This window comes from Miniopterus schreibersii (assembly GCF_964146895.1).
Source record: "Miniopterus schreibersii genome assembly, chromosome: 2".
Lineage (NCBI taxonomy): Eukaryota > Metazoa > Chordata > Mammalia > Chiroptera > Miniopteridae > Miniopterus > Miniopterus schreibersii.
In genome coordinates, this window is record NC_138102.1 from 180,201,419 (window position 1) to 180,271,346 (window position 69,928).

Genomic DNA, 69,928 nt, shown 5'->3' on the forward strand with positions numbered 1-69,928 from the left:
GAGAAGAGGGCGCCACGTTGTAAGAAGACGGGAGGCAGCAGGAGGTTGCGAGGAGAGACACAGGGTTGCGCAGGGAGGGGGCGTGTGGTTGCAGGGAAAGAGGAGGCGCGATTTTGTGTGCAGATAAGAGGCGGGCACGAGGTTGTGTGAGGAGAGAGGACACGGTTAGACGGGGCAGACAATAAAGCTGACAGTCCCAGCCCCAGCCCCACTGAGGCCCCCCTCCCAGCCTCACCCCTGGAGTCCCCCAGCCCTGCTTGGCACTGGGGACCCTCTCTACCCATAACCCCTGCTGCCCCAGGGACAGGCTCGGGTTGCCAGTCCCTCCTTCCCTCCTCCCTTTGCTGAGGGTCGCCTGTCCCCGGGCCCCCAGGCCTGCCCTGCCAGCTCACCTTGGCACGGACATTCTCATAGGAGGCAGGGCTAACGAGGGAGAAGCAGATGAGGAAGACGTCCTAGGGCAGAGCAGGCAGGGTTACCCGTGAGGGGCAGCCCAGGGGCAGCCTACCTGGGCCCGTCCCCTCAGCACTGGGCACTGAGCAGCCCAGGGACGCGGGCTGGGGGTTAGGGTCTGGCAGGGCAGGGCTGCCTGCCTGCCCCCCTCGTCCCCAGGCCGCTGCTTGCCCCAGGGTCTGTCCTTAGTGGTCCATCCTCACACAGCACCCTGCAGCGGGCTGTGCCCCCATTCCACAGATGGGAAGAGTGAGGCTACAAAGCTTAACGGGTTTGCCATTTGGAGCTCCGGAATCCGTGCTCCTAAACAGGCACTCACTACCCCACCCCTGGAGGGAAGGTCAAGGATGGAAGGGGTGGCGGAGGGGTTTGCCCAGCAACCACGGAGCTACCTGCAGGCTCACCCAGTCTCTTCTTCCCTCACCCAGCACACCCAGGGTTCACTGGCCTGGGCTCCCTATTGAAGCCCCGTCCTGGGTCTGCCTGCCCCATCCAGAGGGAGTAGGTGGTACCGGAGCCCATGGGAGGTGGGACTGGGAAGAGGGCAGAGTGGCAACTGGGGATTGATGGAAGGCTAGGGGCAGAGGGAGGAGTCCCTGAGTGTGCCTGGGGAGGACAAGGCAGAGTCCTCGAGCTGGGCCTTAAGGGAAGGGTCAGGGTTCACCAGGCCAAGCTGGCCCAAGGGCACCCCATGCAGAGGGAACAGGGCGAGCAGAGGCCAGCTGGCATGGAAAGGCGGAGGGAGCTCACCGTCTGCGGGTAGGACAGTGGCCGGAGCCGGTCATAGTCCTCCTGCCCGGCTGTGTCCCACAGCCCCAGGTTCACTGGCTTGCTGTCCACCATCACGTTAGCTGAATAGTTGTCAAACCTGTGGGGGGCAGGCAAGACAGAAGGGTCAGCCTCCAGCTCCAGAGTCCAGGGCCTTCTAGTCCAGCCCAAGTTGCTTCATGCTGGAGGCTGAGACCCAGAGAGGGCCTGCAATGGACCAAAGTCACATAGCACTGTGCAATTAACTGAGCTTTCTCTTTTTTTCATTACTGATTTTCAACATAAAAATTTTTAAACTCAGCTAAGCATAAAGAGGACAACATTGTCTCGATCATTTTCCTGCCCTCGCCTCTCATTTGGAGAGGTGATTTTTCAAGGCTGCATAATATTCCCTCCGAGGTTTGATCAGAATAAATTTACCCACTTCCTATGCTGGACATTGAGGCTGGCCACCCAGTATTTGCTGAATAAGTGTTTATCCCCATCTGAGGTTGGGTCCCCCAGAAGGAAACTCTGCGACGAGAAGGTGGTACAAGTGGTCTATTTGGGAAATGAGCCCAGGCAGCTACGGGAGGGTGGTGGGGAGGAGACCAGGAAGGGGCAGCAGACACAGGCGAGCCAGTGAGCAGTCACTGCCGTGAGCGACGGGCTGGGGCCAGCCAGGGCCACCTGGGAGACAGCGTGGACCATGCTCAGGGCGTCCCCCAGAGGGGACAGGAGCTGGGGTATTACCCACCACCTCCATCTTCCACTGCAGAGGGATGCCCCAGGGTGTTACTTCCCTGGGTTTCCAACCCACCCTGAGGGCACACTAAAAGCTGTCAGTCACAGCAGATTTAGGAAAATGCCACTGGCACGAGCTGGAATGACACACGCCAAAGGGTAGTGTGGGGCACTGACAACAGCTGCTGAAATCCCCCCACCAGCACCACAGAGGCCTCCAAGGCAATCAAACGAGCTGCCAAATTTTTTAAAAATTCAATTCATGCCCTGGCCAGTGTTGCTCAGTGGTTAGAGTGTTGGCCCGTGCACAGCAGGGTCTTGGGTTCAATTCCCGGTCAAGGGCACATACCTGGAGTGCAGGTTCGATCCCTGGCCCCAGTCAGGGTGCGTGCAGGAGGCAACCAATCGATGTGTCTCTCTCACAATGATGTCTCTCTCTCTCTCTCTCCCTCTCTCTCTCCACACCCCCTTCCACTCTCTCTAAAAATTAATGGAAAAACATCCTCAGGTGAGAATTAACAACCGCTAAGTAAATTCATTTCAACAGTGTTTTCACTACACACATCCCTGAGAAGACAGTGCTGGTTCCTCGTGCTGTGGAAGAGAAAACTGGGATCAGAGAGGTATGGTGACTCGCTCAAGGCCACGCAGCCAGTGAGTGACCAAACTAGGTGAGAAGCCAGTGCTCACTGCCTTGTGCCACAGCTGTGCTTCCACAGATGCTCCCACCCCCTGTCCCTGAGGGCTAGGACACCACCTTGTCTCTCTTCACTGAGGTCACCCACACAGGCCATTGTCCCCTGACCAGGCCCACTGAGACCTCAGGCTCTTCCAGCTTCTCCTCCCACTCCTCCAGTCACTTACTAGCCAAGCTGTTTCCCAGGCCAGGCTCCCACTGCCGGCCTCCCTGCCCTTGTTCACACTGTGTCCCCTGCCTGGACTGCCTTTCCCACCTCTCCTTGTGCAAATATCCCACCCGCCCCACCTCCGGGCCTTTGCTCCCGTCTGTACCTCTCTCTGGAACTCCCTTCCATCCCTTTTGCACCCTTGTCTCCTATACACGCTTCAGAATCTGCCCAGCCAGTTCCTCCTTTGTGGAGAAACCCCTGGGAAACCTCCTTCCCTGTCCCCCGCCCGGAAAGAGCTTGTCATTCCCTCCCTCAGGCAAACTGCTTTGCCTCCACCGTGAGCAGGCACTTAGTGTGCCTCTGGCCCCCAAGCCGGCGGGGCCCGTGCCCGTTTCTGCTCTGCAGTCCCAGGCCTGGCGGTGAGCACAGGCGGAACAGAACTAAGCCAACCAAACTGAAGCCCTTGGGATGTCACCTCCTCCATGAAGCCCTCGCAGAATGCTGCTCAGTGACAAGCTGCAGAAGCCCTAATGCTCAGAGTAACTCCAAAGATACCTGTCTTGAGAAACCCCACATACCAAAAAAAAAAGTTGGCAGGATAATGATTTAACACACTATGCTTGATGAGCCCTGTAGAGTGCTCCTGGCCACCTCTCTGCTCCTCAGATGGCCCTGCTCCCTCCTGCCTGGAAACTCCTGCAAACACCCCTCCCTGACTCCCACTCCCCTTTCTCCCACTACTGGGCTGACTCTTACACAACGGCTCCTCCGGCCTTATCTCAATGTCACCTCCTCCAGGAAGCCTTTCCTGACTCCCAGCTAGGTTGGGGTCCTGACCCAGTAATCTGTGGTGAACTCAGCACCCCAAAAGGCAGGTGCTTGTTCCTCACTGCACCCTGAGGCGAGCACAGCATTTGGCACATAGTAGGTGCTCTGCGTACCTACTCTGGGCACCACCCATACCGCCGGATTTCAGGCCCAGGGAGACGCCACTGGGCACAGTGGGAAAAGAAGTGTCTATGTTGTCTTTGGCTTCGCCAGAAACACTCCTTTAGGATAAGCTCAGAGTGTTGGGACACTCTCCTCTGAAACTCTGGTGCCCAAAAGCCTCCATAAATTCCTGAGCCAAAGGTGCCTCTTCTCTGGGCCACACCCCAGGGTCTCAGAGGCTGTGACCACGGGGGAAAAACTCTTCCTAGGATTGGTGGCAGCCCCAAGTACCTACTCTGTGGCCAGGCAGAGGGCTAGGAGCCTTCACACAATAGGTCTTGAAGTCCCACGTGACCCAAGATAAAAGGACCTCAAGTTACTCCCATTAGACAGATGAGGTCCCAAGAGGTTAAGTAACTTTTCCAAGACCAGCCAGCTCATAAGCATAGGAGCCCTGCTTCTTGCATGATACCCATTCGTGAACCTGGGACAGCCACCTGGGAGAGTTGGGAGGGAACAGAGAGCTCCTTGTGAAGCCTTGTCCTGGCTGTGTGACCCTGCGTGAGTAACCTAGCTTCTCTGAGCCTCACTTTCTTCACTGTAAAAAATCCCTATTTCTTGAGACCATTGGGAAGATCCAAAGAGACAGAGGACATTGAAGCCACCCCGTGGGGAGATGCTGACAAGCTGAGTTCAATGTCCCTGCATACCCCTCCACTGGCCCCTCCCTAGAGGATCCGCTGTCAGAGCCTGAGGGATTGCTTTGGGGAGTCACAGTGATCTGCAGCTCCTGGGGGTCCCCTTTACTTCAGAGACCCACAGGCCGTCTGGACCAGAGGACCTCACATACCACTGTGTCCAACCCTCAATCCCATTGCCAGATGAGGACATTGAGGCTCACAGCAGGAAGGGACTTGCCCAAGGTCTCAGTCAGTTGGTGGCAGAGCCAGGACTGGGTCGTTACCCAATTCAGAGCCTGCGTGGTAAGGGGGCTGGGGAGCCTGCGCCGGGCATGAGGGCGCACGCCCGGACTCTGCGGAGGGCAGGGGCTCAGGTGCGCAGAGCCCGGGGCCAGGTGTAGGGCCGGCCCTTTGCACCTAGATCATTCCAGCCGGCCCAGGGAGTGGGTTCTGCAGCTGTCTCCGTTTTACATGTGAGAAAACAGAGAATCAGAGACTGGGAGTCACCTGCCCAGGGTCACACAGCTGGGGTGTTTTCACTCAGTCTGTGCAGCCTGTTTCTGCACTTCCCGGGCTGCAGGCCCAGCCTGACCCTGGACGGGGCAGAGGACAACAGAGCAGGTGAAAGGGGTGCCCTAGTTCCCACACTGCACAGCTGCGTAGACGCCACTGCGACGCAGGCCCTAGTCTCTGACCCAACTCTCAGCCCCAGGGGGTAGACCTTGTCCCATCCCTTCTGGCTGTCCTTCTGCAAGGTTGTCTGGGACAACTGAGTGCACCAGGGGCCAGTCTCTCCAAGTTGCTGAAAGCAACTGGCCACTGGTCCCCCCATCCTGCCTCAGAGAGCGCCCCTTCCATCTCCCTATATGGGGAGGCACCTGAGCAAAGAGCTTGGGATCTCCCAGCCCAGCCCCACCTCCTACAGAAAGGAAAACTGAGGTTCAGAGAGAGGAAGTGACTGGTGTAAGGTCCCTCAGCAAGTGGGCCCTTCAGCCCAGCTGGGATGGGCAGAGGCAGGAACACACTCCAGGGGACAAAGGCCTTCTGATTACATACCCACTTCACTGCTCAGGTCCAGAGCCTACCCTCCCTCCACACTGGGAGGTGTGACCCGTATTTGGTCATTGATGGTACTGAGCAGATCAGGACAGTGTGGAGAGAGGCGTGAGCCGGCGCCAAGCTAGATGGGGAGTCGGGGACCAGGCTGGGGCAGTTAGTGGTTTTCCAGGCTCCCTGTCTAGGTTTCCCTGCCGTGTCCTGGCTGCCTGCCTTCCTCCCCCTGGGCCAGGTCAGTGTCCCAGGGGGAAATCTCAGTGGAGGGAACTCGGGGCACAGGTGAGCCTGGGGGTAGCCCCCTGAGTGACTGTGAGCCTCCCCTTCCCCCCTGGGTGAACTGGTATCGTAATACCCAGTTCCCGTGAGGATCAAATGAGGTGACACATGTGTGACATTTTGTGAGGGTCAGCACACAGCAGGCCCTCAGAAGATGGTAGTTGTGATCAGTTCTCCTGCGGCCTCCCCACGAAGTTCAATTCAGGTCAACTTAAAACATATCTACTGTGTCTGACAATGTATAGATTACGCTGTGCACAGACACTGTGCTAGGACAAGGGGCTGGCCTGAAGAGAACTGGGCGAGCGCCCCTGCACTCCACAGGCTCATGGTCAAAGTCAAACAAAGTCATTCTGTGGAGTGAGAGACCCTTGAGGCTAGATCAGAAAGGCTTCCTGGAGGACGGGGCACTAGAGCTGGGCCTGGCAGTCTGAGACATGTGGACATGCGAAGGACAGGTACTCCAGGCAGAGGGAACAGCTGAGCAAAGGCCCTGAGGTGGAAATGCCCAGGGGTGTTTGGTGAACCAAAGGGGGCCATGAAGGTAGAAAGGGAGGTTGAGAGAAGACCACAGAGAGCCTTGAATGCCGTGTGACAGAGCTGGGAAGTTTTTCTGTGAGTGATGGGGACCATTGGGCGCTGGGGGGGGCCTGGTGCTTCACCCCTTATCCTTCCCTCCTGAGTCTGACACCTACACTTTGCTACATACGTGTCAAATGACAGCCTTGACTCTACATCCTACTCAAGGACGGGGCTCTGATTGGCCTCCAGATGGCACTGCCCTCTCCCCCAACACACGTGTGTCCTGGCATCTCTTTGCCTTGTCACCAAAGCCTTCGATTGCCTCATCCTTCCCCCACCCTGTCCCTCTCCTCCACTTCTCTGACCCAGCCCCTCTTCCCACCCCTCCCACCCCCGGCTCCTGCTCAGCCGGCCCCCCTACACACCTCTTCTTGAGGCCCTCTCGAGGCCACCTGCTCCCCTTCAGCACCCCGCACCCTGACACAGTCTCTCTCCATTTTAAGAGCCCTCAGCCTCCCCACCCCCGTGACAGTTCATCTTGGCCTTGGTGGCTGCCTCCCCAGCCAGATCACTAGGCAGCTCTGCCGGGCAGATGGCTGGGGCATCTCCCAGTTGCTCAACCCCCAAGTGCCCACACATGGCCAGCACACAAGAAGTGCCTGAAAGTGGAGTGGGCTTGGTGATGCGTGTCTCCCATCCTCCAGGTGCCCCGCCCACACAAGACTCACACGGTGGGGATGTACTCTCCTGGGAAGGCATTGGTGGTGTAGCTGATGAGAAGGCAGGTCTTACCCACGGCTCTGAAAGACAGGAAGTTCCAGCGGGCATCAGTCACAGTCCCTGCCTCAGGAGAGACCCAGGCCCACCCCTCTGGGCCTCAGTTTCCCCATCTGAGGGTCCCCATGTCAGCGTTCTCAAACCTGAGAGCCACAGAGCCATCTGGGGTGCTTGTCAAAGGGCGGACTTCAGGTCCTAGCCCAGAGAATCTGCTCCATGGTTGTGGGCAGAACTGGGAATCTGTTTTGAAGAAGCTTTCCCAGGTGACACTGATGGGGGACACCCCTGAGCTGGACAATGCCAAAGGGTCCCTAGTACTTGACCAGGGCTCTGCCATCACACACCTGGTCCACCACCTGCCAGTGGCACAAACTTGGGCAACTCAGTTAAGCTCTCTATGCCTCAGTTTCCCCATCTAGAAAGTAGGGATCAGGTGAGTCCATCCTTAGAGGACTGTGCTGAGAAGCCAATTAGATGAAGCCCATAAAGCACCCAAGCCCAGTGCAGGGCATGGCGCAGCCACCGCTGGTGGGGAAAGCCTGCCCCTCCACTGCCCGGCCTCACCAGCCAGCACAGCAGCTAAGAGCTCAGAGTTTCGGAGTCAGAGAGACCTGGGTTCAAATGCCATAAGGTCTTGGGCAAAGTACTTAACTTCGTTGAGCTTCGTTTCTCCCACCTGTAAAATGGGCCTAATATCATGGTTAGTGAGAGGCTAAAAGAGGGGGGTGTGACTGAGCCCCGGGCCTGACACATAGTAAATAAAGTACTAAATAAAGAGCGATCGCCCTTTATTCCTGCTGTCTTCCCCCAGCCTGCTGGGCTGGGAGGGGACACAGGTGGAGGCCCAAGGGGCAGCCCTGGCCCCCTCCACGGTTTCGTCACTTCCTGTTCTGAGGCGCTGTCCTCCAAGGGGCTTGCCAGCAAGGTAACTCTGAATGGCCGGCCCGTCGCCCTTGGCTTCCGCCCGCCCCGCTCAGATCAGACACAAAGCAGAAGTGGGCCGATAACGGCCAGCAGTGCATCAGAATCAGCTGAGGGCAGCCTGACCAACTGCCCGCCCCCCGGCCCATCGCTGTCTCCGGGCCAGGGCCAGGGACCCAGGCCAGGAGAGAGCCGAGTCTCCCGAGGCCTCGGGCTGCCCCTCTGTGGAATGGGAGAGTTGGACAAGAGGCCCACCCAGCTAGACTGTGCTGGGACGTGCTGGGTTGGACCTACAGAAAACCCCAGGAGGTACCAGTGGTCTGGACCCCAAGACACTGTTGCTGGAGGCACGAGACATTGGCATTTGGACCTGTCATCTCACAGCTGAGGAAACTGAGGCCCACAAAGGGACACGAAAACCTGAGGTCACTGAAATCTGACAGCGGAGAAGGCGCCTCAGCCCAGCCTGCCCCAAACTGACCCCCACAATCACATCTCTTCTTCCCTCCTCCTTCCCTAACTGTCTCTCATGTCCCCACTTTCTGCCTCTCACCCACATCCCCCACACATCCTCCCAACAGGCAGCTGCGGGGGAGGGGAGGAGGCTGCCGTTTATTGAGCACGCACTGTGCGCAGGACAACCTCTCAAAATGTCTGAAGCAACCCCCATCAACTCTGGGGGAAGATCCCAGATGGCCAAGCCAAGGTTCAGAGAGGTGCTGTGACTTACCCAAGGCCACACAGCAGCATAAGCCAGTGACTAGAGCCCAGATCAGCCTGGGGACAAAGGTCAGATTTTTGGTTCCCCACCCCGCACCTGCATCTACAGAGCTAAAGACTGAGATCCCATGGGAGACCTGCCCCAGCACCCATGGTACAGGCAAGGGGCCCCAGGCACCCCCACCCGCAGTACTCCACCCTCCACCCTCCACCCAGGAAGCTTCCAGGTGAGGTGGGCAGAGAGAGCGAAGCTGTCGTCAGCCCACCCCGGGGCTCCCTCTGTTTCCTGGGAAAAGAAGGGACGGTTCCTCCTGGCTGCCTCCCAGGGACTCCTACAGGTAAGGGGGCTTCCTGGGAACACCTGTGCAGGAGGGGCTCGGGGCTCCCCAGTAGGGGCTGTGAGGAAGTTCAGCCAGGAACTTACCCATCTCCCACCACCACACATTTGATGGCCTGCATCGTGCCTGGGGCCTGGGGCGGCGGTGACAGTGGAGCAGTTCTGCAGCACCAGGGGTGTGGAGAGCCTGGCCAGGCGCCCCAGCGGAGCAGGAGCAGCGGGAGGGGAGGCAGGAGGAAGCGGAAGGGGAACTTGCCCAAGCTGCCCCCACAGCCGTTTACAGAAGGCGGAGCATGCGGTCGGGCAGAGCAGCTGGGGGTGGGGGGCTCAGGTGCTGGGCTGGGCCCTGGCCACCCCCAAGGCCATCCCTGCTCTGGGGCACCAGCTGGAGACCTAGGGGCACTCTCAGCTGGGGACTTGCTTCCAGGGGCAGGGCCAGAGTGGTTCTCCAAGAACTTGAGGTTTCCAAGAATTCAGTTCACCTCCACTCTAAGCAATGAGGATTTAATGAGCATCTCCTGTGCGGCAGGCACAGCATCAGGCACTGGTGGGTCCAGGGTGCAAGGGGTATAGCGGTGCCTGGGGAAGATCTGACCTCATGGTTGTCCATCAAGGCAGGAAGTGATGAGGCCACAGGGGATCTACAGGGAGGAGGCCTCAGAGTTATGCAGAGGGGGAGCTGGGGCCTGGGAGGCGGCATTCAAGCAGCGGTGTCAGAAAGAGGGCACTCGGGGTGAAGGGGTTGCCTAGCAAAGTGTAGAGGCTGCCCCCAAACAGAGGCCCATGTGGGAACCCCTGAGGATGGGGGATATGGGGGGGGGGGTGATGAGGCAGGAAGGGAGGTGGGGGTCAGCTCATGGAGAAGGGGAAATAGAAGGGAAGTGACAGGCAGTGCCCCGAGCCAGCTGGGCACTGTGCTGGAGGAAGCCCTGTGGGACCAAGCACCTTGGAACTAAGTAACATCCGTGGTCCATTTTAAAGATGCAGAAACAGAGGGTCTGAGAAGTCGGGTGACTCCAAGCCCTCCTGGCCCAGCTGCTGCTGTCTGAGGGACAAAGCCTGAGCTCTGCAGCTCATGGGTGGGGAGGGCCCCCACCCCCAGCCACGGCAGACTCGCGGCTGAGCAGCACCGAGTCTCCCCCGTGGGCTCCAAGCTTGCCTAGTCCTGGCTATTCATTACCACGGCTCCCCGTCCCCAGCGCCTTTCCAGCTCCAGGGACAAGGGGTGAGAAGATGGGCTTTATTCTGGGTACCCCCCCCCCATAGTAACATTCTTTTCCCAACCACTGCTATAGGGTAACCTCTGTGTTAACCTAAAAAAACAAAGCAAAACAAAACAGAAAACAGTGCACTAAACGCAATGTGGTATTCTGGACTGGATCCTGGGACAGAAAAAAAAACACTAGTGGGAGAAGTAGTCAAATCCAAAACAAATCTACATTTAACAGATTTGGTACTAAAGTGAATGTCTTAGTTTTGACAAATGCACCAGGGTTATGTAAATGATGTCAGCATCAGGGGAAACTGGGTGAAACACATACGTGAACTCTCTTACTATCTTAGCAACTTTGCTAATCTAATCTAACTAATTATTAACTAATCTAAAATTATTCCAAAATAAAATGTTTCTTTTTAAAACAAGAAAAGCAAAAAGAATGATGCACCCCTTTGGCGAGTATGGCCATGGGGCTTGGAAAGGGGGCTACGTGCTGGGTTTTATCTCCCGCTCGTGCCCCGGGGGCAGCTCCCTTACACAGCTGCCCAGGATCGCGCCCGCCCTCTATTCTGAGCAAGCCGCCTCTGGGGGACAGCCCGAGCAAATAATCCCCCCCCCCCCCCGAGTTAGGGCGGGCCGCCTGCCTCCTGCATTCTGCACGCGTGGATCATACACCTCCCGGATACCTAGTTCTGGGTTGGGACTGCAGTGGATACAAAACACGGAAAAATACAGTGTACAATTGCATTCATTTTGACAGATGCATGTGCCCATGAAACGTCCACCACAGCGAAGACAGAGAACGTTGGAGAACGTTTCCATCATCATGGAAAGTTCCCTCGAGCCCCGGTGCAGCCCCCTCTCCCGCACGGCACACAGCTCCAATCTGCTTTCTGTCATTACAGGTTGCTTTGCATTTTTTAGAATTTCACATAACCGGAGTCGCACGGTATGTGGCCCCTTGCACACGGTTCCTTTCGGTGTGTTTCTGAGATTCATTCCCGTTGTCGCATGTGCCGGGTCCATCCCTTTTCGCTAGTGAGCAGCGTTCCACCGCAGGATGTGTCACAGCTCAGTTATTCATTCAGTCCCGCCCTCTGTCAGCCACACTTTGCAAACTCACTGAGTCACAGGACCGTGGAGCCTCTGGGTACGCAGAGAGGGACCGTAAAGGCCACCTTTAGCCAACCCTGCCCTGGCACCGCTGGTGTGCCATGCTTGGTTCACTGCCCCTGAAGCAGCTGCCCAGCCCTGGCTCACACCTCCAATGACAGGACACTTCACTGCCTTAGAAAACAACCCCTTTCATCCTTGGGCAGCGGGCCTGTTAGAAAACCCTTCCTATTTCACCCCAAATCCACCTGCCTAGCTTGTCCCCACAGAGGTCCTAGACCCTGTCCTGGGGCCTCCCAGGTCAGTCAGCCCCCTCCTTCCTACCCCAGGCCTTAGGGCTTGGGAGGCACAACCTCCACCCAGCACAGTGCTGATCAATGTTTAACTAAAACCTCTAGTTTAGTGATTTTTGCTGAGTGTGATTTCCATGATATGGATGCATCGAAATGTATTTATCTAATCTCCGCTCCCAGATACGTAGGAAGCTTGCCATCTTTGCTTGGCAAACAGTGCTGCAATTTTGTGAGATATGCGTGGCCTCCTGGAGCTGGCGTGCAAGATTTCTCTAGAAGGGGGATCGCAGAGCCACAGGTGTGTCTGTCTTTCACCTCCTGGTCCACACCCTCACCCGCAATTGGTCTTGTAAGGCTTGGACACCTCATTGTGGGTTTATTTACATTAACTTATCCCTGGTGATGTTGAGAATCTTGGTATGTATTTATTGGACACTTGGGTTTCCTGTTCCATAAATTGTCCTTGTCAACATTTTGTCCATTTCTCTAGTCGCATATTTACTTGAAGTCCTTTGTATATTCTGATTTCCAAACTTAAATTGCTATATGTACTGCAAATAGGTTTTCCAGCCTTTGCGATGTCTTGGATCAGTTGTGATTTTTAATAAACAGAATTTTTATTTGAATGTGGTTTAATTTCCTCTCTAGGGATGTGCTTTTGGAGTGAGTCTTGCTTACAAAGCGGTTGTTCCTGGCTCCTAAGTCCATACATTTTCTTCTAAAGCTTTTAAAGCTCTGCTGTTGATAGTCAGGCCTTTGCACACGTGGGGTGGATCCTGGTTGTGATGAGATATGGATTCCACTTAGCCCTCTCCACGCCCGGGAATCCGGCGCATCTACTGGGGAGCTCGGCCTGCTCCCCCGGGAGCTGCGCTCCAGCTTCCCTGCCCCTCGGTCGCTGCCTTAACTGCCTGAATTCTGTGCCAGGTCCTTATATCAAGCAGAGCAAGTTCTCTCCCGAACATTTTCAAAACTGTTCATGTTCGCTGACCATTCCCTCTTCCATATAAATTTTAGAATAAGCTTGTCAAGTTCCAAGAAAAACTATGCCAGGTTGTAATTAGAATTCTGTTCAATTTGTAGGGGAATTTGGGGACAACTGACTTCTTTATAAACTCAGCCTTCCTACCCACGAATACATTCCATTTCTTCTTTATATCTTTCTGTAAGGTTTTATCATTTCCCTCCAGGAAGGTCATGCACATTTTTTCACAAGATTTATTTCTTGATGCCAAATCACATCCAGTGTCATTGTAACACACACTTTTTAAAATTGCATTTTCTGTTGGTTGCTTACACGTAGGGAAAATGTCAAATTTTGCATAATGGACTTATACATATGGCAATTCTCATTATATAATGTGAAAATTCTTATCCGGAGATTTTGGTGCTAACAAGCCCACGACTGTCTTTGTAGACAGCCTTATCATTTGTAAAAAAATGGCAGTTTTATTTCTTCCTTCCCGATTTTTATAACATTAATTCCCTGGGCTGTCTGGAGCCTTTACTGCCTCGTTGAAAGGCATCAGGGATGGCGGGCACTTTGCCTTGTCTCTTATTTCAAAGAACGCTCCGAGTCCGCCAGGGCCCGCGCTGTGAGCTGTGGCCGACGCATTCCCAGTTAGAGAAGGTTCCTCGCTATTCTTAGTAACAGTTTGTTTTGTTTTTATCTTAAGTGTTTAATCTCAGTGAATGCTTTTTTCTGTATCTATGGAGATGTTGTGAATAACACTGGTACGTTCTCTAATGTTCAATGGCCCGTCCTTCCCGCAGAAGCCTGACTGAGTCATTCCGGGGCTGAAGGGCATATTTCTGCCCCCCTTGAAGTGAGGTGCGGCCCATGATTAAGTCGGGGGGCGGGGGGTGGGATGGAGGAGATGTGCACAAAGCCTGAGTCATCATCTCCCTGGAAGCTAAGCCACTGGTCCTGTGCATCCTTTGTCCCTCTCCGAGGCTGGCTAGGAAATAGAAATGCTGGGGGGGGGGGGGTGTTCAGGACCACTCACCTCGGACGGAAGAGCGAGATCCACTGTGCTGTGAGGTCTTTCTGTTAAAACGGCTTCAAGTCCACCCTGACGAATGCAGCCATGATGATTGTCTCACAAATCGCTGGCTCCAAATGGCCAAAATGGGGCGGGAGGCCCGGGGGGGGCCGGGGGGTCCCATGTCCATCGGTGAAAATGGCCAGCAATTTCCCTTTCTCATAGTGCCTTTGTCTTGGTTTTTTTTTTTTTGGGGGGGGGTGTATATAAAGTTTCATTAAATGAGCTGGCAATATTATCTCTTTTTCTATTTTTAGAGAAGTTAGGATAATACAGATTTAGCTCTTTCTCGAATATTTTATAGCATTTGTAAAACCATCTGGGCCTGGTTTTGAAATTATGTGGGAGCAGGAAGAGGTAGATTTTAAACGAATTCAATTTCTTTAAAGGATATAGGGCCATTTGGAATTTCTATTACTTCTCAGTCATCCTTTATATATTCTTCTACAAATATTTTATATATTTTTCTCTTTTGCTTGGGCTTTTAAATTTGTTGCTGTGAAGCTGTTCACAGTACTATCACACATCTTGTTAATCTCTCCTTTTTTATTTTTGTTCTACTCTTCCTTTTCATCCTACGTTAATTCTTTTTGCTTCCAGTATTTGTTTTTAGTTGCTCCCAAAATTTATTAATTGTACTAACCTTTTCAAAGAACCCACTTTTGGCCTTGTTAATTCTTTCTACTATACCATTTTATTCCATGTATTTAAATTCTGTTCTTCTCTTTATTTCCTTTTTCTTTGGGTTTCTTCTATTGTTTTACTGTACTTCTCAGTTTTGAATTCTTAGTTCATGAATTTGAAACATTGATTTGTTCCTAATATAAGCTCTTAAGGCTATACATTTTCCTCAAATACTACTTTAGCTGCAACCAACTTTTTAAAAACTGTGGTAAAATATACATAACATAAAATTTACCACAACCTATGATTTTGATATGCAATATTTTATTATGTTTTTATTCTAAGTATTTTAAAATTTAATTATAATTTTCTTTTTGATCAATGAGTTATTTGAAAGTGTGTTATTAATTTTCAAATGTTGGGAAATGGGATTGTTATCTTTTTGCTATTGTTTTTTTAATGGTATTGTGGTTAAAGAATTTGGCCTGATTCTTTTAAATTTGTTGAGATTTGCTTTATGTATGACCTAGTATGGGATTCATTTTTTTCTTAAATGTATAGATATTCAGCGTTCCATAAATGTCTAATAAATCAAGATGTTAACTGTGCTGCTTAAGTCTTTTATATCATTACAAATAGTTTTCATTTGTTTCACTTGATCTATCAGCTATTGAGAAAAGTTTATTAACTCTCCCACCTTGACAGTGAATTTGTCAATTTTCCCTTTAACTCAGTCACTTTTTATTTTTGCTTCATAAATCTTTAGGCTCTATCATCAAATGTATACAACTTTAGAATGATTATATCTTCCTAAAAATGTTAACATTTTATTAAAATAGCAGCCAACATTTTTTAAGTCTTTACTATAGTCTAAGATCTGACACAGAGGGGCACTTACTAAACTGTTATAGAAATAAGAGCTTTAAAAAACAAAAACAAAAGCGAAGCCCCTGGGGGGTGGGGTTGCCTTTAGGGTCTCTGGCAGGTCCCCTGAAGGCAGCACTGGGAAGCCCTTTGAATAGAGGTCCATTCTGCCTTTGGTCAGTCCTGCTAAGCATTACAACCAAGGTCAGAGCAGAGAGGGGTGGTCAGCTCAGCAGTCCCCAGTGGCTGGAGTTTGGTCCCCAGCCTGATAGGGTCCTCCCAGAGTCCAAATCAGCTGAGCTCTGGGGTTAAATTCCTGGGGGGCTGATTTGGACAGACCCGGTGATGATTCCCTGCCCCACCCCCACCCACTCCCTGGGCTGATGGCCTCAGGCCACCCTTTAGTTCAGTAACCTTTCTCTTTATGAGCCATACTGTGTCCAAAGGCTCCATGGAGCAAATTCAGGATTCAGGGAGGGGATTTTCTCCTAGGAAATCCCCATGAAGCCCTGGATACAGAGCGCGGGCACTTCCTAGTCATCATGGGGCTTTCCTTCTGCCCCTGGATCAGGTGCTGTGCCCCAGACACACCCAGAGACCAAGCACAACCCGGTTCCTATTGCCCCACTTTCAGACCCCAAGGATCCTTCCCTGCGGCCCCCGCAGGCCACCCTCCGTGCAGGTCCCCACCCAGGTGCACCTTCTCCCCCTCTCCTTCACACACCTGCCCCTCAGGATGCTCTCTTGGCCTTTCTCTTGACACCCTCAGTGGCCACCCCAGCCATGCACGGCTCCTATCCCCAGGCCAGGCTTCCCGGAGATGCCCCTCACCCCCACCCCAATGCCCATTGGCCCCTTGGGCTCATCATTCTTCCCCACCTCCCATCCCAATATGACACAACTGTCCTTCTCCCCTAAATTGGGACCTAGACAGCAAACATTTTTTTGAAGTTTTTTTGGTTACATTTTAATATTATCTTTGAATGAGTCCAAAATTCGAAAGGTACAGAAAAGCCTATCACACCCTGGCCGGTTTGGTTCAGTGGCTGGAGCATTGGCCTGCAGACCAAAACGTCTCGGGTTCGATTCCCAGTTAAGGGCACGTATCTCGGTCGCAGGTTTGATCCCCGGCCAAGTTGGGGCTCCTGCGGGAGGCAACCAATCGATGTGTGTCTCTCTCATGTTAATTTTTTTTTTCTCTCTCTCCTTCCCTTCCACTCTCTAAAAATCAATGGAAAAAATATCTTTGGGTAAGGATTTTTTTAAAAAGCCTATCACAATAAATTAGCCTTCCAGCCCTTCTCCCAGCGCCCCAGCCCCTCAGAGGAGGCGTCTCCTTTGCCTGTCCCTTGCGTGTCCTTCCAGAGACATTCCAGCAGAAGAAAAGCTTCTTGACTTCCTTCCTCTCACCCCGCAGGGAGCAGGTGCCAGGGCCCCGCGCTGCTGACTCCCACCTACTCTTTGCCGCATGTTGCTTCTGTTCCGCTCACAAGGAGCTTCCTCAGTCACTGCTGCAGCGGAGCAGAGCTCCCTGTCCAGGCGGGTGACAGCCCTGCTCCGTCCTACTGAAGAAAGGGTTGGGCTCGCCCCACCTTTTGCTGCTCCAGCTGCGCGGCCCTGAGTAACGGGGTGCACACGCTGCTTTGAGGGGGCGGGGATCTGGAGGCTGCCTCCCTCGGGGAGGGTCCCTGGGTGATAGGGTGCACCACTGGTGCCAGATACCCTCCCCGGGGGCTCACCCGCTCACCCTCCCAGCAGCAATGCGTGGAAGCTGTTTCCCGCCTTCTCACCAACACAGTCTTGGGATAATTTCTCAATGTTGCTACTCCAGCAGACAGGGAACAAAGAGATACGCCATGGGATTGAATTTGCATTTCTTTTCATCTGAGTTAGCTTTTTTTTTTCAGAGTTAAAAGCCATCTGTATTTCCCTTTCCTGTGAACTGCGATTTCTTTGGTGAGGGTGTTTTTCATTGATTTCCGTATGAGGCAAATTAGCTTTTGTCTGTTTCACGAGGTACAACCATGTTTGCCCAGAATGTCACCGGCCTTACTCACAGTGGCTGCAGGCGCTCAGACTTCACACTTACGTCCCTTAGTGCACCGGGCTTTCCTCTTATGGCTCCTGGGTTCTTCGTGATTCTTGGGCCCCTGTCACACTCACATTTTAAAAACGTTCTTCTATGGTTTCTCCTTGCAGTGTTATGGTTTCATTGTCTTATATTTGGTTATCTGACACCTCCCATCTTACCTCCTTGTACAATGTGAGGTATGGATCCTACTTTATTTTTCTCCAGATGGCTGCCCAGCGACCAACCCCATTTATTTTAATAATGTATTTTCTCTCCACTGACTGAAAAGCTACCTTGATCTCATACTAAATTTGTACATGTCTTAAAAGTTATTCCAGGACTGGGCATCTGCCATTCCCTCCACACAGAAGTCCCTGTCGTCCCGAAAGGTTGCAGGTTCGATTCCTGGTCAGGGCACATGCCCGGTTTCAGGCTTGATCCTGGGTAGGTGATGTGTAGGATGCAACCGATTGATGCTTCCCTCTCACATCAATGTTTCTCTCTCTCCTTAAAAAAAAAAAAAAATCAATAAAAAAATCTTAAAAAAAAAAAAGACTCCGTAGCCCAGCCCCTATCCTTACCATGGAGGGGAGGAGCAGAGACCCCAACCCTAGCTACTTGTCAGCCTTCAGACGTGCACATGAACCGCACAGAACAAGCCAAACTGCACAGAACTAGCCAGACAGAGGCAAGGAGCCTCTGGGCATCATCTCCACTCCCTCCAGGGCCCCCCCACCGCCAACGGACGGGTCTTGGGTCTTGACTCTCAACGTCTACTCCCTCCTCCATGGACCCCCCAGGCCCTCTAACTTCTTCACTCCGGCCTTTCTCCTTGTGCCCTGGCCGTGGGCGCCGGTCCTCTGGCTCTGCCGGCTCTGATGTTGGATATACGCCAGCAGCTCCTGATGCTGAGCAGGGTGGGGAAGACACCTTCAATGGGTCCTGGCCCAGGGCGGGGGAGGATGGCCTCCCGCCTGCCATGTTAGGCTGACATGCACAGTTCATCGTTTAACTCATATTTAACAAGTTAGGCTTGGGTGCCAGGCCCTGGCGAAATGGCAGCAGACCAAGTGAAGTCCCTGTCCCCAGAGAGCTCACATGCCAACAGGGACACAGACAATAAACAAAATAATGACTGGAATGATGATATAGGCGGTGAAAAGTGCCATGAAAAAATCACAAAGGGGGCTGAGAGGAAGGAATGGTGGAGAAGGGAAGAGGCAGACCAGACTGAGCTCTGCAAAGATCGGGGAAGAGCACTGCCGGAGAAGGACCTGCCAAGGGTAAATAAAGGTGAGAAGGAGCCTGGAGCGTTTTCAGGGGCAGCAAGAAGGCCCGTGGGGCAAGAAGTGCCGGAGGCAGAGTGGCGGTGAGGGCCTGAGAGAGGAGGAACGACTTTGCATTGGTTCTGTGAGCCTGGAGATCAGCATCTCGGCGCCCTCTGGTGGCCATGTGAGAAACAGACCGCACTGGACACGGGCAGGAACTGGGAGAGAGCCCTTGCGGAGGTGTCCCTGCGAGAGGGGACCCAGGAGATGACAGTTGAGGATGTGAGAAGTTGCCAGACCCCGGGTATGTTTTATAGAGTCTGTAGGATCTGATGGAGTCAAAGATGGTGCCAATTTCCTTCTTAGCTCCTTGGCAGGTGGAAGTTCTATTTAACCAGGATGGCGGTGACCAGCGGGGAAACCAAAGCTCCCACTTGGACATTTTGGTGAGAAGCCTGTTGGACAACTGTGCGGTCTGGTGATAAATCCAAGGGGAAGGGTCCAGGGTGGAGACAAAAGTGAGGAGTTGTCCAGATGTAGACAGTATCTAAAGCAGCAGAAGGCCCCCCTGGGAAGGACCAGGCCATGTTCTTAGAGGGAACCAATAGGGCTCCAAAACGGATGGCCGCTCACCACAGGCAGGACCAAGCCCGGGGCCCTGCCTCCTTCTCTGCCTTGAGCACATGACCAGAACTTCCACTGACAGCTTCTCCATACCAGACCGGAGAAACTGAGGGTGGGACAGAAGGCCGACAACCTCTTCCTACCGCATATCTGGGGGCATATCTACCCCCCTGCGGGTTTCCCGGCCTTGCCGTCAGCCCCACCCCTGCTTCTTGCACTTGCTTTAGCCACATGCTCAGGTTCCCCATCCCCCTCCTCCCTCTGCACCCGCACCCAGCAGCTCCATCTCAGATCACCTTTCCTGCACAAGTTACCCAAAGCACCCTTAATTCCTCCTTCACTGGGACCCACACCCCAGATCTACCCCTTTGAACTCCACCTTCAGCTCAGCCAGGCGGTTGTTCTCAGCCACCCCCTTGCGGGCGCCTAGAGGGCGCTGTTCGCACCCACCCCTTGCCCCAGACACTAGGTTCTGGAACCACCAGTCCTGTTCTTCAGGAGATGACCTCAGCTTCCGTGCGGCCCAAACCCGTCTAGAGATGGCCCAGGCCCCTCTCCAGCTTCCTTTCTCCCCGACTCAGTTGTGTGTTCACACCCTGCCTCCTCCACTAGCTGGAGAGCCGTGAGCAGGAGAGTGACCCTTGTAACGCACCTGGCCCTTGACTGGCGCGGGGCAAACACGGGGTGATGCAGCTGCAGGGCTGGCTCCCCCCTGGCCATCCCGCTCCCTTTCCCCAGTACTCTGTCCTGCTTTCTCAGGTATCTTCTTTCTCACACAGACTCCTTCCTACGTGGAGTCTCTCCCATCCTGGAAAGAAACAGACTGGGGCCTGGTCTTCACATTACACGCAGGGCCACCCGCCCACGCTCCCCTCCCAGCCCACACCATCTCCTAGCTCTCGGCTCCCAGGAACCCCCTCACCCACTGCAATCTGGTACCCTTCATTGCAAAACCAGAGCCAGACTTTAATACACAAAGATGGGGGTCTAGGCACTGGACCTAAAGGACTGGGGACCAGGGACCCCAGCGAGTCAAGGACACATTTGGGAGCTAAATCCATATATTCTGGTTCCAGGGCTCAGCCAATTTAGTGGATTAGCCATGCTCTTAGAAGGCACCGATAGGGCTCCAAGATTGATGGCCCCTGGCCGTCACCCCACTGAAACCACTTCCTCCAAGGTCACCTGTGACTTCCGGATTCCCAGATCCAAAGGCCACCTCGTGATCCTGTGTCAGACACATTTCAGCGTGGGAACTAACAACCCCTCTGGGAATCTTAAGCAGAAAGGGATTTAACATGGGGAATTAGGTGCTTATAAAATCCCAGGACATGCGCTCTGAGCGAGTGGGTCCCCAGGACCCCGCAGAACTGACCAGGGGGAGCTGCTGCCAAGGCCACACGCAGGACACTGAAGAGTCGGAGGCCACCCCCAGATGCCCCACTGTGGCTGCCGCCTGGGCTTAGGAAGCCTCTGCCCCCACTGCTCCTGTCTCTGGCCCGTAGGAAGCAGGCGAGGGGACACTATGGCACAGAGTCCAGCCATCACCTCCTCGACACCCACACCCGCCAGGAGAGGCAGGAAGACAGCCACCTTCCAAACCTCACATGAGCAGGTCTCACTGGCAGAACCCAGTTCACATCCAGAACCACAGCTGCAGGGACCTGGGGGCGACGGTAGGTTTTAGCTTCCAGGCTCCGAAGTGCACGGAGGCACCGCGGAGGGGGTTAGAATGGAGATGGGTGAGCCAGCCCCTGGCCTTCCGCAGGCCCATTCTCCCAGCTCCCCGAATCACTCGCCTGCGGCCAACTCCCCCTTTTAAGTACTTCGTGAACACTGCCTTGCATTGGTTTGGGCGGTTGCCTGGCTCTGTGTCAGGGACTCCACTCCGCCGCAGGTAGGAGAAGCCAGCAGCAGGGCCTCGGACAGGCGGGGGTTTGCCGCCTCGTTCAACAAGGCTCATCTGGTCTCACATCCCTGCACTCACAGACCGTGCGACCCCGGACAAGACACCTTACTCTCTGGGCCTTGGTTCCTCATATCTGTTTCACTAAATGTGTGGAAATTAGAGGGCAATAAATACTTATTAGAAAGCAATAAGTGTTTTTTAAGCAATATATTCAAGTATTATTTGAATAACTTTTCAGTGCGATACTCTACCAAACGGAAAGTGTGGGTGTTGAATGGATGTCACGGGTCACCCAGGATGGGCCGCCAGGATGCGAACTCAGGCCATCTAAATGCAGAGGCAAGTTCTTAACACTGTGGCAGATGGACCGACGGACAGGTGATGCAGGGAGGGATGGAAGCATGGATGGTGGGAGGTGGAGGGAGGCCCAGACAGTGGACCAGTGAACAGCCACTGGGTGGTCAGGAGGATTCCATGGGCGGCTTTCCCCACACTCCCCACCTTCCCCCCAAAAGGGCTGGGCTGGGCAGGGCTGAGGCAAGCAAGGTGCTCACCTCAGGCGCAGAATCTAAGGGGAAGCTAAAAATTCACTCATCAAGACAAATAACACTTTATGGGCTATCTTTTTAAATCAAAATCAATGTAAAAATATCATGATGAACAAAATATCAAAAATAAAGTTAAATTTATTCATTGAAATTTGAATCAAGATTAAATCTAATCCAGCAGTTGCACAGCTCATCCGCCCCACCTGGCCCAGGCCCCACCTACCGCCCCAGCACTGCCCTGCTGCCCCCACCCATCGCCCCCAGCCCACTTCGCACCCCCACCTCCACCCTGAGGCCACCGTGGAGAGTCTGGAGGGTTCCCTGAAGAACGAAGAGGAGGCAGGGAGACAGGCCCGCCGGGCTCTTCCCAGCGCCCAGCCCTGCTGCAGCCGCTGCCGGGGACCCCTGGGGGGTGAAGGGCCCTCGGACGCCCAGGCACACAGGGAGCCCAGGCGGAGGTTTCCTGAGTGGCGTCCCCGAGGCCACCACAGGGAGGAGCCCGTGGGCTGGTGTTTGGTCTCAGGAAACAGACTGGGCGAGGGAAGGGGCCAGACCCTCCTGGGCCGCCCTGTCTGACCAGGACCCACCCCTCCTACTCTGCCCGTGGCCACGCTCTGTGCCAACTGCCTTCCGTGGGCTCTGTCAGGAAATCCCTCACACCTCCCCTCGTGGGAGGTGCCATCATGATCCTATTCTTGCAGAAAAGGAAACCAAGGCCCAGAGAGGGTAAGTCCCTTTGGGTGGCAACTGGTGGCAAGGGGAAGGACCTCTCTAACGTCCGCACTGACACCCACTGGGTGCCCTGAGTCCCTGCGTGGGTGTCCATGGCTCCTGAACCTCGCAGGGAGCATCCTGAGCAGGTCTCAGGAATAAATGAGCCAACGGTACCCTTTGGCAGAGTTGGAGATGAAGGCCCAGAGTGGTTGAGTACTTTAGCTCCAGTCACACAGCTGGAGGGACAGAGGCAGTGAGAGAGGCCTGGGTCTGCCCAGCATGACCCCCACTGAGGCCCCACGGCCTGGCCTGCAGACCCAATGGGGCCCAGATAGGGACTCTAGCAGGGGGGAGTCAGGAGTCCTCTGTCCCTCCCCCTTGGCGCAGACTCTGCACGTTGCACCCCCTGTCTGTGCCTGGGGTTAAGTGGAGGACCACCATGCTGGTGTGGGAAGAAAGTCAGGGCCCGAGGGGCAGCGTGGGGACAGAAAGGACAGTAGGCAACGAGAATGAAAACCGGACACAGGGCGCTTAGGCCCGCCTCCCCACCCACACCGCCATGGATTTCTCCTCTGTAACCATCGGGAGAGCTCTCAAACGTGCTAAAGGTTCTTTACGCCCAGGGCTCAGGGGTTGCAAGCTCACTGCTGTCACCAGCTGCTCCATTTCACCGTCTCTGGACCTGACTGTGCGCCCAGCCTGCCCAAGGCTTCCAGATAACTGAGGGTTCAGGTTAATAGAGTTGCCATGGCTTATGGAGATGACCAAGCTCAGAGCAAGGGCGAGGAGCCCAGGCTGCACGCTAGACAATGGGCGGAATGGCTGGTGGGCTCAGCTCTCACTTTATCCCAGGTGACACTGGAAATAAGTGTCACCATCTCCGAAACTGGGGCTAGTGGGTGGGGAAGAGATACCAACTTCTGTGGCCACTGGTCATGTGCCTTTAAGGTAGACAGAAAATGACTATTGGAAGGCGTAGAAAGACAGGGGTTAAAAGGCCCTTAGAACTGATTTGGTCAAATCCTGGGCCCTGGCCCCCTCAGCCATTTATTCATTCAACAAACACTCAGCACCCCCGTGTGCCACTGGCTAACCAGATAGACCTGGCCCCATTCCTCACAGAGTTTATGATCCAAATAATGAAAACAAATACTGAGCAAGCAATTACGGTGCTGGGTCCTAGAGCGCTGGGAAGGTGCCAGGAGCCAGGAGCACTTAGTTTAGGAAAAACTGCTCAGAGAAAACAGTTAAGCCAAGACCTGAAGCGCCAGCAGCAGCTGGCCAGAGACGGTGAGGAGACAGCGCTTCAGGTGGAGGGAGCGGCACGGACACAGGGGGTAAGTGGAGGGCGTGAGGGGCCGTGGCCTCGTCGAGATAAGGAAAGGTGGCCCGAAATGCTGTGGCTTAGACTGGCAGGGAGAGGGGGCTAGAGCGGCAGGCAGCGCCAGGCTCCGGGGGCCTCGGGGTCACGTTTTGGAGAGGCAGTGCCACCCAGGGGACAGTGCGAGCCACTGAAGGTTTGTAAGCAGAAGACAAATGTGATTAGACTCACGTCTTAGAAAAACCAGTCTGGATACTACGAGGAGAAGAGTCTGGCTGGAAGTGGGGCAAGACGGGAGGCCACAGGAACAGGGGCCGTCACGGGAAAGATGATGGTGCCCATATAGGGAGGTGACAGCAAGGGGGCCTAAGGAGTCCGTGGCTTTGAGAGTCATCGGGAGCATCAGGCTCCAACGGGCATTGGCTCTCTAGGCAGGGAGCAGGGAGGGGTCTCAGTCGGTTCCCAGGGCCCCACCGGGTGAGGGGTGGGGCGCTGGGGACAGTGCTGCGTTGCTCAGCTGGAGAACACAGGAGAGAAATGACAGGCCGGTTTGGGACCTACTGAGCTGAGGACCACTAAGGCAGGAAACTGGAAATAGGGGTCAGGAGGTGGAGGAAGGCAAGGATGTGGGGTGTCTGTGTGGAGTTGTGGGCCCTGAACAATAAGGAAAGAGGTCCTGTGACAGGCCTGGGGGACCCCAGCATCCTACACACTATTGTGTCCGTGTGCCCACAACCTGGCATGTTGCTTGGCATGAGGAAGAATGGCAGGCAGTGTTTTCTAAAGATGGCAGCACCAACATCTCCCATGCCACATGCTCTTCTTACAGTGTGGCCCTGTGACTGCAGCGGAAGTGACACTGAGAGACTTCTGAGGCCAAATCACACAAGGCGACACAGTTTCCCCTGGGCTCTCTCTCTTGGGGTGTGACCCTTGGCTCCCAAGGCCAGCGGTTACCCTGGAGCTGCTGGAGGGACCACGTGCAGAGGCCACAGAGAGCAAGAGAGAGGCGCCTGAGGAGCTCCGGGTGTGGAGCCCCAGCTGCTAGTCTCCCAGACCCGCCACCAAACGTGCGAGAGCGCGAGCCTGTAGAGTCCAGGCCCAGCCGACACCAAGCGGAGCAGAGACCAGCTGTCCCCACTGAGCCCTGCTTAGCCTTCAGGTCCATGAGCAAAAGAAATGTTAAGCCCACTAAGAAGTTTCTGGGTGGTTTGTTACACAGCAGAAGAAATAGGGAGGTACTATAAATATGTGGTGAGTGACCATTTCAGGACAGGAGGAGAAAGGGGAGCCTGCAGAGGAGGCTGAGAAGCAGTCAGGAGGAGGGGGTTGCGGGGAATCAGAGAGTGTGAGTGAGTGGTCTAAGGACACACAGCAGGCTGGTGTTGAAAACCTCCCCCCTCAGCCCAAACTTTAACTCAAGTTAATCGCTCCCTTCCTTAAAAACCCCCTCCTCAGCCCACACTTTAAGTCTGGTCTCCCCTAGCCACTGCACTTGTATTTTGCCTGAGGTTTTCTTCCTTCCTTCCTCCCTCTCTCCCTTCCTTCCTTCCTCCCTTCCTTCCTTTCATATTGAGAATTGTATCTCCCAGACCATCGCACATATACATTAAAAGCTAGGAACATAAAGGTAGAAAATCAAGACCAAGGAGGGAAAAAAGCAAATATGCCAAGTGATGGGTTAGAATAGCTGAGCTTCAAATTTGCCTGAGTTTCCCGGCACTGGGAGTGAAAAGGGAAACAAGGCAAATGAATCAGTTCTCCTTACCAGAAAAAGGGAAACACTCCAGTTCCCTGGTGAGCTGGGTTTTTCTGACACCAAGCTGCAAGCAAGCTCTCATGTCCTCTTAGTGTAAGGGGCACTGAGTGACATCAGGCCCTCGCCAGCACAGAGGCAGCACAGATGCAGTTTGTTTCTTGTGGTAACCTGTGTGCCAAAGGCTGATCGCAGAGCTCTGAAGCCCAGGGTGGGTCCGGACATTCTGACAGAGAGGAGAAGAAAGCTCTCTTGGGGGGTCACAAGCACCTGAGAATATGTTCAAGCAAAGGTCTCAGGCCTCTCCTTCAGAGAAGGGGCTCAGGAGTCAGAGGCCAGTGGTTTGTCTCCTAACAGTCGCCCAGGGTGACGCAGGTGCGTGTCCAGATTTAGGGTTTCCTGCCTAAGACCATGTTTCCTAAATCTCAGGAAAACAGACAGTAAAGCAAGGCCCTGCTGTCCACCAGACCCCAGAGCACTTTGAAAACCAGCCGAGCAGCACAGGGACTGACAAGGGACCAGTGGCGGCCACCACCGAGGCCCTCTCCAGGCCAGACAGTTTACCACCGCGCCCTCTGGTCTTCGCAGAGGTGAGACACAGCGCAGTATGTCCTATTACAGATACGAATGCTGAGCCCGGGAGGAGGCTGAGCCCCAGAGGATGCTGCCACGGCTCACAGGTGTAGGCACTGGGGTTCAAAGCCAGGGTGACCCATCAGGACCCAGTGAGCTACAGGCTGACACGGAGAAGAGGCTCCAGCTGTGACACACATCTGCTCTTCACAAAACACAGCTTGGGCCTCACAGGTGACAGTGTAACATTCATTCCTTCGAGAAGAATGTATTGAGCATCTACTATGTGCCAAGTCTGTTCTAGGTGCCTGGGGTGCCCCAGAGAACCACTCCAACCATACCAATATATTTAACCATATATTAACCATAGTTCATTATTTTCTGTATTCTTGACGCTCAGGCACCTGAGGTCTTTCTGCTGTGGAGCGTCTGCCCCGCCCAGGGTGAGCTGATTTCTAGAGGTGGTCAGTGATTGGCCTGCCAACATGCCTTTCAAATGCAAACCAACCAGTCTGGAATCTGTACCCCCAACTTGCTTCCTCTGTCTGGCTTTACACTTCAGGAGGCAATATAACCCCAGGGCCCTAATTCCAGGGCCATGCACCAGGCAACTAGAGACCACCCCTATAGTCCAAAGCCCCCCAAGTTATTCCAACTAGCCAATCCTAAGCCTGCTCAGCTGCTTACCCTGCCTTGCCTATTCCTTCCCTGGAAAACCAGAGTGAAGACTTTTGTCCATGCTTTCCCCCCGCTCTTCTCCCTCCTGACCGACCCTGGTGCTTCCCCATGTGGCCCTGCATAGCCTGCCATGCCTGATGCTCTTGGGAACTGGGATTAACAAACTATCTTTTCGGGGGCAGTCATTTGTTCTGTTGGCCCCGAGATACCTGGATAAAACCCAAATCCCAGGGAACATTTTAGAACACCTAACCCTCCCCCTCTTAGCCCACAGGAATGATTCTGACAAATTGATTTTTAAAACAAGTGTCCCAGGGAGCCACAGCACAGCCCTAGGGTGGGAGCGATCCTAGATGGTGTGGCAACCTCGGCACCGGCAGCTGGGTAGCCCTCATCTTCATGCATATCACAGGGCCCATGAACGTGGCCACAGGGGCTGAAGAGATGGAACCAAAATGATGGCAAAGGGGACCGGGGGATCCAAGACAACATGTGGGAAAAAGAAAATTAGTTCAAGCTCTATAATCACACTTTTGAGCAAAACATGAGACTCCACAGTAGCCCCAAACTAACACAAGTTTAGATACTGAAGAATCAGATTTCAGTCTTTTGAAGGACTGCCAAACTCTGGAGGAGTGGCCTGCACAATACCAAGAACTGATGTCCCAGAAAAGTGACTCAACCATAACCACAATAATGCAAAAGTCAAGGCCAAGCTCCAGGCCGGAATCCCTGCCTCCTGGCAGGGTGTGCGAACAGCCTGTGCAGCCCTCCCAGCCTCAGTTTCCTGCTCCGTGCAATGGGGAGTGGAGAAACCCTCGGGCCCTTTCCCCAGGCTGCCCCACCCTGGGCCCTCCTCCCCTCCTGCCAGGGACCCTCTCCAGCCACAGACACCCTGGGTCTCTGATGCTTTAACTCAAGTCAGTTGGTCCCTTCTTTAAGACCCCCTCCTCAGCCTGCCCCCTCCACCCAGCGGACCCCACTTCTGGTTTCTTCTCAGTGCCTCCCCATTGCCTCCACTTCCCCAGCCCTCCCACCTGATGCCCCCGCCTCACCGCCTCCCACACCCAAAGGCCCATTTGCTAACACACTGGCTGCACAGAGACCTTCGCCTCCCCCCGAAAGGGGACGCTGCTGATCACTTCTTGAAGGACCCTCTTCTCGGGGTCTCTGACCACGCCTGGGTTTCCTTCTGTATCTCTGGCTGCTCCCCATGGAGGCATCTCCCTTGAGGGCCCCACACACTGCCTTGGTTCCTACCAGTGGCCCCCTCCCTGGCTGGGGAGCCTACCTCCCATCTAGATGGGACAAATGCCAGGTGCACTGTTTCCCAGGATCCTTTGCACCCCGGTGTGAGCATGGACCCTGGACAAAGGAGGTGAATGGAGCCCTCGTGAGCGTGGTCAGATAATTGTAAGACTCCTGGAACTGTGCAGACAACTGGAGACCATGAGGGAGGTGTGACTCAGGAAGACACTGCCCCTGGCTTGTCTCAGACCTCAGCCCAGCCCACCCCACAGCCCAGCCACCTGGACCCGCTAGAGACCTGCTTCCTCTAGGCCCCTGCTCAGTGAGCTTGGGAGAAGGGCAGAGCTTGGAGCCGCCTCCTTCCTGCACATGACATACACACACGCTCTTGGTGGGCAAGGGTGTATTTCTGTCCCCAGCAGAAACTGTTGTCCCAAAACTGCTGCAGCTTGGTCTGGAAAGGGGAAGTGGGAGTCAGGGAGCAGCTGAGTGGAGGGTGGAGGCTCAGGAATGGGGGGAGGGGAGGGAGAGACCCCAGGCAGAACTAGATCCAGGCCTGGACTCATCCCAGTGCCACCTTCGTCCCACCTCAAGCAGCAGCCTTTGCTGGTGCTATTTCTTCAACCTAGACGCCCTCCCCTCCCTGCTCCAAAGCACGGACTCCTGCCTGGCCGTCGGCAGAGTTCTTCCCTTCCTTGTAAGAATATCCAAGACTCCAGACGGGCATCCACTCCGTGCAGCCCTCACTGAACGGGCCAAGAGCCCCTCCACCACCCAGGCTTATCGCCGACTGTTGGTGGTAGCTGTTTAGTTTTCTGTCCCCAGCATCCAGCACTCTGCTTGGGACAAAGCTTGCACTCAGGACCTCCTGGCTATCTACTCAGAGTGAAATGGCAGCGTTCACCTGAAATCTCCCCTCCCCTCGAAATGCCACCATGCACGGCCCGCGCATGAGTAGAAACACTTGGGCATTGGAGAGCATGCACGCAAGCATCTCCGGCACTGAGGGGCCAGTACCTAGATGCTGAGCTGGGCAGCATGCCTGTGATCCTGCCCACCTGTGATCCTGCACTCCTGTGATCCTGCCCACATGTGATCCTGCACTCCTGTGATCCTGCACACCTGTGATCCTGCACTCCTGTGATCCTGCACACCTGTGTTCCTGCACATCTGTGATCCTGCACACCTATGATCCTGCACACCTGTGATCCTGCACACTTGTGATCCTGCACTCCTATGATCCTGCACACCTGTGATCACTTGCGATCCTGCACACCTGCAGTCCTGCACACTGGGCTATGGTATTCGCATGTCTGTTCTGCAGCCTCTCCTCCACAGAGAAAAGGAAGTGTCCTTATCTTCCTTTTGCGGGTAAGAAGTAGACTCACCGGGTAAAGTCATGTGCCCCAGGCCATACAGGGATCTGAGCCCAAGTCCAGGGCCCCTCAGGCCAGAGAGGAGTTCACCTGCACCGGCCACCGGGCCACCATTATTGAGAATACAGCTTTGGTCACACCCTGCTCAGCCCAAGCACACCCACCCAGCTGATATCCTCATTACCATATCTTCCCACTTGCCCTCTACGCAGTTCCTTGCAGCTCCTGCTGTCTCTTTGCTCCTGTTGATGTTGTTGGATGAAACAGTCAAATACATAGAAAATAGGAAGAAAGTTCAATCCACCTTAAATCCCACGACACCATCTGTTAGCATTTTGGTGATCATTCTTCTGTCCTGCATTTACATCTGAGGCATCAAGTGAGTGAGCCAGGAGCCAGACCCACCCATTTTGTTGGCTTACACCTGTTCTTCAGCTCAGCATTTGCAATTTTTAAAAACCTAATTGATTATTAATATCACACAAAAATTTATAACTTTACCTATTCTTGGAAAACTGAGCTCCTCTATCTTCATGGTGACAGTCAGTTAGAGCTGAGGACCAGCTGCCCACTTTATGTGGAACAAGCCACTTCATTTTGCCACAGTCCCCACCATTCCCTGTTGTTCCCCAAGTATGTCCACTTCCTTCATTTACTTACCTGCCTGACCCCCGTGAGAGTTCACACCCTGCTCAGCCTCAGCACACCCACCTGACTGATATCCTCACTGCATTAGGTAGGCACCTACAATAGCTAACATTTATCAAAAACCTACTCCATGTCAACCACCATTCAGACATGCTTGATATGGGTTAACTTGCTTAACTCATAGGAATGATATGAAGTAGGCACTGTTATTATGCCCATTTTACAGATGAGGACACTGAGGCTCAGGGAGGTTATGTCAACTGCCCAAGACCATGGTGAGAAAGTGGCAATGTTGGGATTCGAACCCAGGCAGTCTGGTTCGAGTCTGCCACTGGTCCCCATGCCATAGACACATGCACTCAACTATATGTTGAGAATAATTTTCCATATCAATAAATATAGTCTAGGGTCACCTGTATAATAAAAACAAAAGACATGAACTTACCCAGAAACAGCAAGAGTGAGCATCTGCTGCTCTTGTCTGCCCAGTTTCCCTTCCCTTAAGGAGCCGTCCATCTCCTGGTGATTCTGGTAGGGCTGTCCTCCCCTCACCTCCCTTCTGCCAGCTGGGCTGGGCGTGTGACCCAGACCTGACCGATCACCGTATTCCTTCCATGCTGTTGCTGTGATTGCTCCAGAGATGGGCACATGCCCCAGGCCCAGCCAATCAGAGTCTTCCCTGAGAATTCTTCTCTAGCCCTTTCCAAAGTCACAGGAGATTTGACATGAGCCTAGAGCTGTCTGTGGCCAGGCTGACTGCCCCATGGAGAAAGTCCATCTAAAGAAACAGCTAAGACAGACTGAGGGACTGAGATAAAAAGAAGGGGGGAGACAGGGAGACAGAGAAAGCACAAGGATATCCCCAAGGCCAACCCCATCCATGACTCTCCAGGAACTGAGCCAGTAAATTCCAGTTTAAGCTAGACTGAGTTATGTTCATTTGAAACCAAAAGATGTTTGAATTCTGCATCATCATAATTCTTTTTAATGACTCGCACTGGCCCATCATCTGAATGCTGCATAATTTATTAACCAGCCCCTGATGAGCATTTGACTCTTACCCAATTCCCTGGCGATCAATGACACTGGGAGGGGCAATTATCTCATTGGGGGAATATTCTGTGAACTTGAACATCAAAGTGTGTTCCACTGCCCTTGACCCTGATCCCTGCCTTTGGCTTCCTGAATTATGGACCCGCCCTAGGTCTAGCCTCCTTCTGTGTCTCTGTGCTACAGGCCCCCAGTAAGGCTTGTGACCAAACCCAGACAAGGAAGACAGGTCTGGGGGAAAACAGGCACATTTTAAAAGCCCCTGGGTTCTGAAGCCCTGCTTGCTACTCGGGTCTCACAGGCCAGATGCAGGAACACTGGGAAGTTCAAGATGCAGAAATGCTCCGTCTGCCAGACAAAGGCTGTCTCCAGTTCTGAGTCACTAGGAAAAATGAGAAATCAGAGAAAATTATGAAGGGGAGGGACTCTGAGATTATTCACCCCAGACACACACTCTGCCAGCAGCCTGCCACGTCCTACCCAGCTCAACTGCCTCAACCATGTGCTCCATGAGGGGTGCCGGCCAGTGTCACTCAGTGGTTGAGCACCAAACCATAAACCAAGAGGTCACCAGATCAGTTCTCAGCCAGGGCACATACCAGGTTGCAGGCCGATCCCCAGTAGGGAGCATGCAGGAGGCAGCCAATCAATGTTTCTCTCTCATTGGTGTTTCTTTCTATCCCTCTCCCTTCCTCTCTCTCTAAAATCAATAAAAAACATTTTTTAAAAATGCCTAGGTGAAAGCCAGAGGAAGACAGGTGCGAATGTGGTCCTCTCCCAGTGGAGTCACCAGGCAGGCACTTCATTCCTCCAGCAACAAACTGTGAAAACACATGAAAGGTGTTGTCAACCAAGGATCTCAGCAGAGATCCAGTGCCCACGGTTTTTACTGGGCACCAGCCACGTAGGCCGAGTTTGTACCAAAATCCCAGACTTCCAGGTGGAAAGCAGGTATCTAACATAGACCACATCATTCACACGAGCAACATAGGCACAGTGAGCCTCTTACCAGGGGTGGCAGGAACCCTTCTACATCCCAGTTCCCAGATGCCAGCCGAGGGCCGCACTTGCAAGCAGGCCTCTCTAAGCCAGACCTGCTATTCTAACACCTTTCTGCACAGGGATTACACCTTTCTCCCCACTTCTCTTTCTGAAACGACCTGGGAAATGTTTTTTCTTGCCTCAAGCCCAGATTTGTTGAGAAAAACTTAGCTTGCCATGGAAATAATTTCAACAAGTTTCCTAGAAAATAAGCTTGAGTTACGCAAGGACCAGAAATGGGCGGGTTTGAGGAGTCCCGAGAGTACCAGGCTGCAGTTAGTAGGCCTGGCTTCTAGTCCTAAGCTGGCCACTAACTCAAGTTCCTTCTTGGCCAAGCATGTCCCAGAAATGAGCCTCAGCCTTCTCTTCAATGAAATGAGGGCTCTGGATTTCATCTGTATCAGTGAGCTTTTGCTGCATAACAAACAACCCCAAAAGTTGAAGCTTGATACCACAAATGTTTATTATTTCTCACAGTTCTATGGGATAGGAATCTGGGTTGGGCTCAGCTTAGTGGCTCTTCTAGCATTGCCTGGGCTCACTCAGATGGCACTGAGGACAGCTGGGCCTTCCTCCATGTGGTCTCCCATCCTCCAGCAGGCTAGCCCAGTCTGGTTCCCATGGCAGCTGGGCAGGGGTCCAAGAACAAGGATGGGAGCTACAAAACTGCTTAAGGCCCAGTCTCAAAAGTCACATTTTAGTGGTCCAAGGACACAGCCCAGTCCAGATTCAAAGGGTGGAGAACTAGCCTCCACATCCTGATGGGAGGAATGGCAGGGTCACAGTGTGAAGGGGTGTGGGTACAGGAAGGGGGGAAATTGTAGCTACCTTTTGCATTGACCGCCCCATTTCCCCTGTGCTCCTTTCATTCTCTTACCCATTGTTTGCACACTTGAACACCCTCTGTCCCCAGCATTTGCCAGACACAGGCTGATGGGGAAACAGATGAATAAATCAATATGTGCCACAAAGTTATAAGGAAAGAGCATTTATTTTATAGATATTTCTTTACACCATACTTTTTTCCACAAAGGATTTGAATCAAACTGCCAGAGAAAATTCAAGCAATAAAACTGAATTTTAACCAAAGAAGAAAACCCAAACCAAAAGGAGAGAGAAGGTAGTGTTTACTGAGCAGCTACTATGTCCCAGCTTCTTTCACATATTATCTCCCCCCATCTTTTCCATAGCCCCTTCCAGGTAAGCAAACTGAGGTTCACCGCAGATAAGTGACTTGCCCAAGTTCAAACAGGGCTGAGTGGCAGAGCTGAAAGCCACACACCTGAGTTTGGCCCCAAAGTCCATATGCTGCCCTAGAACAGCTGCAAAGGAGCTTCCGATTTCACTGTGAGTTTCCCAGCATCCCAAGGGAAGAGGGAAACTGAACATCTTGCCCAAGCGGTCACTAGACAGGAAAAAGCGAAACATTTCAGTGAGGGGAAGCAAAGCCCTTCCTAGCACTGAATTAACTTTCTCTCCTCAAGGGAGAATTGACGAAAGAGCTTGTGGGGTGGAATCGGGGCTCAGCTTAGACTCCAAGTGGAGTGGCCCTTCATTTTATATGTGAGGAGGCTGCTGAGTGCATGCCCACTGTCCCCCAGAGAAGGTCCTGTCTTCGGGTGACCATCTTCCTCTGTGTGTGTGTGTGTGTGTGTGTGTGTGTGTGTCCCCCATTGTCTTTCTCTTTTCCTCCCCACCTCTCCCTCTCTCTTTGGCCTCTGTCCCTCCCTTGCTCACACCCACAAGGTAAAGAGAGCCTGCAACTTGAAACTCTGTTTTTTAGGAAGTGCTGCTGCTACGTCAAGAGCCTACGCACAGACCCCGCAGGACAGGACTTCCTCCCCACAGGAGGCGGGGCGGGGCTAGCGGGAAGGGGCCTGTTGTAGCAGAGGTGACACATCTCTGGCTGCCAGGCTGAGCAGCAGCTGGGTCAGCAGTTCACGGGAGCAGTGCTCACCTTCCCTGGAGGCTTCAGCATGGACCTGTGCCACCCAGGTAAGCACCCGGTGCCAATCTCTCTGGCCTCAGTTTCCTCTTCTGTAGAATGGGGCTAATAGTGTCTGTGTCGCAGGATCCTGGCAGGAATCAGTGTGCAAACAGATGTAACACAGGCGGGACATGCAGAAGCATGCAACCCATGTTTATGGGCTCAGGCCAGCTGCCAAGCCGTGCCCCAGGCTGGGAATGCAGGGAACAAATCAGGCACCGCCCCTACCCCCAGGAGCTTACATTCCAGAGGAGAGACAGGCAGTAAACACATTCATGTCCTAGGTCAGGTGGCAACCAGCAGAATGAAGGAAGTAAAGTAGGGTAGGGAGGGTGGGAGAGGGTAGTGGAGAGGCCTCAGGAGCAGAGACCTAAAGAAAGACGGAACGGACCTTGCAAAGGCCCGGGACTGAGAAAGGTTGCTTGTGTTGAAGGTGATGGTGTTGGTCACTGTGACCCTGTCTGGGTGGGACTAAGTCCCTGAAGCCCCTGTTTGGCCTTTGGGAGGGGCCAGGAACAGGCAGCTGAGACCATCCCCAGCAAGCAGGACCGTGTGCTGAGGGAAAGAGGGAGGGAGGATGCGCACTGGGAATGGAAGAGATGAACAGCTCTGTGTTTCTGTGAGACAGAGAAGAGGGGCCGAGCCTCTGCCCCCAGTCGCAGAATGTTCCGGCACTGCCCGGAGGTCCCGGAGACCAGGGCTGCCTGGAGCTGTCCAGATCCCCAGGCCCCGACGGTGCCGGCCTGTTAGCAACAGAGCCCTTTCTTCAAACCAAACCTAGCATGAAGCAGCCTGACCTGTGCCTGGGGACCCGTCACCCCACAGCCAGAGAACCACAGATCCATTGCAAACCCCGCCCCTCCCCGCTTACGATGGAGCAAGGAGGCCCAGAGAGGGAGACAGCCCTGCAGGTCACTCCCTGCCTCTGACTCCCTGCCCAGTGCTCTCTCCCTGACCCCTGGCTTCTCCTGGGAGCTTTCGGGGCAGGGGGCTCACAGACAGCACGGGTCAGTAAATACATCTTGGGCAAGAAGAGACCCAGCCAGGAGCAGCGCCTGGCTCAGGGTCACCCGGCAGGTGCGAGGGCAGATGAGACAGTGAAGCGATTCCCCCCATACCTGCCTTTCCGTCATTATCACTTCATTCTTGGGAGTCTTCACCTACACAGGTCCTTAGCTACAGGGATGCCTGTCCCCATGATCAAATGAGGAGCACGAGGCTCATCAGAATAAACCGGAGAGGGCGCTGACTTGCCCAAACTCAGGTGCCAATAAACGGCAGAATAGGGACAAGTCCCTGAGAGGAGAGAGAGCCCAGGTTACCTTGGGCTGGGGACGGGGGCAAGTGGCACAAGGATGCCAGCCCGGGAAAGAAATGGATTCACTGAGGTCAATGAAAGCAGCCTGCTGGGGGGTTTGAGGTCTCCACTGATTGGTCCTTCTATCTGCTCATTCATTCTATAAACAGTCCCCCGGTGGGCAGGCCCTGTGCTGGGCAATGCTGGGGACAGCCCTGGGGAGCTGCTGATGGTGGAGAGGGGGACATGTCTGCAGGGCAATGACCCAAGACAGATGTGCAAATGGGCTCAGACCTGGAGCATGGGAGGAAGCCACTCTTTCCACCTGAGCAAGGGAAATCTGAGAAGACTTCCTGGAGGAAGCACAAGGAGAAAGGAAAGATCATTCCTCTGTTACCCAGACTGGGTCTTAACCAAAGCATCTCCATGGCTAGGTGATTACGTCTCTGAGCTCAGGTTGGTCCCCTACCCTGCCTGACCTAAACTAAAAGGGGATTTGGAGTCAGCCAGACCTGGCTCAGTTCCCGGCTCTGTACCAACCTGCCAGTGGTCATGATAGGCCTCAGTTTTCCCACCTGTACAATGGGCAGGACAGTGGTAAAGGTCCCCCTGGGGCTGCCTTTCCTCCTCTAACCATGGATGTGTGACATGCAGAAGCAGGTCAGGCCCCTTCCCCACGGCCTGCCAGAGAGGTGAGAGGCCCAGGCAACAAACCCCCAACCTGACCAATGACAGCACGGGGTTGGTGCATGGAGGCCGGTGCAGTTAAAAATAGAGTAGAGGCAGCTCAGCTGTGGGTAGGAAGCCACAGGCTGCAGGCACCCACAGGGCTGGCGGGGGCAGGAGCAGCTCCCCCAGGCAGCCCCTCCTGCCCCGGGGGCCTCCCACCAGCCTCTGGGATGCTCTGCCCTTCAGGCCCCAGGACAGCAGCCTCCCTCTGCCCTGGAAAAGGGGAAGCCAGGCCAGCTGTCCTGGAAGCAGGGCTGCAAGCAGAATGGTTTCTAAAAATACGATGGGAAAGAGGAAGGACAAAGGGGAAGTGGGAGGAGTGGGGCAGATGGCGGGCAAGGGCCACACACAGCCGCTGGGCAGGGGGTGCAGAGGGCAGCCCCAGCCCGGGCGTGGGTGTGGTCAGAGCCTAAAAGTGGCTTTGGGGAGCTGCGGAAAGCACAGAGCCAAGTGGGGAGTAAATAGAGCTTCTAGGGGTGATGGTTGTTATTGTCATGTTGTTAATTTTTGTGTTTTATTACTGTTTATTATTATTATTATTATTAAAAACCTACCCCTTGTGAGCCACACCAGTGTCTGAAACAGGCCTGGAATCAGAGACTGACACGCTCAGGCTCTGTCCTTCTCACACTCCCTGAGCCTCAGTGTCCTCGACTCTAAAATGGGAAGAAACCCCCACTTTTTAACAACTAGGTGAAAGGTGAGAGGCGCCTGTGCACCACGCGCTGGGTGCTGCAGTCTAGGGGCTGTCAGCACTGTCCCGTGGGTTCAAATGCACTTGGCCAGCTGCCACCTGCTGGGGGCAGGGCCTGACAGAGGGGACAGAGGACCGAGAGGACAGTGGACCGAGGGGACTGTGGACCAAGGGGATCCCTGAATCTACCTGTCAAACAACAAAGGAGCTGTATGGAGAGAAATGCAAAGAGCCCCCCACTCCCTCCGCGTGGTCCCACTGTCCTGGGAAAGCTGCTTCCATCCACACCCATGCCTCAGTGTCCCCAGCTCTGTGCTGTTGGCTTTGTTTTATTTCTTAACCAGAAAGGGAAAGGGGCTCAGACTGTAGGCGACATCCTGAGCCTTATCTTCATTCTCAAACACAGGCACGGCCCCCACTACCGTGCCAGAGAACCCGGGTTAGCATCTGAGGGGGTTTTGATGGTTTGCATACTGATATCTGGCTTTGGGTGATTAACGTCAGCATTGAGGCCTCAGAGCCCCAGAGGGGCCTGGGTGTGAACTGCAGCTCCACCACCTTCCAGCTGTGTCATGTTGGGCAGGTGATTTAACTGCTCTGAGCCTCGGGTGTCTCGTCTGCAGAATGAGATTAGAAATGCCTTCCTTCTTCCAGAGCTGTTGTCTGGTTCAAAGGAGACAGTGGATGGGAAGAACCTAGGGCACACAGGGCCTGGCACATAGTAGGTGCTCAACTAGCACGCCTTTCCTTCACCAATGGCTTCGCTTGGTCACTGAGCGGTGACGCGATCCCAGACCTGCTGCAGAGTGGGAAGGAGGCGGGGAGAGAACGATGCCCAGAGGAGCACAGGAGGCACCGAGAGGAGCTGGAGAGGAAGAGGAGGAGTTCCTGGGCAGAGAGGGGGAGGAAGGTTATCCTAGGCACGGGGAACAGCATATGCGAAGGCCTGCGAGGGAGAGAGCACATGAGAGCCAATGAAGGGTAGCCAGAGAGGCCTCAAGTCTAGGGCAGGGGGCTGGGTACAGTGTGAAGTGAGGATGGGGGTGCATCAGCAGGACTACTGGGCCCAGTAAAATGCGGAGTCTTTATCCCCAGGACAGTGGGGTGCCATGGGAGACTGAATTGGATGGGCAGAGTAGAGGCAGGGAGCCATGGGGAGGCCCTGCATCACCCAAAGGCAGGAGCCGGTGGTCGAGTGAGGGTGAGGGCTGTGCAAACGGAAAGGAGACTCATGGGGCCGGGATATCTTAGGGACCATCCCAGACCCAGGGAACTCAGGAAGAACTGAAGGGAAATTCTAAGACTTCCTTCAAAATGACAAACAAGATGATGGCCAGTGCCCAGGGGGATAGCTGGGTCTGAAACTCCTGGGGGGGTTGGAGCTGAGGGGGTGTGTGTGGCCACGGGAGCCCATGGCTCACCCCTTGACCGTCTACATTGGTGATTGTCCATAGAAATGCCAAAACCCAGCCTGGACTCTCTCCAAGCAGTCCCTCTGGAATCACATGGCCTCCACCAGCAGGTGTACCCGGCCAGGAACCTACTTCAAAACACAACCCAGCTGACAGGAAGACAATAGGAAGTAAATAAACAAAACAAAGTCTGATCTTTCACCCCAAAGTCAACTAGAGGTGGCTGGGTTTTTCCACGATGGCACTCAGTCCCCCTCCCACTCCTGACAGGAGTTCCAGCCTGCAGTGCTGCCTCCCTGCCGTGTCCCTGCTCCTGTCTCCACATGGATGGCCCCTCATTCCTTCCATCCCCACATGTCCCCCCAGCTGCAGAATCCTGGGACACAGTCTTGGGTATCTGCAAATCAGAGTTCTGATCCTAGCACTGTCATTTCTTGGCTGTGTGACTTAGGGCAAGTCACTTCACCTCTCTGAGCCTCAGTGTCTTAAACTAAAAAATATCCACTTCACAGAGTTGTCAGGATTAAGTGACACAATTTATATGAAGCATGAAGTGGGTGTGTTTGAGCTTAAAGTTTCAAGGAACTCTTGCTTTATCCCCTGGTGTAAGGGCCACCTCCCCCACCTCCTAAAAACCAGGAACTCTAGGCCTGCAGAGCTCAGAGCTGCAGGAACAGAAAGGAAAACTTCCAAGTGAGTCACTAGGGGATGGCTGTGGAGCCCCTCCCCCTCCTTGTTCCTGGATCTGTGTAGATTACCCACTGGGGCCAAAGCACCATCTAATGGTCATTGATTTAGGGTGTGGAGGGCGGGGCCTATCCAAGCAGGCCATCGTCTCCAAGCTGACACCTCAGCGGCACCTTCAAGCAGGCCAGCATCCACCAGGCCAGCATCTTCTTGTGGTAGAATGTTGAGAGGCCCAGCAGGACCCATGCCACATGCTCCTCCCACACCTCCTTTACTGCAAAGAGAGCCCCTCGGTCTAATGCGATGGCATGCGGTGTCCTGCGTCAGAGGACCAAGCCCTCTGGATGCCCTTGGAGGCTGATGCTGGCCGAGGCTCTGCGGCAGGAAAGGCCACCAAACGCAGAACGTGTGTGGATTCTGGCCCAGACAGATTGCCGGCCTCTGCAGAATAGATGGGATCCAAGATAGTCAACTTGCTACCAAGTTGCTGGTAGGTTTTCTCAAGAAACAATCGGTCTCTGTTGCTGGCAAGTCAGATATTGGCAGTGGCAGGAGCTCAGGAAGCCTGGGCGATGGGTCTCCCCATAGCCTCTGCCCAGGCCACCCGGCCACTTCATTCATGCGCCATTGTACCAGCACTGGGCTGGCCCAGCACTGGGCTGGCCATCCACTGGCCAGTCTGCTTGGTGATTTAGTGCCTCTCCTGTGATGGGGCCTGCTGGGGGACATTAGGGTGCTTTACAAAAACCTTCCCACTCTGTGCCCACTCCCACAGGGCCGTCCATTTGCCTCGCCGCAGATCTATCTGCTCCCAACCTTCTAATCTTTCTTCTTTTTAGCCCCCGACCAAGAAGTGAAGCTGCCCTCTAACTGCCCACGAATGCATGTATATTCTTACTTCCAACGCTTCTCTTTCCACATGAAATGGATGCCCTGCCCAAAGCCCTGCCCCTTGGGAGAAATTCTCACCACTGTCTTTCCAGAACACCTTTGAGCAGAGCTATAGATCCATAGCTGTCCAGTTTTCACTTGTACCTAAACACCAAGCCACCCATCCTGGAACCAAGCTCAGGCATTTTTCTCCTTTGTCAGAAGGTCACAAGGGACCCACCCATGCAGACATGGTGTGAGCCGAGGGACACGGCTTGGTGCAATAGCAGTGGATGGCACAATGGTCTAGGCCATTTGTCCATGGAGCTTACTGGAGTCCTCTGGTTCTGCTCACACTTGTTCCTAGGTGAACCACTTACAAAGAATTGCTCTTGGGCTCACTTGACTTTATGACTTGAAGGGTCAGATGGACACATCTAAGCTGCTTGGCCAAGGAGATCATTATCATATACTATACTTGCCACAGTGTTACAAGACCCTTCCTTCTGGGGACACAGCCTCTTCTTCAGTCAATAGATTTTGGGTCTGCAAACTGGTTCAGGTCCAGAAACAAGGCAAGGGGTCTTGACTTTTTCTGCTGTGGCTGACCTTTGGGAGGGACATATCCTTAGGTGAGGCAGCTCCATTTGACTGAGGTAGTTTTCTGGGGAGGCATTCAGCTTTGAGCAATCAGAGGCTACCCCCCACCCCCAGAAGCTTAGAGAATGAGCACCTTGGACCTGAAGAGGAGAGCTGTATGGCACAGCATAGCATCCATTATATACATGTTGGACCCTTACCATATGTCAGATACTTGCTGGGTATTTAACAAACTTCAGCTCTTTTAATCCTGACAACCACATGCTAGGTAAGGGTTATGAGTCATGATTCCCAGATAAGGACACTGTATTGGTTAAGTTTCAGGTTTGATTGCTGTAACAAAGAGAATGACGGTGACTGAGACATTCTCAAACCTTATTTCTCTCTCATTGAAAAGTCCAAGAGGGTAGCTGCTGGTCGAGGTAAATATGATGACTTTTCTCCACACAGTTGCCCAGGGCCCAGGCTCCTTCTAGCTTGCTGTCCTGCCATCTCAATACCCAGCTTCCATCTCAAAGTCCAAGACAGCTTCTCAGTCAACAGGACCGATAAGTAGAGAAATAGACTTGATATTCTCTCTGCATTCATTCAGGACAGATCGTATCTATCTGTGTAAGGCCTTTAGTTAACGTGACCAGACATTTCCCAAAGCTGGGACTTGAAAGTCAGGGAGGATTTGGATAGGCAAGCAGGAGAAGGTATGTGGGCGGAGCAGCTGCACAGGCAAAGGTGGGGCAGTGAGACTGAGAGTTAGACAAAGGGGACAGTGAGCAGCTGGCAGGCTGGACTGGCAGGCTCTTGTTGAGAATGGTGGGGAGAAGCCTGGCTGGAGAGACCAAGGAAACTGTGGGGGATCAGGATGAGGACTTCTTCTTCAAGCAATGGGGAGTCCATGGGGATTTTGACTAGGAGAGTGTTGGGGATGGAACAGGAAGCACAGTTGGGGGACAGAGATAGGCCAGCTGACCCAGTGTGGGAATCATCATAGCACCTTGCACAGAATTCTGACCAACACACACTTATCTCCTTGAATTCATTTTCAGGTGAAGTGGAAAGGGCTTTTAGAGTGAGCTCAATCCAAGGTCAACCCTGGTTCAAGAACTTGTCTTTGTGGGACCTGAGTCAGGTCACCTCACCTCTCTGAGCCTCAGTGTCTGGGCAGAAATTCAGATGTCCCCCAAAATCTAGTCTCCCTGTCTCACCATAGTAAGGATGTCAGGACCACCCTACTACAGGCTCATTTCCCAGCCTCCCTTGCAGCTAGGTGTGGCAATGTGACTACATCTGGCCAGTGGGGTATGAGGCAAAATGATATACCACTTATTAGTTGTGCAAATAAATAAGTGAATAAATAAGTGATCCAGTAAAAGAATAAACGAAGTTCCAAGGAAGAATGAATGCCTCCAGCAGGTATTTTATTGAGTTCCTGCTGTGCGTCAGGCTCTTCCTAGCTGCTGAGGATGCCGCAGTGAACAAAATAGTTGAAGTACTTGCTTTTATGGAGTGTAATGAATGCAATAGAAAAGATGTGAGTACACAAGATAATTTCAGGACATCTGTACTGGGAGGGTAGGAGAAACAAAAAGCTGGGTAGGAGGAAAAGGTGGGGAGGGGCTGACTTAGATAGAGTGGTCAAGGGAAGGCCTCTTGGAGTTGGTGACACTTGATCCCAGGCTTGAGTGAAAAGGGCTAGCAAGTCATGGGTTTCTGGAGGGAAGAGTGCCCTGAGAGCTAGCCAGTGTGGCAGGAGCTGAGTGACAGGGGGGAAGGCAGTGAGTGGGACAGTGGCCACTGGTTCTCTCTCCAGACCCAGGGGAGCTGAGCACTGGGGAAACCGAGGAGCTGCAGCGGATCAAATGGCACCGGAAGCAGCTTCTGGAGGACATCCAGGTGAGTGCACGCTCACACACTCACAAATACACATGTGAGTCCACACACACGTTCACAGCAACACACCCTGAAACCCTACTGTGTGCAGAGCCCCCTGCGGCTCTATGCAACTCATCCCGTGGTGGCCTCTACTCCCACTTCAGTGGCTCCAATCAGCTCTCGCCCCCGTGCCAAGCCTCAGCTTCATCCCCCCTAAAATGGGGATCATTTGGTCAACATAATACCAATATGTGCCCGGAATTTGCCAGTTCACCAGCTTTTCCGACGTCAGCACATCTGATTCTCAACAGCCTTCTGAGGCAGGCCCTGGTTCTGTTCCTGGAGTCTGAGCAGAGCAGGGCAGGCACCAGCGTGCTTCAGAGAGATGGCCGCTGGTAGACGAGGGCTGGCGGGGGGGCTTGGCTAGAGGGCAGGGGAGAGATGGGAAGGCCAGGAATAGGGTGGGGGCTTGGGGACTGTCCCCCAAGTCAGGAGATGGTGGAAGAAAAGTACAGACAGAAGCAATAGTCTGGTCTGGGGCTGGGAGGCTATGAGAGATCTGGGGAGGGGGTCTGTCAGGAAAGATCAGTTTGGGAATCATGCCCCGGGTGGGAGTGGGGGTGGGAGAGGATTGTGAAACCCTTTCTATCCCAGCTTCTGCCCCCCCCCACTCACCCTAGTCGTGCCCCTCCTCCCGCCACCCCACAGAAGCTGAAGGATGAGATCGAAGATGTGTTTGCCCAAATCGACTGCTTCGAGACCACAGAGGAGAGGTGAGGGCCTGGCCAGGGGGCCCCGGGAGGCTGCCATGGTGTCTTCCTAAGGATGTCACACGTCATGAATTAGCAGGGCCTGGTCTGGAGCCCTGGTGAAGTCAGGGCTGGGGCCCGGGAGGAGCAGGGGGCAGCGGCCATGAGAGAGGAGCAGGGCGGGCTGCTCCTTGCTCCCGGAGCTCTCTCCTGAGAGGCAACCCTGTCCCTCCACCTTCTTCACCCAAAGTCTCTTCAACACGCCCTGACCCGCCCCTTGACCAACTGCTACCCAGGAGCATCCTGGGATGGGCGGGGGGAAGGATGGGACAGGGAAGCCACAGGCCTCAGGGGAGCAGGAGCCTGGCCTATGGCAGGGCCGAGGCTGGTCCCCTTCACTCCGTGCTCAGGGTGCCATTCACCTGCCCCTTCTATGGGAAGACTCCACTGGCTCTGTGACCTGGGGTTGCTCCCCTCCCCTCTGTGGGCCTCAGTTTCCCCACTTGTGAGATGAGAAGGTTGGTCCTTACATAATCCCCAAGGGCCCCAGGGCACTGACTCCTATATTCAGTGTCCCAGGAAGTGCCCACCCTGCCACTGCCACCCCTAGCCCTCTGCCGCCTTGATCTCCGCCTGTCTAGCCCCCGCACAAAAGTGCTCACAGGCACACGCCCACAAACCTCCATGAGGTCCCTCTCCAGATTCCCTGGTCAGGCCCCAACAATAACGCATGGCATTTCCAGAGCACCTACCTCCAGCTATTTTCAGGGCTTTAACCTCCCAACAGTGCTGGGACGCAGGTAGCGATGTCGCCCCATTTTACAGATGAGGAAACTGGGTTCCAGAGAGATGAAGCGACTCTCTCTAAGTGGCTCTGACGCAAGGGGTGGGGCGGGGTTTGCACCAGGAGGCTGGCTCCACCTGTGCTCTCACCCCCAGCCTTCCGGTCATCTTGCCCACACTCCAAGCACAGGCCCCCAAGTGCTCCCAGAGGGCTCTCAAGGCCATGCTGCTGGGCCCTTGGGAAAGTCTGGTGAGGTGGCTCTTGGGGAGCCCAGGCCCTGCATTTCTCACACTCACAAGGCTTGGGGCAGCCCCCCCTTGGAGGCCCCTAGGGAATACTGGCTCTAGCTGAGGGGAATCCTCAAGGTGTCTGAGGTCCTTGGAGGCTGGAAGAGGGTGCCCCGGTCCTGGGGCAGCCGCACTGACATCTTCCTGCCCACAGCCGGCTGGCCCAGAAGGAGAAGGAGCTGTGCACTGGGCGCAAGAAGTTCAACATGGACCCTGTGAAGGTGGGCAGTGGGGGGCTCGGGCCATGGGGCCGGGGTTGCTGCATGCCAGGCACCTTCACAGTGTCCTCTTGTTCCCTCAACTGACACAACTACCTACCCTACAGACGAGGACACTGGGACCCAGCAGGGCTCGGCATCCTGTCCAGTCAGGGCTGGGGGCTCTGTCACCCCCAGCACAGCAGCCCCAGACATGAGGTGGGAGCCAGGAAGTGGGGTGGGGTCTGTGATGTCCATGGACTTGGAGTCCCTGGGCACTAGGCCTGTTTCCTCCCCTTAGATTCTGGGGCTCCGTCTCCAGAAGTGTCTTCTAGTCACTGGGCCCAGGGAACCAGATCTGGGGTGCGGCCACAGAGCACTGAGGGTTCAGCTACCCTCTCCCCATGCCGGCACCCTCCCCAACCCCACTGGTCTCAGAGCAACTCCAGCCCCCAGCCCTGCCCCCACTAGGTGCTGTGGGCTCCTCTCCTGCAGGAGCACAGACAGAGGAAGCCACAGCTGACACACACAGGAGCCAGGGCAGGGCAGCCAAGGGGGCCTGGAAATTTACTGCTCTGGCTTCAACAGCTGCCTCCCTTCCCTGTCACAGGTCCACAGTATCACACACCCACTCACCTCCCACAGCCCCAGAAATCGGACCCCTTCCCCCATCCTGGGGACCACACACAGAGACTAACTCACCGCCCCTGCCCCAGCACCTGCGAAGGGCCACTCACTGAGGGGTCCCCAGGACCCTCTGCCTGTCCTTCAGAGCCCCCCTCAAACTGTCCCCCATCTTCCAGAAGCTTCTTTCTCCAAAAGGAACAGGGACATGAAGGAACCATCACAGAAAACCAGGGGCCAACCTTTCAAATTCCTGTCTACCTCCAAGTGGTAGGACTTGGGCAATTTCTTCTTCTGATTTTACTGTTTTTTCTAATTTTTTTTCAATGGACACAGATTACTTGCAAGAAAAAAAAAGAAACACTACTTTTAAATAATGTGAACTTTAAGGGGACAAAAGGAATGGCTGAATCATTGAATCTTAAAATTTTAAATCAATAGAATCTCTGAAGCATATAATCAGAGTATCAGACTGAAGGGAACCCTGGGGCGTACCTGGCAGAAACCTGGTTCATTGCAGAAAGCATATCTTTCTTCGCACGCCTCCAGTGATGGGAAACTCACCACCTTACAAAGACAGTTTCTATTTAGGAGCGACACACCCTGGTCAGTGTGACTCAATTGGTTGAGCACTGTCCAGTGCACCGAAAGGTTGCTGGTTCAACTCCAGGTCAGGGCACATGCCCAGGTTGCAGGCTCGATCCCCAGTAGGGGGAGTGCAGGAGGCAGCCGATTGATGTTCCGCTCTCACATCGATGTTTGTCTCTCTCCCTCCCTCTCCCTTCCTCTCTCTCTAAAAATCAATAAAAAATTTTTTTAAAAAAAGGAGGGGCACAACTTCCCAGAAGAGTGTGTGCCAATGCCAGAATGCTAGGCCACAGGGCTCTGGCCACAGGGGCTCCCTCCCTTCCTCCTGCCAGGCTGGCTGCTCGCGGGGGCTGCTCACGGCTCTGTTCCACTTCCAGGGCATCCAGTACCTCATTGAGCACAAGTTGCTGACCTCCAATGCCCAGGACATTGCCCGGTTCCTGTACAAGGGCGAGGGCCTCAACAAGACGGCCATTGGCACCTACTTGGGGGAGAGGTAAGGGGCCGGGGCCTTAGAGAGGTAGGGAATGAGGGTGTTCGGGGTGCTCAGTTAGTATATATGCGTGTGTGCAGGTGAGTGAGGGAGTGCCTTCCTTCTTTCCCTCCTTCCTTCATCAACAAGTAGATATTTGTTAGTATCTACCCTATGCCAGGCACTGTTCTAGGCCTTGGATTTACACCAGCGATCAAGACAGATGAAACTCCTGCCCTCAGGGAGGTGCATTCCAGTGGGGAAGACAGATTCCCAAATATGTAAAATGTGTTAGAAAATGATAAATTCTTTGGAATACAAATAAAGCCGTGAAAGGAGGTGAGAGCGCTGGGGACCGCAGGTCAAGGGCTGTGGCTTCAGTGTGGACAGGAATGGCCTCACGGAGAGGTGATACTTGACTGAAATTTCAAGGAGAGCAGAGTAGACATCTAGGGGAAGAGCATTCCAGGCAGAGGGAACAGCACGTGCAAAGGCCCCAGGGCAGAAGCATGCGCAAAGCACAGTAGGCTGATGAGACTGGAAGAGAGCAAGGGAAGGAGGGAGGAGGCAGGAGGCGGCGAGGTGGGGATCCGCAGCAGGGTTCTAGGCAGAGGAGTGCTCTGAGAGGACCCCTCTCGACGCTGGGTTGGGGTCTTGGACTGTAAGGGACCAGGGTGGAGCTGGGCCAGCGAGCTAGCAGCCCTCCTCCCAGGCTCCCCAGAGGACACATCTCTTCTCCCGAGTGAGCAGGGAACATAGGTGGCAAGAAGGGCAGCACCTCCCGTCTAAGAGCTGGGAAGAGGGAGCAGCATGGTTGGCACAGTTGTCTCCATTGTGCAGATCAGGACACTAGGGCTTGGGGAGGTCAAGTGGCTTGAGTGGTGTCACCAGGCAGGCAGTGACAGAGGAAGGATTTGACTCAGGGGAAGTCCCTCCCAAGCCAGATTCCTGTCCTGGGTGAGAGCGGTGCTGGTGAGCCGGGAGGGAGGGGTGCTCATGTGTGGGAGGCATGCTGTGCACATGGGGGGGATTTGCTGTGGGGTCAGATAGTTGTGAGCAGGCCAGATAGTGACTGGATCCAGAAGGAGGACATCTGTCCCCTCCTGTTCTTCCCCCACCTCAATCCCCTCCAGGAGGTAGGTACCAGCAAGTTCCCCAGTGCATCCCTCCCTCCCTTCTGCCCCCTCCCCAGGGACCCCATCAATCTGCAGGTCCTCCAGGCCTTTGTGGACTGCCACGAGTTCGCCAACCTCAACCTCGTCCAGGCCCTCAGGTGAGTGGTCCAGGGCCCGGCCCTCGATGGTGGCACAGCCAGGGTGGGGGATGTTGGAGGCATCACAAGCCACATGGCTGATAGCACAAAGCATCAGGAGCAAAGATGAATGAATGACAGTGCCTGCCCCACACTGGGGTTGGGCGAGACCATTGGCGTGGACTGCCTGGACCGCAACTGTTCATTATTGCTGCTACCCCTGGAATCAGTATACGGCAACATCGCTATAATAACATTTCATCATTGTCATCATTGTCACTGTTATTACTGCCATTGCCACTACTTTTCAGAATAGTGTTTGTTTTATTTATTTTATTAACACAGCTTAGCATGCATTGCATCATTATTATTTTCTAATTCGAATATTATTGTTCCTACTCATATTTACAATTATGGGAGGCATTGTAGTGTATCAGTTAAGAGCACAAGCTCTGGAGCCAGACTGCTAAGTTCATATCCCAGTTCTGCCATTTGTCCCCTGTGTGGCCTTGGGCAAGCCACACACAAAAACCTCTCTGTGCCTCAGTTTCTTCATCTGTAAAATGGGGATAATAATAGTACCAACCTCATACAGTCATGAGAAATAAATGAGAAAGTGCTTGGAATTGGGCCCACAGTTAAGTGTTTAGGAAATCTTGGGAAACTGGTTCCCAAAAGGGGGCATTTGAGCTGGGCTTTAAAGGATGAATAGGAGTTTTCAAGGCAGAGAAGAAAGAAGCCACCACTATCTGGGTAATGTGGCCTTCCCTCCAACTACCATGCTCTTTGGGGGAGAGGGCGAGTTTCCAATATTTATTCATTCATTCACTCATTCAACAAGCCTTTTTGGAGCAGTACCTGGGCATCTGGGTCTATGCGAGGCCCAGAAAGAGATGTGGCAGGAACAGGAACAGCCCTTGCCCTCAAGATGTGGAATTTAAAGCTGTGGAAATCCTCGCCTTCCAGAGCTGCTAGCTTAGTTCCAAGAAAGGGAGTCCCAGCCAGGGGAAGGCACTGGCCCAGAGTCCCACAGTCAAATCATAGGTCCTGATAGCGAGGCAGGAGGTGCTGTAGAACCAGGGGCCTGCAGAGGCTCCGGGCAGAGGGCAGCATGAACTCAGCTGTATTCTGGGGGGGGGGGGGGAGCCATTTCTTAGAAACCTCCTGCATGCCTGGCATTTGCCAGTACAAATCCCACTAGAGCTTAAGGAACACGTTCCAATTCACCCATCTATGGGATAAAGAGACTAAGCCTGGGAGAGGCAGAGAGGCTTGTCCAGGTCCCCCTGACAGCCCCCACCCACCCTGCCACCCACGGCCCCGTTCCTCCCCCAGGCAGTTTCTGTGGAGCTTCCGGCTGCCAGGCGAGGCCCAGAAGATTGACCGGATGATGGAGACCTTTGCCACTCGATATTGCCTCTGCAACCCAGGCGTCTTCCAGTCCACAGGTGCCAGTGGGGGGGGAGCTGGGCTCTGGAACCCCTGCAGCATCGCCAGGCACAGATCTGCCTCCCAAAGCACCATGGCTACCCCACCCCCTCTGGTTTTTTGCAAGTACCCAGACTCTGGGAGCCCAGATCATTCTAAGCCCTCAATGAGTGCCAGCCCTGTGCCAGACCCTCTGTTGGGTACTTGTTGGGCAGAGCTGCTTTGGGGCATGCTCCTGGGCAGAGGAGGCAGGAAATGATGGCACAGGGCACTGGGGCAGAGGCACACCTAAGGACGGGAATGGGGGAGTCAGCATGTCCAGGGTGGCTTCCCAGAGGCAGTGGAGTCTGAATGGGATTTTGAAGGATGAATAAGAGTTCTCCAGGAAGTCAAGGGGAGAAAGGGCCTTTTGGGCAGGAGTTCTAGTTCGAACAGAGGCCCAGAAGCATGAAACAGCCTGAGCAGGACATAGGGGGCAATGAAACATGGAAGGATATCAACAAAGGTCAGCTCTCCATACTCCCCCACACAGCACGGATGAGAAAACATCTTAGCAGACTTATCCTGGCCTCTTCTCAGAATCTGAAGTTACCATAACAACAATAGCCACTTTTATTTACTGAGTACTCCCCATGTGCTGTGCTTTACCCATATGAAGTCATTTAATCCCCACAGCCAGTCTCTGAGTCAGCAGTACTCTCAGCCCTGCGTAGAGTACAGGCTCAGAGAGGTGAGGCGACTTGTCTACTGACACTGCTTCAGGCTGTGTCTCCAGGGACAAGTTCTACAGAGCCTTCGCCCTGGCTGCCAGTTATACATGATTTTAGTGTTTGCTTGTTTTGTTATCTGCCAGCTCCACAAGTCTAAATGCCCCACAAGGGTGGGACCATATCAGAGATAGGCACCAGCTACTTTCCAGCCCAAAGCACTTAGTAGGTACTCAATAAATATTTGTAGGAAGGAAGGAATTTGAAAGCATCAGATGTGAATCACAGTCCAACTATTTCTTATGTAACTTGGCCTTGTAACTTAACTTCCTTGTGCCTCAGTTTCCTCTGTAAAATGGGGGTGGTGACAATACCTGCTTCATAGGATTGTCATGGGGATGGGAAGAGCTTAGCACAGGGTGAGCCCGAACAACATTAGGTGCCATCGTCATCAGAGGTAGAATCATCAAAGTCCTAGAATATGAAGCTGTTTCAAAGTTAAACCTCCAAATGTCAAATGGGGAAGCAGAGGCTCGGAGAGGTCAGGGACTTTCCCAAGGTCAACCAGAGAGCTGGGGACATAGCTAGACTTCCCTGGCTCTGGGTACCCCCCCCCCCCCCAGCAGCAGTCACTTCTCTCCCAAATGCTCTGCCCAGCAGCCCAGCCTCCCTGCCCTGCATGGGGACGTCTGAATCAGAGAACAGGAGCTCTGGCTCCAGAAGCCCCACAATGCAGTCAGATTACCAAGCAGCATGTGACTAAGCCCTGAACAGCGGTGCCAACAATAAGTGTTCCTAAGATCCAGGAAGGCAGAGAACAGAGTGGGCAGAGGGGCTGGAAGGGCTCCGCGGGAGGAGGGCTGGAGCTGTAAGAGAAGGAGGGTTTGAAGGGGTAGAAAAGGGAAGGGGAGGGATGCCCGGCAGGGGACTCAACAAGTGCACAAGCGCAGGGCTGGGAAGGCACTGAGGGCTCACGGACGTGACTACTGAGTTTCTTTGGAGCAGGGAGTCCAGTAGGAGTGGAAGGGAGGCCAGGCCTCAACTGCCGAGCCAGGGGGACAGGGTGGACCTCTGGGCCCTTGAGATGGCTGATCCTTGATCCCTAGAAGGGGTCAGGGCAGAGGAGGGGAGAGGGACCAGGGCCAGGACTCTGACCCGCTGTCCCAACCCACAGACACCTGCTACGTCCTGTCCTTCTCCATCATCATGCTCAACACCAGCCTCCACAACCCCAACGTCCGGGACAAGCCGCCCTTTGAGCGCTTTGTGTCCATGAACCGTGGCATCAACGATGGCAGCGACCTGCCTGAGGAACAGCTACGGGTAAGGGGCATGGCCTCGCCCAGCCCAGTCCTTGGGCATTGGGAGGGGACTGTCTTAGATGGCGGCCCAAGCGGGGCTCCTCTGAGATGACCCTTGAGACAGACCACCACAAAAGAGGCTGATCCTGAGATGGCCCTTCCCAAGTGGCCTCTCCCCTGAGAAGGATGTCTAGAGATAGCCCACCCAGGAGGTCCTGCCAGACTTCAAGTTCTGGCTCCCATCATTCACATCATCCAGAAAGGTACCTCACGCAGCCCAAGTCTATTTCGTGGAATCCCAGGTACTTAGATTCTTAGTGTGTCAGAGCTGAAAATCCTCACGCTGTGCCCAAGTCCTCCCTCCTTCAAAAGGGAGGAAACTAAGGTCTTCCACCAGGGCTGGGCAGAACCAGGGCCCCCCGTCTCCTCATCAAACAGCCCCCACCCCTGCCACTCTGACCAGGCCCTGTGCCCAGCACAGAGCACCCAGGGATGAATCAACCCAGGCCCTGCCCAGACCAACTTCAGAGTCTGGTGGGAAGATGGCAGATACATGTGTGAATTACAACCCTGGGTCATTCATGCTATGCTAGCTATGGGAACACAGCCATGGAGACACAGAGGATACTACATCACTCTCCTGGGAGCAGGGGAAAGGTGTCATCCTAGAAGATTCCACAGAGGAGGTGACTTTTGAACTGGGCCTTGAAGGTTGAATAGGAGTTTCCCCAAAGAAGTAGAGAAAGGACACTTCAGAAAGAGGAAGTGGCCAGATCCCAGGCCTGGCCTGGTTGGGAAACGGAGGGGAGTCCAGGGTGGATGGCTGGGCTGTGGGTGCATATGGACAGTGTTGGGTGACAAGTGGGACCAGAGCGTCCAGGGCTTTGAATGACAGCCTCAAGAGTCTGCCTGTTTTCTATGGGCAACAGGGAGCCAGGAGCAGTTTTGTAAACACTGGAGTGAGATCCAGAGCCTGGCTCAGCAGAAATGAATTGACAGTTCGTTTCTAGGACCAGAGATGGCCCAGAGCTCAAGGGAGCTTCAGTCCTTTCCAGGTCAGAGCCCAGCAGGAGGGGGGAGAGAGTGTGAACCCCACGCTCCCAGCTTGGCACCCGCAGAAGTGGGGGGGGGGTCTGAAATGATTCTGGTGCCCCTCCTTGTTTGAGAAGGGCCCTTAGCCTCCACCCTTCTTTGTCCCAGAAGGGGAAGTTGCCCATGGTGGGGAGCTCAGGTCAAATCCCATCTGCCCCTGTGCTTGCCGAGTGACCTTGGGTAATGACTCACCCTCTCCCAGCCACCGTTTCCTCAAACAGAACAGGGATAAAGACGCCTGCGTCACAGAGCTTCTCTGGGGGTAAATGTTTTAAATGTAAAGGGCATCACCCATGCCAGGGACATAGCACAGGCTCTAAACAGTGGCCACGGTTAAGAATAATGAATAATAATTTAACACCCTGGCTCTTAGTAAAATGCCAGAAACATAAAAGGCACTTGAGAACTGTTGACTCATCTCATTGTGGTCCTCGTGGCAGGAGGCTGGGCACACTCTGTCTGGCAGTTAATGAGTTAATGACAAGCCGGCGCTAGTCTTCCAGGTGCCACATTACAGCTCGGCCCCCAGTGAGCCTTTTTCAGCATCTCCCTCCTTGGGTATTTTTCTCAATTTAAGGCTTTTGTTGATAACAATGTGTTGCATTTGTATAGCGCTTGTAACTTTCTACTCCTAGGGCTTTCTGGTCTATTATCTCTATTTAGCTTCAAACTCCGCCTGGGAGGTCTGGAAAGAGTTTCTTATCCTCCCTGGCAGCCAAGAGAGGCAGGGACCGAGCAGGGAAAAGAACCGAATGCTCAGAGGTCAAGCCACATCCAAGTCCTGGTCCCCAGCTTTCTGGCTGTGTGACATTAGGTATGTGGCTTGACCTCTCTGAGCTCCCAGCTCAGAGGATTAGTGCTGAAAGGTATGGTGTTTAGCAAAGGGCCTGGATTATTTGGAGGGGCTAATTAATCCAGAAGCTTCCAGGGGCACAAAGGGAACCACACAGGCCCGGTCCCTCCCTGGTCCTTGCTGTTCATAGGTAGCTGCTGTGGCTTGGGGCAGTGGTTTGGTGGTGGCAGGAGCAGGGGTGTTTTCGTGAGGGGGCGGAGCTGGTGTTCACAAGGCACAGGAAATGTGGGTGAGTGAGCTGAGCGGCTTTCCTTGTGGGGGCAGAATGTGCAGACAGATACGGCGCCCGCAGAAGCTGCCAGGCCCCCAGTGGGCATCGTGGAGGCTCCCCTGCCCGCCTCTCCAGCCTTCCAGATAGCCGCTTTGCTGACAAGGCCTTCCTGCCGCGGGCCCTCGTTTAATCAGCCTGGGCCTCTCGGGAATTCCCAGGGCCAGGCTGGGCAGGGTGGGAGGAGCCACGGGGCTTCCCGGCTGCTCCAGGGAGTGCAGGGGCTCCAGAAAGAGCACCGGTCCCCGCTCTTCCCCACGCTCAGCCACCACGGCAGGCTGAGCCCGGGGACTCTGGTGTCCACGGTAGGAAGGTGCCCCTGCCCAGCCCAGGAAAACCTGCCTCCAGCCTGCCTCAGCCCCTCCCCCCAGCACTCAGCTCAGACAAGACCTTTAATAAGCAAACACGGTTTCTAAAACTTTGGGGGAATCAAGCAGCACTTGCGAGATTTTTCATTTACAATTTTGAGGAAACCATCTGAACAGCAGCACACACAAATGCAACAGAAAGAAATGATTTAATTATCTTAGAGACGGAGAAGCAGCACGCGTCTGGTTTAATAAGCAGAGAGACAGCTTGGAATGTTTTCCCAAATACTCGGAAGCCTGGGCAGGTTATGCAGGAAACGAAGGGCCCGGAGGGCCCAGAACACACAGGGGTGACCCATCACCAACGGCCACAACTCGCCGGAAGGGGGGTCTCAGTCCCGGCTTGCATAGCTCCAGGGACAAGGCATTCATCCCCCTACAAGGCTGCTCCTTCCACGTTTCAGCAGCTCTAACTGCTAGAAAGTCCTCCGTGGAGAACTGAAATCTGCTTTCCCGGAACCCCCACCCCCGCCACCGGAGCCCACCCAGAACAGGCCTTTGCCTTTGAGAGCCAAGGTCAGCTTTTCACCTTGAGCGTCTCCTTCAGCCAGACCAGTCCCAGTTCCCCACAGCTCCTCCGTGTTCCCCCACCCACGGTGCACCTGAAGTCTCTGGGGCTGCACCTAAGCAGAGGGTGTTGCCAAGGAGGCCTTGACCTTGGCCGCTGTGCCCCAGAGTGTGTATCTATGTGTGTGTGTTTCTATGTGTGTGTGTTTCTGTGTAAGTGTGTTTCTGTGTGTGTGTTTCTATGTGCATGTGTTTCTATGTATGTGTGTATGCGCACACATGCATGCACTGTTGAACATGTGTCTGGGCACACAGGTGCCAGCCAAGTGTCCTTGTCTCCAACACCCTCAGACACAGGGGTGACAGTCTTCAATTCGCTCATCTGACGTAAGAGCAGCACTTGGTGGTCAGAGTGCAAGCAGGGGCTGTTCTCCTCCCTCCTCACACCTTCCCTTGACTTGGAGAAGGGCTCCGACCTCTGTGCAATCTATTTATTACCCCCCAGAACCCTGGCCACTCAGCCTCGTTCTTTCCATTTATGGGATAAGGGCACAGCAGCTCAGAGAGGTTGAGGGACATGTCCAGGGTCACACAGCCATTGAGCGACCAAGCTGCAATTTTAACCCAGACAGCCTGATACCAAAGCCAGTGCTCCTGTCCCACCCTGTCATGACATTTTCATGCCACTGGCTGGAATTCTGGGTAGGGGGCTGGGAGGTGAGCAGCATGCATTCAGTCAGGAAACAGTTGCCAATCTGCTTTAGGCCAGGCCCTGGGGGAAGCCCTGGGGTTGTGACACCCCGGCCTGCCCTAGAGGAGCTTCCCCGTTTGGGAAGGTCAGCAGCAGCAAGCAAACAGGTTGACACACTGACAGCATGGGGGCCCTGCGTGAGGCAGGCACATGCTCTGCACTGGGGGAGCCATGACATAGCGGGGCCAGGGGAGCACGAGTGGGCCTGGGAGAACCAGGGAGAGTTTCGCCGAGAAGCGCAGCGACCAACAATGAGCTAAGAGGAGAGGAAAGAGTTTGCCCAAAAGCCCAGTGACCTGCCTGAGGCCACACAGGTCAGGCCAAGGCCGGGCCCCAGGGTGGGACGGACGTTACAGCCAGGTCTTTCCCTCCCTCTCTCGGGCAGAACCTCTTCGACAGCATCAAGAGCGAGCCCTTCTCCATTCCTGAGGACGACGGCAATGACCTCACCCACACCTTCTTCAACCCTGACCGCGAGGGCTGGCTGCTCAAGCTGGGTGAGACAGCACACACTCAGGCAGCTCGGGCACGCTGGGCACACAGCTATACACGCAGGCACATACAAGCACACGCATTTACATGCCCGCGCACTTGGGCGCATGGCGGACACACACACAAGCTGACATGTAGCCTCGGGGTGGAGTGGAGCCGGGCCCAGGTCTGACTCCCAGTGCAGTTGTCTGCCTGCCCCATCTCTCCATCTGTCTGTCCTGAGAAGGAAGGGGACGGTGGGGAAGGGGAAGGACAAGCAGGAAGGGGGGACAAATGCAGACAGATCCACAGACAAACCCTTCAACTGCAGCCTGTCTCTCTTTCCCAAAGGCTGCCGAGGAAACTAAGGTCCAGGGAAGTCAGGGCACCTGCACAGGGCCACGCAACCAGCAAAAGGCAGATTTGGGTGGGCAGAGAGTTGGGTGTCCCCGAAGGACAGAGGAAGGGGGGCTGGTGACAGAGGGACAGGATGTGACTCAGGGGAGCTTCCCCTCATATGGGGGCAGGGAGGGCCTCAGGCCTGCAGACAGGAGCTGTGGTGGGTGCTGCGGTGGGGGGCCGGCAGCTGCAGGAGCTGGTGGGGGAACCGCAGGACCCAGCCGCCTGCCCCGCCCCCACTCACACTGCCGGACGCCTCCAGCAGGGACGGCTTGGCCAGGCACGGTGGCCTCCTGACACATGCTGGAGCGGGGACCCGGGCCGGGGTGCCTGCGTGAGCCCGGCACCTCTCCTCCCACAGCCCACGCTGCCGCCTTTCTTGCCCAGCCCAATGTTCTCGGGCCTGGGGAGGCTCTAAGCCGCAGACCCCTGCTCCCCCACCTGTGGGCTGCTGGTCCCGTTGCTCAGCCTCGGCTTCTGCAGCTGTGAAATGGGGAAGATAAATAATCACTGGGAGGGTGAACTGTAGCAAAACAGCCGGGCGCTTGCCTCCGGAGCTCGGCCACCGGGGTTCGAATCCCTGAGCAGATGGCTTGGTCTCCTCATCTATAAAGTGGGGTTAATACTGATCTCCTCGTAGGTGATTCTAGAGATAAATAAGTGAATATTTTTGTAAACCTTCTAGAACGTTGCCTGGCAAATGAAAGATGAAATGCTTGGCCCGGCGCCAGGCAGGGAGCAGGCCAAGGGATGGACCGCGGGGGGAGGGGGCAGAAAAGCTCACGGAGTGACCAGCCACTGTCTGGGGCCTGCTCACGGAGGAGCCTCAAGTGCTGGGTCAGGCAGCTCAGGCGAAGCATGGGGGTGGCGGGAGCAGCTAAGATTTTTGAGTAAGGAGGGAATAGATCTGGGGGAAGTGCATCAGGGTAGGCGTTGGGGGTTCAGGTGGGGGAAAGCATCCAAGGTCCTGGTCCTCCGTGGAGGGAGTGTCGGTGGCCCCGGGAGGAGGACTGACTCTGTCACCGACCCCATGCAGGAGGCCGCGTGAAGACGTGGAAGCGGCGCTGGTTCATCCTGACGGACAACTGCCTCTACTACTTTGAGTTCACCACTGTGAGCTGCCCCGCCCCGCCCCTTACACCCTTCTGCACCCCCACTAAGCAGTCCCCTCACGGAGCTGGGCCCCTTTGAGATCACGCAACCCACCTCCACACCCATTTTACAGATGGGGAAAACTGAGCTACCGAGAGGAGGAGGGGCTGGGCCAAGGGCCCAGGGACTCAGTTGGGTCTCCTAACTCCCAGCCAGTGCTCTCTCGGTGCTGCTCCCCCTCCCCCTCTAGGGCTGGACAGAGGCTGGGAAGATAGGGGCACTCCTCTTGGGTTTGGGGAGCCCTACAAGTTCACTCCCCTGTCCACAGTCTTTCAAGGCTCCAGTTGCTGATCCTGACCTCCCCTCTCCTGTTCCCCTGCAGGACAAGGAGCCACGGGGAATCATACCCCTTGAGAACCTCTCGGTGCAGAAGGTGGACGACCCCAAGAAGCCAGTAGGTGTTGGAGTGGGGACCTGGGAGGCTGGACTGGCTGGGGAATTTCTAAAACAGGGTGGGAGGAGAGGGAGGCTGGGCTGGGCTCTCCAGGAGGCTAGGCCAGGCCCAGCACACCTACCAGGGGGCTCAGGGTTGCCTCCGTCTCCCTCCTGAGGTCGTGCACCCTTTGCCTGCCCCTTCGTCTCACAGGAAGCAGGCCTGGGGTGGAGTGGAGGGGTGCTGCTGCTTGTTGGGGTACAGGTCTTGTCCTCTCTGAGCCTCCTGGAGAGCCCAGCCCAGCCAACCTCTCCTTCCACTCCTGCCCTGCCCTCACCTGGCTGCCTCCCCACAGTTCTGCCTGGAGCTTTACAACCCCAGCTGCCGGGGCCAGAAGATCAAAGCCTGCAAGACAGATGGCGACGGCAAGGTGGTGGAGGGCAAGCATGAGTCTTACCGGATCTCGGCCTCCAGCGCCGAGGAGCGGGACCAATGGATCGAGGCCATACGGTAAGGGACGGTCAGCTGCTAGCGATGGGCCTCCCGTCACTTCCCAGAAGCCCCTGCTTCTCTTGGGCCTTGTTTCCTTGCCTGCAAAGGAGGACAACTCCAGACTCTCTCTCCCTTTTCGGGCATGCAACTCCCTCCCACCCATATTCTGTGAGCACCTCCTCTGTGCCAGCACAATGCCAGGCCCAGAACACAGGGCAGTGAGGCACCAACTTCTTGGGGCTGGTGGGAGGAGCAGGTGAGATGTCACATGTAAAGCTCTTTGCCCAGCGCCCAACACGTGGAAAGTGCTCAGGGATGGTGCTGTAGTTGACATCAGGATCCAAAGCGGCCCTGGAAAGACCTAGTAGAGATGAAGGGAAGGGTTTTCCAGGTGGAAGGACCAGTGCAGGCAAAGATGAGAGAGCAAGTCAGGGTGTGGCCTATGTGGACAGCACCCCACAGTCCTGGGTGGCTGGTACTGGGCAGTGTGGGGCCCGGCAATGCCAGGCAGTGCAGGGGCCTGGCTGTGCAGGGACAGGGAACTGTGGGGGCTGAACAGTGGGAGATGAGGCTGCAGAGGATGGCAAGGCTTTGGCTGCCATGGCAACAAGCTTGGATTTCTCGGTGCCACAAGGGAGCCACAGACTGGTAAAAGAGAAGGGATGTGGCCAGGTGAGAGAAGCTACTGTGTAGGGGCAATGGAGGGACAGGCCATGCAGAGGCAGGGGCAGATGAGGGGCAGGAATAACAATCTCAACTCTGAACCAGTGGGGCGATGCAGGCAAGGGCGCCTCCTGGAGGCCAGAGGAAGACATAAGCGCAGTCTTTGGACCTGGGTCATGTCCCAGGGACTTGAAGGGTCTTTTCCCACAAGGTTTGCAGCAGCTCTATTAAGCTGCCAGTTCAAATCCACTCTCACATCCCTTATACTGAAGCCCAGAGAGGGGAGGGACTTGCCCAGGGTCACACAGCCAGTGAGGGACAGAGCCAGGCCCAGCAAGCAGGTCTGTTGACTCCATCCCGGTTCTTTCCACCTCCTTCCAAGTCTAATGGGAGCCTGAAGAGGATTCCAGGGACATTTGGGGACAGTTCTCAGGCTCATTCTTTCTGGCCCTGCCCATGGGCCTCTGAATTAGGCCAGCGAGGCTAGACACACCCAGTTGGGGCCATCTGGCCTTTCCCACCGCAGTGGGACAGGCCCACCCCTTCCTGGGAAACCTACACCCCTCTAACAAGCCCTAGGAGATAAGACCCCCTCAATGGCCAGCTCAGCCCTGAAATCCTTTCACCTACTCTCCTTCCAGAGCCAGCATCACCCGCGTTCCCTTCTACGACCTGGTCTCTGCTCGGAAAAAGAAGATTGCCAGCAAGCAATGAGCTTCATTAGAGGGGGTGCTGGGCCAAGCATTCCAGAAACCCCATGACTGTGACATCTGGAGACCCACCTCCCAGTCCAGGGCACCCTTTCCTGGCCTGCAGACATCTACCCCCTCCCCCCATTCAAGCAGACTGAAGGGGAAGGCAGAGCTAAGGAGAGTGGATGGGAACAGCTGAGGCCCAGAGCCCACAGTGAGGCCCCTTGGCACCCAGCTGCTGCCAGAAAAGGCCTGAGGAAGCAGACGAAGAGACACCAGCCCCAGAACCGGACCCCTGTTCTCTCTCTGGGCCTCAGTTTCCTCTTCTGTGAATGTCTCCTCGCACTCTGAAACTCCCAGTCCTCACAGTAGGAGGGGTCGTGGGGTTCCTAAGCTCCATGTCCAAGGCACTATGTGCCTTCTAACCCAGTCTCGTTCCTCCTCTGGTTCTTGGAAAACTACAATGTTTGGATGGGAATATTTTGGCCCTCTGGCTCTGTGCTCCCTGCCATTCCACCCAGTGAGGGGAGCCACAGCCCCCTCAGGTCCCAGCAGTCAGTGAGCTGGCTGCCTCCCTCCTCTCAAACTGCTTCCTCCAGGCAGAAGGACAGGATTGCACCAGGTCTCCCTGAGGAGCTTCCAGCTGGAGATGTCTGCACTTGTTTACTAAGCTGGAGAGGACTGTGGACTGAACACTGCTGGGGAGCCAAGAGCAGAGTGGGTTCCACCCTCAAGATGTCCATTTCAGGAGAGGGGCAGGCAGGACTCCTCAAGAAAATGGCACAGAACATCCCAGATAGACGTACTCAAGCAAGATTGGTGGTATAACCAACAAGAAGAGAGAGCTTTATGGGTGTGATTACCAGGAGGGCTGCCTGGAGGCAGCAGCCAAGTCAATGAGTGGAAAAGAAGCCCATGGCAAAGTCTCAGCCAAGGCTTCCCTTCAAGACCACTGAGCAGGGTTCCTTCGGTGGCGAGGGGCAGCCCAGCTGGCTCCCCACATCCTAAGACCCTCTACCAGCAGCACCAGGGAGAGCCGAGCTGAACTCCCAGCAGACTGGCGTGGCAGGTGGCCCTGTCTCCAGGGAGGCCCCAGCCTGGAGGAGGATTCCTCTAACAGGCTTTTTCTCAGAAGTACTTCTCACCCCCTCACTCGGGTCCTGGGGGAGCCCCTGGAGCGAAGTTCTCTGCAGGAAAGCAGCCTATGGGGTTGCCTCCGCCCCGCCGCCAGCCTGAGTGGGAGCAGGAGCTAGGTGGGTTCCCCCGGGGAGGGGAGGCAAGCTCTCCTCCCTCCACCCCCACGCTATGTGCACACCTTCCACGGTAGAGTGAGACCCCCGCCCCTGGGAGTGTGCTAGAGCCTGGGAATGAGATTGCACGGAGGCTGGGCAGCTGCAGGAGGGGGCCCCGCAGGACGTTTCAGGGCTTCCACAGACCATGTGCCAGCCTGGGAGCTGAGCACCACCTCTGCCACCTCACTGGCCCGTGAAGGGGCAGCCAGGGGTCGGAGGAGCACTGGTCTGGGGGTCATGGGGCCTGAGGTCCTCTTCTGCCACTGCCATACACGGGCTGTGTGATCTTAGTCCACTCCCGTCCCCTCTCTGTCCTCAGCTCCTCCCCCCTCACTGAGAGGGAATCAGGGATTTTCTGGGATGAGCAGCATGAACCACTCAAAAGAGGGAATAAAAGTCATGATCCACCTCATGAGTGGGCTCTGTCCTCTCCCTCTGTGACCACATCTGCCATCTTTGACCCCCACCTTAGCCCTTCACTTCATCACCTTCCCAGCAGAAGGCAAGAGGGCCAGACAGGGAAGAGTGGGCCCTTGGAGGGCCCTGGACCCTCACCCTCAGGACACCTGAGGCTGCCACACTGGATAGATGTCCCCAGGGGCTAGATTTGCCACAGGGCTTCCTCAGGGCAGGGATGGGGTGAGCTGTTTCTGCCAAGGCCGGGGAAAGGCAAAAGATCTTCCAGGCAGGCAGTGCTGTCTGAAGAGGAAGAGCTGCTGCCTTGGGAGACAGGTAATAAGTTCCCTGTCTATGGAGGGATGCAAGCACAGGCTGGCTCCAGTGATCACTTGAGGTGTTGTAGAGGGGCTTGAATTCAATAACCTTCATTTACTTGTACTTTCCAGAATATTTATTAAACGCCTCCAGTGTTCCAGGCACTGTTCCAGGCACTGGTGGAACAATTCAGAATCCCTGCCCACATGGGGTTACATCCTAGTGGTTTTGAATTCTAACACTCTAGGCAGCCCCTTCCAGATGTGTAGGGCACCCAGGTGGCTCCCACACCCTCACCCAGCCCCCTGTCTGAAATTCTACCAGTGAGTCACGAAGACCCTAAGGCGCTGGACTGATCAACTTAGCCATATATTTATTGATTCTGCCCCTGCTTATTGAGTACCTACTGTGTACCAGGTTCCACACACAGAGCCCGGAATCCAGAGATGATCAAGACATAGCCCTTGTCCTCCAAAGGAGCTCAGATCAGGTTGGGGAGAGGTGTGAAAGAGCAGGGACAGCCTAGGCCAACCTGTGCTGTTATAGGGGGCACAGGGGCTGGGCTGAGGGGTAATCTGGGGAGGCTTCTCAGAGGAGCTGTGCTGGAGTGTTGACAGCCAGGTGGGGGAAAGGACACATAACTGAGAATGCAGTGAGCTCACCTCATGTCTGTTCGCCAACACACACACACACACACACACACACACACACACACACACACACACGGGCCAAACTGTCCCTGCTCAGTGCCTAGGACACAGCAGATGCAAAACAATTGCTGGTTAGACTGAAGTCAACTGAAAAGTCAGCATCAGCAGGTGCAAATGTCTGCAGGCACAGGGAACTGTGGGAAGGGGTGGTACTGCTAGGGGTTGGGGGGGAAGGGGAGCTGGGCCACTTCGCAATCCAGGAACAGTGGGGCCTCTGGCTCACTGGCGCCGGCCCCCATGCTCCTCCCCGGGCAGCCTCTGCCCACCTTCCCACAGTTGCTCCCCTCCTCGCTCCGGCCGCCAGGGGGCTCCCACCACACGTGGATGAGAGGTTCACAAGCGGCAGCCAGACTGGGGCCCAGACAGCCTGCCCCTGGCAGGAGTGAGTAGAGCCCTGGCCTGGCAGCCTGGGGGGGGGGGGGGCATCTTGTCCACTGGACCCACAGGCTCGAGCAGCCCAACAGCCAGCCCGGCAGATAAGCACAGGCCTCCCCGGCCTCACCTTCATGCCAGGCTCCGCCTGGGGGCCAGGATACCCAGCTCTCTCACTTTCTGGCCTTGAGCCCCTGGGCCAGTTAGTGGCTTACCCTCTCTAGGTGTGATCTTCCTCCCTGAAGGGCTGGGCCAGCTGAACTCCACCGCACAAACTTTTAACGGGACTTCCATGTGCAAGGGTGTCTCGGACATGGGTACAACACAGCCCCTGCCCTGGGGTGGACGGATACAGGTGTGGGAGAGGGGACGGCAAATGAGGAGGTGCCACAAAAGTGCAAAAGGCCACAGAGGGAGTCCTGAGAGCCACCCAGAGGGCCTGGGTTCAAGGCCCAACTCTACCCTGTGTCCTAAGCAAATTTCCTAAGTTATATGAGCCTCATATTTCCCATCTATAAAACCGGAATAATTGAATATATGCAAAAATACTTAGAACGGCGCCTACTCAAGGTTATGTTAAATGTAATTATTTATTATTGTTGTTATTTCAAGGCAGAATGTGTACATGCCTTCCTGGAGATACAAAATAAGCTGAGGCCATTGGAGGAGGAAAGGTTCATGGAGAAGGAGGGGAGGGTGAAGATCTGGGAAGGCTTCTTGGGAGAGATGCCCATTAAAGCTAAGCAAAGTGGAAGCCTAGCTCTTCCAACCAGTGGGACCAGGAGGAGCCAAAACAAGGATGCATGACAAGGCAAGGGATTTCTTGGACTCTTTGGACCCTCAAAACAAGCCTCAGTGGACCAAGAGGATACAAATTTGAAGAAGGCTGGGTCCTGGCGAGAGCTGAGCTGTGCACACAGTGCTGTAATCCCTTACATCTCCAAGGCCACCATGCCCCTTGTCATGAAGCTCTGACTGGGGATCCGGTGACAGGGCTGCTGAACAGAGGCCATCGCAGAACTGGGGAGAAGCAGCTTGGCACAGGGTGTCCTGGGATGGAGTAGAAGAGGGGCTCTGAGAAGGCAAATGGGACCCCTGCCCAGTGCCTGAGGAGTGGGAGCACACTGGGGAACCCAGGGCTGGCAGGCGACGGGGATGGGGGGCAGGCAGCCAGCAGTCAAGCGGCAGGTGTGAGAGACCTGGAGAAATTGATTTATTAGGGACAATGAAAGGAGCTAAATATGTTTGCCGGCTCAGTGATGACTCAGACGCTCCCCCAGGGGTCCACAAAGCGTGAGCATCGAAGAGGCAAAGACAGGCCTCCTCCCACCAGGGCTCTGCCAGCCTTGAACTTGTCCTTCCCAGTGATGGAAGGACCACCCACTGAGTGTCCTGCGGGCCTGGCCTCCGAGGGGCAGCAGAGATCCAGGCACTGCATCCTGCCCGCCTGCCCCCTTCCCCCCAGACCTCCCCAGAATGGCTGCAGAGCGAAGCCTCCCAGTGAGACACATCTGGGTTGAAGTCCTGGCCTTGCCCCAAATTGCTGTGTGATCTCAGGCAAGTGGCTGGCCCTCTTCGGACCCACATTCACCAGGGAGGACAGATCCCCACAGAGCCAGGGCTCTGCCCCGCCCCCCCCCCCCCCCAGTGCCATTCCCATCCCTTTCAGCTTCTCCCAGACCGCAGGGCACAGCCTCCCAGGCCTGACACCAGCAGCTTCCGTCCAGGGGAAAGGAAAGCCAGCTCCCACGGCCCGGCGGGAGAACGCGCTCTTCCGGCTGCGGGAGAAGCGGCGTGAATCAGAGCCCAGGCCCTCGGGCGGCAGGGCAGGCGGGGGAGGGAGAAATGACCTCCTTCTTCTGGGGCAAGGGGCTGGGGCTGCAGCAGGGGTGTGGGTAGGGGGCCTGCAGGGCAGGCGGGCTGGGAGGAGCAGAGGGGGGGGCCGTAGAATCACCCGAGACCCAGGGCCCTCTGGACGGCACAGGCTGGGAGGCAGCTCACCCCCGAAGCCCAGGGAGTTATTCAAACCTCAGGCCTGCCCAGGAGGACACTTCAATGGGTCACAGAAGTCCCTGCCTCTCCCAAGCCCCCCTAGCTTCTCCTGGACCCACAGTGCAAGAGGAGCTGAGGCCTTCACTGCCTTTGCCCCCGCAGGCGACGTTTATGGAGGTTTCCCTTTATGTTCTCCTGTGAGTTCTTAGCAGCAAGTGACCCTCAAACAAGCCCACAAAGACCCAGTGCTCCAGATTTCACCCGGACACCACCCTCCCCCCCAGCATGCCCAAAGCCACCAATCATGGGGCACTAACTAGGACCAGGGCTCTGCCAACATGCGGCTCCCAACCTCCCGCCACTCTCCAGAATGGGCACCGTTATCCTGACTCCACAATAAGGGCTTGGGCTCGCAGGGGCACACAGCCCAGCTAGAGGGCCCGAGCCAGCAGGGAACCACGGCTGGCCGGCCAACGTGAGACCTGTGTAGATTAGGGTGGCCACAGGACCGTCATCCAAAATGGGACCCTTTTGAGAGTGCTGAATGCTGGGTTAGAGAGGATGCTGGGACGACAGGAGTAAACCAGGGCAGCCCCAGGCACCCCGAGCATATGGTCACCCTAGAGATTGGACATATGGACCAGAGTCCAGCAAGGAAGTGGGGGCATCCTAGGTGGCTCTGTGGGCTGGAAGGGGTGTGACCCATGGCTACTTAATCCTGGAGAAGCAAAGGGCAGCTACTTTGTCTAGAGCAGACTGGGCTCAAGGCCGCTACCACCATCCAATTCCAATGAACACTTCCTTCCCCTTTATTAGTCTACACAAGTCCTGCCCCAAAGGTCCACCACCTGCCCCCTGCAGATATTAGTTGGCACTATTAGAGTCTTTTTTTAAAATATGTTTTTATTGATTTTAGAGAGAGGGGAAGGGAGAGGGAGAGATAGATAAACATTGTTGAGAGAGAAACTGCCTCCTGAACGCCCCCTACTGGGGATCAAGCCTGCAACCCAGGTATGTGCCCTGACTGGGAATAGAACCAGCGACCTCTTGGTGCATGGGTCACCACTCAACCACTGGGCAACATCGGCTGGGCGCCACTATTATATTCTTGATGGGGTTTCCCTTGTAGTGCTAAGAGCAAGGGCTCTGGACAGAACCACCATAGGGACCAGGGGCTGTCCATCCTCCCATGAGCAGCAGAAGCCCTCCTCCTATAGGAAGTCCTCCCTCACCATCCCAGCCTCCTCTCTCTGCTTCTGCACAGTGTCCTCTAGCCCTGTCCAGGAATGCCTCAGCCTGTAAAGGCATCCTTCCCCTTCCTCATGCGGAGACTGAGGCTCACAGAGGTTATGGGACATGTTCTAGGCACCCAACACGGAGGAAGCAGAGGCAGAGGGCATCAACTGACCATACTTCATCTCATCTGATCCTCCCAACAGCCCCCAAGGCAGACAGGATTACTCCCATTGAACAGAGGAGAAAGTGGAGGCCCAGAGCCACCTGGGCCAGGAAGTGGCAGCCGATCAACGTGTTTCCATTGAGTTGTTGAGGCCAGGAGGGCCGGGGGACCACAGGCAGTCTTCCGCTGAGGGGGAGGAGGAACTCCTGACCTTTACAGTTCCTTTGATCCTTTGAAGCTGAAGCTTAACTCTCTTCTCTTCCTCCAGCCTCTGAGGAATTTGCACTTCATAAGTAAGAGTCCAGGGAGGATCCAGCTTTGACCCAAAGAAATTACGTTTTGAAGAAAATGTTCCCTATTTTAAAAATAATAAAACATGCTCATTGGAGGAAATTGGAAAATGCAATAATCAGGAAGAAAAACTTAGATCAAGCATTCTTCAACTTGATATATAAACATTTCAGGTTATTTCCAGCACACCTGTCTGCTTTCTGTGTCACATCACTGCCCTCTGACTATATAGGCAAGTTTGTAACATGTCTTTAACACCATAGAATCCATATTTCCCCCTGTGTACCAGTTAGGACAGGCTAGGTTATGCTGTGGTAACAAATAAGCCTAAATCTCAGCAGCTTCACACACAAGACTTACGTTTTACTCACACTGTATACTCAATGAGGGGTTGGGCAGGGGTCTCTGCTTATCACAGTCACTCAGGCACCCAGGCTGAGGAGGTGTCAGCCTGACACAGGCCACCAGGAGCACTGTCTTGACTTGACACATCGCTTCCGTTCACATTTGGCCAAAGCAAGTCACATGGCCACCTAACTTCCAGGGGGCAGGGAAGTACCATCTTACCACCAGCCAGAGAAGAGAGAACAGAAATACGTGGTCCACAGTTCTGATGCCGATTATATCCAGGGTGACTCATTTGTTGGGACCCTCAGGTTTGCAGGGCTGTCAAAGCCGAAACTGAGAGGTCTGGGCAAACAGGAACACATCGTTTACCCTCAGGGGATGGTGTTATCCACTCTTCACAAAGTCACGCCTCAGTGACTACACAACAAACTGTCTAGCAGAGGAGTCATGATTTCTCTCCTGAATCCCCAACTGTTGGAGACTTACATTGTTTCCAGTTTTACATGTTTATAAATACCCTCCCTGTCTTAAATAGCTTCATGACTAAAACCTTGTCCATCTGTCCTCTCAGAAGTGTAGTTACTGGCCATTCTTCAGGCCCAGAATACCTGCTGTCCATTCATATTTCAAAAGGGTTGGCCCACGTACCTCGCCTTCCACGGCATAAGCAGGCGCCCACCTCTGAACGCTCATGGGAGCCGGGAGCCGCAATTCTCACATCTTGGATCAGAACTAGCAGGGTGGCTTGTTCAACACGGATTGCTGGGCCCCAGCCTGAGTTTCTGATTCCGCAGGTCTGAGGTGAGGCCTAATATCTGCATGTCTAACAGGCTCCCAGGCAATGTTGGAGGTCCTGAGGGTCCCAACAAATGAGTCACCCTGGATATAATCGGCATCAGAACTGTGGACCACGTATTTCTGTTCTCTCTTCTCCGGCTGGTGGTCTGGGGCCACACTTTGGAAGCACCGGCCTGATGGTGAAACACCCCTGCTTTGTAATCTGACGGGTCATTCTGCTCAGCTGCTCACCGGTTGTGTAGCCTTGAGCCAGTTATGGAACCTTTCAGCCTCAGGCTCCTCACCTGTGAACTGGAGCCACTGCGAGGATCAGCCCGGTTAACACTGTACAGCTCTGAAAGGCGTGCCGCAGAATTCAGTTAAAGATAGCTAGTTATTCAGCGGTAGATGACAAAACCCCATGTTTTAAAATATTTGTTAATTTGAATGGAATCACACTTATTCAAGTTCTCATGCCTTTTATGTCCCTGAGTGGGAATGAATTTCTTTCCATGTGGTGGTTAAGATTTGATTTTCCTTTTCAGGGTGAATTGTCTGCTCCTGCTTTTTGCCTGGTACCTGCGGCTTTCTGTCTTCCTCGTGGCCTGTCTGGGCTCATTATAGAGCAAAGATGACAGACCCCATTTGCTACAAAATTTTCCAAGGTTGCTGCTTGCCTGTCTACTGAGGTCATTTTTGTGGCTTACGGAATGGCAAAATTCATCTGACTTCCCCACTTTTATTTCCTCTATCACTTTTAAGCTTATTGTCTCCCTTCTCCAGAATGTGAAAAATATAAAGGAATTGGATTTTGAATGATGGCATTTTGTGCACCTTGACAGTTGGGGGGGGGGGGTGGAGGTGGGGAGAGTGCCCTCCTGGCTCACCTCAGCGCTACCCACCCCTTCCCCGGGCCCAGCTCTGCCCTGTCCTTGGTCTCCCAACTGCAGAGGCCCCTGCAGAGAGGCACCAGCAAGGTCAGAGTTGGCTGGGGAAGGTCAGAGTTGGAAGGTCCAGAGGTCCATCCTCCAGCTGGAGACAGGATAACCAAGGATGTAAGAACTGTCCAGGGGTCCATCCTCCAGCTGGAGACAGGATAACCAAGGATGTAAGAACTGTGAGCTTTGCCTCTCTAAGTCTTTCATTTCTCATCTCTAGAATGGGAATGATAATGCCCAGATGAGTTTAAATAGATTAACAGCCACAGTGCGCCTAGCACAGTGCTGGATGCAAAGTACAGGCTCAATAAATGGGACTTGTCTTTGTGCCCAGTTCTATCCCCCGGGGAGGGGTGTGAGCCCCACAGCCTTTCCCTCTCTTTTGCAGCAAGGCTCCCCGTCCCCAGATCTCAGGAGATGAACCTCAGAGCCTCAAAGCCCTGGGGGGTTCAGGCTTGGGAGGATGACCCCAGAGCCCCCCCCCAAGCAGCTCAGCCTGTTAGTCCGAGGGGGACCTGCGCCTCCAGGCTCCGGGGCGGATAGGCCGAGCTTGTGCCGGGAGCGAGCGCAGTGGGGGCTGCGACAGGCACCCCTGCCCGCCCCCAGGCCCCAGATCCCCGCTGAGGAGCCCCACTGGCTGGCCCAGTGCCAGGCACCCCGAAGCTGGGCCTCGTTTCCATAAAAATCAGCAACGGCCCTTCTGACAGCGCAACAGCCAACTGGGGTGCCCCCCCCCGCCCCCCGCAGCGCCCTCTCTGGACCACTCCCGCCAGCCGCGGGGAGCATTTTTAAAAGCTTTTTAGAAATAATCGGCGCCAGAGGCCCCAGAGGCCCCAGGACTTCATAGTTCTTGTCTTCAAGGCGGAGGCGGGGGGGGGGGGGGGGGGGGTGGCGGCAGGCAGGTCTCCAGCCACATCCTCCAAGGGTCGGTTCTCCACTAAGCCCCACTTTACAGGTGGGGAAGCTGAGGCCTGGAGAGATTTCGGGTCATCCCAGATGGTGAGTGGCTGGGCAGGATCCCCTCTAGGTTGGCAGATCCATGGCCTCCTCCGCAGTCTCCTCCCCAAGACTGGCAGCCGGGCGCAGGATGCCCATGTGCATCCGGAGATGATCAGACAGCAGGGAACAGCGAACAGATGAGGGACAAGACTGAGCCGAGCCTGTGGGAGGGAGGCCGAGGCCGAGCCGGCACTTGGAGCTGGTCTGGTCCGGAAGCCCATGGGTTTGCACAGCGAGTTCAAGCCCAGCTCTGCCGCCTCCTAACCAGGGCGGGGCGATCTACAGCCCACCAGCCAAATCTTGTCCACCAACTGTTTTGGTACAACCTGAATTAAGCATGGTTTTACATTTTTAAATATTAAAAAAAAAAAAAAAAATCAAAAGAATATTAGCATTCCATGGCATGTGAAAATTATATGAAATTCAAATTTCAGTGTTTACATATGCATTAGTTTTATTAGAACATGGCTACACCCATTAATTTTTGGTCCTGAATGCAGCTACTTTTCTACTACAGTGGCAGAGTTGAGTAGTTTTGACCCAGAGATGTGGCCCCCAAAGCCAAAAATATTTACTGCCTAGCCCCTTCCATGAAAAGTTTGTCCACCACTGCACTAAAGGGACAAGTGCTGAAGTCTCTGAGACTCAGTTTCATCATCTGGACAAATGTGAATAATAATAATTGAGGATTGAATTTTAAAAAACTGCAAAGCACCACGCAGTTAGCTCCCTTCTGCTCCCCCTCCGGAAATACTTTTCTTTTCTCTTAGCCTCTGCCCCTGGCTGCCTCCCAATCAGTTACCTGGATGAAGACACCTTGAACTCATAGATAGTGTCGGTCACCCACCCCTAATCCTGTTGTACTCATTCCATGCTCACCAACTGACCCCCCCAGCCGGGTGACCAAGCTGGCTGGCTCCACCTCCACCACAGCATAGTCCCTGGCACATAGTAGGTGCTCAGCAAACATTTTCTAGATGAATGAATGGGTGGCTACTTTGTCGTCTCCCTTTTCTCCATTCCCTCTGCTCTTACCTTCATCATCTCCTGCCAGGTCTCCCTGTCCCCCTCAAGCTCTCTCCATTTCATTTCCCACCCTGCAGACAGGGCCACCCGCCTATATCACGCCTCCCTGCTGGCATCTCCCTGTCCTCTCCCTTCAGGCCATGCTCCCTAGTGCGGTACACAAGGAGCTGAGCTGGCACCCTTCTTCAGTCTTACCAAATACCCAAAGCGCTAGCATCTCCTTGAACCCAAGAAACTGGACCAGGCCTCCAGGCGGTTGCTCATGCTGTTCCCCTGCCTAGAATCTTCTTCCTTATCTTCCAGGGGGCCCAGCAACCTCTACTCAGCCCCCCAAGACACAGCACAGGCCCTGACTCTATGAAACTTTTCCAGATCTCTCCCCCACCTCCCCCACCCCCAGTATACAAAGCTATTCTGGCACGGGTGGGACGTCAGTGCCATTATGAATATTCATGAATATAAATGCA

At 54.6% G+C, this 69,928-nt stretch overlaps 2 protein-coding genes across 2 annotated transcripts in view; one reads left to right on the plus strand and one right to left on the minus strand.

The window, feature by feature from the left end:
• Nucleotides 1-9,249, minus strand: part of RAC2 (Rac family small GTPase 2) — a 13,027-nt gene extending 3,778 nt beyond the window's left edge. Inside the window, exons 1-4 of the mRNA XM_081127203.1 lie at nt 9,099-9,249; nt 6,985-7,056; nt 1,204-1,321; nt 393-455 (exon numbers count right to left, since the gene is read on the minus strand). Of these exons, the coding sequence (XP_080983329.1) occupies nt 393-455; nt 1,204-1,321; nt 6,985-7,056; nt 9,099-9,133 (288 nt within the window). The 5' untranslated portion in view covers nt 9,134-9,249. The remainder of the gene's footprint in view (nt 1-392; nt 456-1,203; nt 1,322-6,984; nt 7,057-9,098) is intronic.
• A 24,603-nt stretch (nt 9,250-33,852) lies between these two features.
• On the plus strand, nt 33,853-60,307 carry CYTH4 (cytohesin 4). Its single transcript, XM_081129194.1, has 13 exons — nt 33,853-33,983; nt 42,072-42,154; nt 42,842-42,906; nt 44,108-44,174; nt 45,740-45,858; nt 47,027-47,107; nt 48,422-48,534; nt 50,396-50,544; nt 54,747-54,858; nt 56,268-56,344; nt 56,706-56,777; nt 57,112-57,266; nt 58,553-60,307. The coding sequence occupies exons 1-13, from the start codon at nt 33,965-33,967 to the stop codon at nt 58,623-58,625; spliced, it is 1,185 nt and encodes a 394-aa protein (XP_080985320.1). The 5' UTR covers nt 33,853-33,964; the 3' UTR covers nt 58,626-60,307.
• The last annotated feature ends 9,621 nt before the right edge of the window (nt 60,308-69,928 follow it).

Bases quoted from the DNA above. Each gene is read 5' to 3' on its own strand.
- CYTH4 (XM_081129194.1), top strand. The intron at 42,907-44,107 runs GTGAGGGCCTGG...TCCTGCCCACAG, and splicing joins TTCGAGACCACAGAGGAGAG to CCGGCTGGCCCAGAAGGAGA. The intron at 45,859-47,026 runs GTAAGGGGCCGG...CCCCCTCCCCAG, and splicing joins GGCACCTACTTGGGGGAGAG to GGACCCCATCAATCTGCAGG.